Genomic DNA, 72,089 nt, shown 5'->3' on the forward strand with positions numbered 1-72,089 from the left:
ATAGTTCCTTTTATACAGAAATGATCCTTTCCTTCTTTTCAGTATGTATCTTTTAACTGTCATCACTCCTAACCTAGACCTAGAGTGGTTTTTTTCCGGTCCCAGCTCTGCCGGACACACGCTCTGCCCAGAGAGAGACCCGATCTAGCCAAGGCCAGGCGGTCTAGGGCCACGTCTGTGTCTAGCGTCCGGCGGGCGCTGCCGTGCCGCTCTCCCATTGGCTGGAAGTTCCCTCGCCTGGGCTGGAGCGGCTCCTGCTCGCCACGCCAGCCCGTCGGGCTACCGACCGCCCAGGGGGGCGGGGCTTGGAGGGACGGGGCGGGCCCTGGGTGAGGGCGGGGCCTCGGGGCGTCGCGGACGTCCGAGCGGCCTACGGTGTGGGAGGGAGTGCTGGGCCGCGCCCCGCGAGGCCGGGCCCTGGCCGGGCCAATCCCGGGCCACCGGGCGGGCGAATGCTGGGCCTGGCCGGCCCGCCCGAGAGCCTGGGGGTTGGGGACAATGGGCTAGTTCCTGGTGCGTCACGGGGGAGTTCCTTAAAGGGGAAGTGAGCCGGGCTACAGGGCGAGTGCGGAGTGCGGTGGTCGGCGGGGAGGACCCCGCGCTTTAAAATAATGCCCGCGGCGCCCGCGCGACCATGCAATGGCGAGCGCTTGTCCTGGGGCTGGTGCTCCTCCGGCTTGGCCTCCATGGAGTATTGTGGCTCGTCTTCGGGCTGGGGCCCAGCATGGGCTTCTACCAGCGCTTTCCGCTCAGCTTCGGCTTCCAGCGTCTGAGGAGCCCCGACGGCCCCGCGTCGCCCGCCTCGGGGCCCGTGGGCCGGCCTGGGGGGCTATCCGGACCGTCGTGGCTGCAGCCGCCAGGGACCGGGGCGACGCAGAGCCCGCGCAAGGTTCCGCGGCGTCCTGAGCCGGGGGTGTGCGGCCCAGCCCACTGGGGCTACGTGCTGGGCGGCCGGGACCGCGGCCCGGACGAGTACGAGAAGCGCTACAGCGGCGCCTTCCCTCCGCAGCTGCGTGCCCAGATGCGCGACCTGGCACGGGGGATGTTCGTCTTTGGCTACGACAACTACATGGCGCACGCCTTCCCTCAGGACGAGCTCAACCCCATCCACTGCCGCGGCCGTGGGCCCGACCGCGGGGACCCGTGAGTAGCCCCCGCCGCCCGGGGCCGGGCGCCCAAGCGCTTCCTTCCGCCCTCCGCTCCGGGGTGCAGCTCTCTGTCCTCCGGGGCCCCTGAGGGCGCCAGGGCCGTTAGGGTCCCGGGCAGCGTCCGTGCGCCGTGACCCGCCTGAGTCCCTGTGAAGACCCTGGAGCTTGAGGGTGCGGGGTGGGCCGGTGGCCTTCCTCTCCTGATTCTCTCACAATTTCCAAACTTCAGAACTGCTGTCCAGCTCAGTGTCTTACACATGAGGAAACTGAGGTCCAGGACCAGAAGGGACAGTGGCAGTGCCAAGGGCTGGCTTGGAGGGCTTTCCACTTCCATCTCGAGCCCCTCCTCCGGATGAACATAAACTCTAGATGAAATCTCCACGCTCCCCGTGTAAACGCAGCTTCAGAACAAGTCTTTACCCCGTACCCCCACCTCCATCAGATTGCCACACCCACGTCCTTTCTGTGTAAAAAGCCAAGAGTTGACTTCTCCAAAGCCGTCCCTTGAGTTTGAGGCAGAACGGGGTTACAGCCTCTCCTTCACAGGGGCTGCTTCTTACGCTGAGGATAGGTGGTGGGGAGGGAAGCTATGTGGCCCACATTTGGGGTCCAGATACTTGAGGTGAAATTTATTGGATGCTGAATTGATTGTCAACGTCATTACCCTGTACGATCTGTCCTATAAATCCCCCCCCTCTCGTGGCGTGGTTGTCAGGGAAGGTCAGCCAGCCCTCCCTGTCCACCAGCCTTGTTTGCAAAGGCTGAGCTCCAAGGTTCACCGCTGTTGACATCAAAGTCCAAGAGGGCAGTACACCCAGCTAAGGACGTCTTACCTGTAGGGAAGGAATGTGCATTGTCATAGACCCTGTTAGTCCAAATAGGTGACTCCCCTCCCCTGGATGGGAGTGGAGGAGTTGGTTTGCTCAGTGTCTTGGCACCGTCTGGGGCAAGCATTTTTCTTCACTTGGAGGAAAGCAGTGGAGTCCAGTCCTTAGGTTCTGATAAGGAAGCCTATAGACTAAACGGACTTGGGTTTTTAAAGTGATGTGGTTATCTACACATTTATGTTTTAAATTGCAGTTTGAGAGCATGATTTCTACCGAAGCAAGGGGACATCCCAGGCAAAGGACTGAGCCTTTTCATAATTCCAGGGAACTGATGAGTTTTTCTTGCTTAACCGTAGCGTTTATTTGTATAAGTGTATATTCTATCTCAATTTTTTTTGAGAAAAAATATTAAATTTTGAAAAAAAAGTATTTGGCCTTTCCAGATTTTTTGTTTTTTGAGACAGAGTCTCGCTCTGTCGCCCAGGCAGGAGTGCAGTAGTGTGATCTCCGCTCACTGCAACCTCCGCCTCCCGGGTTAAAGTGATTCTCCTACCTCAGCCTCCCGAGTAGCTGGGACTACAGGCTCGTGCCACCATGCCCAGCTAATTTTTTGTATTTTTAGTAGAGACGGGGTTTCGCCGTATTAGCCAGGATGGTCGCGACCTCCTGACCTCGTGATCCACCCGCCTGGGTCTCCCAAATTGCGGGAATTACAAGCCTGAGCCACCGCGCCCGGCCATGACCTTTCCAGATTTTCAGCAGTGAATGAATTATTTGGCTCACTTAACTAGAGGGGACTTTATACCTATAAATGTATTTTCTTTCTGTCTCAGTTTTTTTTTGGGGGTGGGGAATAAACTTCATTAAATTGTGGTTTTGTTTTTTTTTTGTCAGCCTACATCATGCTTTAATGGTTTTTCTTTTTAAATCAACATCATTACATTTTGAAAAACATCATAACATTCTACCAGTTATTTTAAATTTATCTTTGCCACTAGTTCCTGCGCATATGTCTACCTATGTTTTACATAGGCAATCATAATATGTGTACATATTTTGGATCTTAATTTGTGCTTTTCCACTAGTGCTCTTGGTATTACAAGAAGGGAGAGAGCACTTTCAATAAGTAAGTACCTTTATTCTTGCTCACAGACTGTTTCTCAGATTACCTTTTATCAGGTGGACTCAAGTTGAAAACAGTTTAACGGGGAATTGTGATAACACTTTCATTTGAGAATATGATGGTTTGGAGAGTGAGTTGATGACATTTTAATGTTTTTCTTAATGAACCTTAAGAGTGCTTCTGGAGAACCTTAAGAGTCCCTTCCCAGCAAGGTGAGGTGGTGGTTGATTTAACTTGCTGGTCTTCATGGTATCATGTGTGCCGTTGGCTTTTATTTCAGAATGAAAGGCTGCTGATGAGTGTTTTGGTTTGGTTATGCATTGGTTTGGTTATGTGTAAGTTAAGGTCAGGTTGCTTTGAGACAGATGTGTTATTGGAAAGAGGGTGTTAGAAGTATTGAGGAGGTGGGGATGGCATTAGGGAAGGGCTGTGCCCTGAGCTGGGTAGACCTGTTGGTTGGTAAACCTTTGTTGTCTTTGAGGAGGCCATAGAAACCTTGCGCAGACTCCTCACACTTGCCTTTTACAGAGAGTGGAAAAGATAATTTTTTTGTGCTCTCTTTCCTTTAATTTAACTCCTCTCAGGCTTTGCTATTTTTGTTTTAATATTTTAAAAAATTTTATTTTTAATTTTTTTGGGTACATAGTAGGTGTATATATTTATAGGGTACATGAGAGATTTTGGCACAGGCATGCAATTCGTAATAATCACATCATGGAAAATTGGGTATCCAACCCCTCAAGCATTTTTCCTTTGTGTTAGAAACAATCCAATTATACTCTTTTAGTTATTTTAAAATGTACGATTATTGACTGTAGTCCTCCTGTTATGCTATCGAATACTAGGCCTTGAGGAAAGTTTAGAACCAGAATATTGTCATGCTGGCTTTGAAACAGGAGGGTACTTCACATCCCCAAACTAAATAATCTGTGATAAAAATCTTTCATATTTTTTGTTTGTTTAATTGACAGGGTCTTGTTCTTTCACCCAAGCTGAAGTGCAGTGGCACAATCATAGCTCACTGCACCCTTGAACTCCTGGGCTCAAGCAGTCCTCCTGCCTCAGCCTCCCGAGTAGCTGGGACTAGAGCTGTGCCCCACCATGCTTGGCTAATTTTTTAAAAAAATTTTTCTGTAGAAATGGGGTCTCACTTTGTTGCCCAGGATGGTCTCGAACCCCTGGCCTCAAGCAGTCTTCCCACCTTGGCCTCCCAAAGTGCTGAGATTATAGGTGTGAGCCACCAAGCCCAGCCAAAAATCTTCCAGATTTAAAAAAAATCAAATGTATTCTAACGATTCATTTAACGAGTGAATTTGCCATTAGAGTATTATGTAAAAAGTACACATAGAAAATATTGGTGCTAAACACTCCTACCTTTTCTCTGTAGTCATGTGTGTTCCAGGCTTTCTTGCCTCAAGTACATGTGACTTGTTCTTGGGGAGGTGTCAGGTAAGGGGTTAACATGAAGTAAATAAAACCTGAACACTCTAAAAAGAGCAAATCTTTCTGTCTACAGAAAGCTATGCAAAGTCAGTTCTTCTTACATCCTCAATTTGTGTTGGAGGATCCAAACTTAAAGTTTCTTTGAGTAAATGTGGACATTATATTTTTGTAATCCTGTGAATGGTAAACTATAGTTCTGGCTTTTGGGCATGTGACCATTCTCAATTTCTTCTCAACTGTATTGCTATTAAAACAACAAAGCAAATCTCAAATTAGGCCAAACAAATATTGGCCCCTCAAATGCTTAGGTACTCCTAGCTCAAGATGGCCTCCTCTGCATTCCTCTTTCTTTGGAAAATCCTGCCCTCTTTCAGAGTCAGGCTCGTCTTGTTTCCGTGACACCGTCTAACTGAAGATGATTCTCCTTTATTTACTCAGTTCTCCTTTTGATTCCTTTCCTTTGAGCTGCGATTCCACATTTTAACCTTGTTTGAGGATTGAGTACTGTTGTGTATTCACCTTCATTTCCCTTTGTCTTGTCTCTCCAGATTATCAATCCCTTGAACGCAGGGACTCTTTCTTATGTTATTTCTGTGCCTACACCACACCAGGTAGATTTCTGAACAGCTGTTACAGGCTGAGTATATGTGGGAATTTTTAAAAACACATATGTTTGATTTTGTTAACATCATCAGAAATTTTAAAAACACATATGTTTGATTTTGCTAACATAATCAGAAATTTTCTGTCAAAGGCCATGGTTTTCTCCATCTTTTCTGTTTTGAGGTGAACTTTAAAAATTTACAATGGGGTGAATGCCATGAACATTTGTACCTGGTGAAGTAAGTGGAGCATTTAGTTGTGCGGTTCAGCCAGCTGGTTACAGGGAAAGGTATTGAGTTCTTGGCTTGATGCACTTAAAGATACCAGCTTAGGTTGGACATTGACAAGAATATCTACAGAGAACAAATCCAGAGTCTTACCTGCATAGTGGGCTGGCATAAATGGAGTCATAATAATTTCAAGCTGTTAGGCTAGGAGAGTTTTATGGTGTTTATTTTTTTTTCTTTCTCCTCATTCCCACTTCCCCCTTATTTTGGCACATTTTGAAAGAGCATGTAGCAATTATTTGGTAAGAAAGAATTAAAAGTGTTCTAATGAATACCCCAGATCTTGGAGAGGATTTGTCTGACTGCTCAGTGGAGAAAAGGAACCCCACAGTTACTGCAAATAATTTTTTTTTTTTTTTTTACGGTGGCAACTCAATTTTTAGTGACTGGGCATTGTAAAAGAAATATTTTAAAACTGGGTCTATTTTAGTTATAGATTAGAAGGCAAAGCACGATAAACCATGGAAAGGAGTTCAGTGCTCACAGTGAGTACCTTCCTTCCATGGGCCTGTGCAGGTGGAGAGAGTGACACATGCCACAGATCTGGGTGTGACTCAGGAGAGGGGAGTTACGTATGGTTCTCCTGATTACCATCTAGCTTGGATGCTACATGATGAGGGAGTTACTTTCTGATGAGGTGGGCTATTAAAGCCCACTCTGTTTCTAAGCAGCAGAGCAACATAGTGAAATATTTACATGCAGCAGAACATTCTTGAGTTGGCAGAATTGGGCATGAGGATCTCCCTGTCTCCTTTGAGCCCCTCCTGCAACTCTTGCACTTTTTGTATCTTTTTTGGCTGTCACTTGCCCTTGAGAGGCGTATTTGAATCCACAGCTGTCGCTTTGAGGGGACCTTTTGCTATTGCATAAGTTTATTTCCAGAGAATCAACAAATAGAAGAAACAGGTGCAATTTTCCAGCCAAGCAGTTTTCTGACTTTCCAGCTTGTAGGAAATGAGATAACCCTAGTTCCTAGACTATAACCCCCATATATATCTTGTTTCAAAAAAAAGTATCTAAAATTTTACTATAAATTCTTTGCTTTAGATTAGGTGGCATAACAGCATAAAACAAGGCAACTGGAGGGTTCAAATAAAATCAGACGTTGGAGCTGTTATGCCTCTTTCACATAAGCCCCATTTCCCCGCAGCTGAGGTATAGACCTTTCAGAGAGCACAGCAAGCCATCACAACACAGAGGTGCTGTACACCAGAAGCTTCTCTCACTGGAAAGTGAGAGGAGGACCCATTAGGGTGATCCAAGGAGCAGATAAGTACTCTGGAATATGATGGAAGACTGCAGATATCAATGAATCTTGCTGGAAAGAAAACTGGAGCTTTTTTGCTTTGGTTGCTAATAAAATCTTTAAACGGTTGTCTTATGTCTTCTCTTACTATCATTTTTTCCAAGCTTCTGCACTTATTCTCTGGGTTTTTGGGAATGGGACAAGTAAATAAATGAAGTCCCCAGAATTTCTCAAACTGTCCTTTATTTTACTAGTTCTTCATCCCTATTCTCCCAGATGTATTAGTTTTTTTTGTTGTTGTTGACTTCTTTTTTTAAGTGTTATAAAGAAATACAGCGCCTGAGGAGCTTCACCCTTGTTGTCATCCTGAAGTTGGTTTCTTAAGGTTGTTTCAGAATGGAAAATTGCTGTAGATTATGGGGGTGAGAGCTGTGTGGCAGAAACGTTTCTGTAGCTCCAGTTAAGAAGGGAGAAAGGCCTCAATTCCTGCTTTGGTTCATGTTAAATGATATCTCAGAATTAATGGAAATAATGGAGACCCTTTGGATGAGTTATTAATGAAGAAATGGTGTAAAGAAGTTAATTTATACCCCCAACCATAGGGCAGATGAGTAATATTGACACTGTCAATGAACGTATTTACTTTGTGTGTAATAGGCTGTGGTGTCGAATTGCTTTATTAAAGTGTTGCAGGTGGGTCGTATAACAAGTGCTCTCCTTTAGTTCCTAATGATTATGAAATCAGAGCTTTTTAAAGTTGGATAGGACCAAAGAGATTGTATATGGTGATAAACCTGAATCTCAGACAGGAGATAACTCACCTCCTGACTTCCCATGAACATTCTTTCCACTCTGGTACAAGTGTGTCTCCGCAGTTCTCTGACTCGATTCTACTTACGAACACTATAGAAAGTGTTGCTTTTGGAGTAGAAAGACCTTTGCCATATTAATTCACCCGTAATTAGTTCCTGAATAAATAAGAGTCGCTGGCAATTACAGTTTCTGATGGGTGTTTAGTTTTATTGTCTTCTCTTTTGAAATAAAGTCTTTTTGTTTAATTTTAATTTTCTTTTTCAGTTCAAATCTGAACATCAATGATGTACTAGGGAACTACTCATTGACTCTTGTTGATGCATTGGATACACTTGCAGTAAGTGTTCACCTTTTTAAAAAAAGTTAATTAAGATAAGATGTTTTGGAGTCGATTATCCCTAGTTCCCTCCAGCAATGGGAATTCCAGGGAGCCTGATAAGTCAAAATGTATCGTTAGCTTTGATAACTGTTATTTATTTTAATGACCTTAATGGGGAGGGCAAGAAAAGTGTTGAAGGTTAAATGAGGGGAAATGTGATTCCATTAAAAAAAGGAGAAGAAATGTATGATTGATTTTAGGGAACCTATTTTTTTTAAACCAGTTTCTTATTCCCTAAAAGAACCTATAGAGAAGCTCATTAATATTGATAATTGCAGTAGTTGCTATTCCAGGAGTAAAAGAGAGAAGATCTCAGGGTCAGCAGGTACCCTGAAATACCATCTAGCTACTGGCTCCCCCAAGAGCAAGTTGGAATCCTAGTGCCAGTCCTTATGTCGGGCTCCCTAGAAACCCTTCTCTTTTATTTGCTACTTCCTGTTTTGTGGACACCCCATGCCTGAGCTGCCAACGTGGGTGCTGACATTACCTCCTCATCCTGTGGTTTTGCTCATTGACTCTGGAGAACTGGAGACCTTTGAGCAGATATGAAGAAGCACCTTGAAAGTAGTGTGGCACTCGGTGTGTGGTGCCATGTCTGTGTGCTTCATCTGCTTCACCTTTTGCCATTAAAGCAGTTTCCAGGGGACTGTATTCCAGCATAGTGCTGTTTTAAAATCTTCTTAGTAAAGGTGATTTTACAACCTCTTTGCTTTCCTTCATTGTCCAGCAAGTCTTTACCATGAGAAATTTCTTATTGCAGTCTAGCCCATATCTTGTACTTAATAATTTATTCTTGTTTCGTTTAACATTCCATAGAAGAGTTTAAAGCTGTCAGGAGTTAGAATTGGGGCCCAGCACAGTGGCTCATGCCTGTAATCCCAGCACTTAGGGCGGTTGAGGTGGGCAAATCACCTCAGGTCAGGAGTTTGAAACCAGCCTGACCAACATGGTGAAACCCCTTCTCTACTAAAAGTACAAAAATTAGCTGCACATGGTGGCAGGCGCCTGTAATCCCAGCTCTTCAAGAGGCTAAGGCAGGAGAAATGCTTGAACCCAGGAGGCAGAGGTTGCAGTGAGCTGAGATTGTGCCACTGCACTCCAGCCTGGGCAACAGAGTGAGACTGCATCTCTGGAGACACACACACACACGAATTGGGTAATGTGCTAGCCAAGTTTGCATTATGATAATCTAGTATCTTGCTAGTAGTAGACTTACTTACCAGAACTTGGAAAGAGCTTGAGAGATCATTCTACATCCTCATTTTATAATTAAGTAGTAGAAATAGGACTAGGCCCTTGGTCTAATAGGAAATCTGGGGGTACTGATTTAGTATAATTTAAATTGCAGAGCAACTTAGTTTCCCAATATCTCCTTCTGAAGTTATTGCTGCTCTGTTTCAGTCATTTACCATCACTGATCAAAATGTGCCCAGACGAGTATGGTACCAGAGGCTGACTCAGCCTACAAGTGTTACTTAAAGGAAATGTCCTAAGACTCATGAAAGCTTACTCTTTCTCCCTAAGAGCTTTGTCTTCTTCCTTTTTTTTTTTTTTTTTTTTTTTGAGACAGAGTCTTGCTGTGTCGCCAGGCTGGAGTGCCGTGGTGTGATCTTGGCTCACTGCAACCTTCACCTCCTGGGTTCAAGTGATTTGCCTGCCTCAGCCTCCTGAGTTGCTGGCTTTTTTTTCTTTCTTTTTTTTTGCCCCATTTTGTTTTTTTAATCCCCCTACCATGCCTACTATTCTGTTGTTCACCATAGTCTCCCCCACACTTAATGGTGTCTGGTGCATAGTAGCAGTGCAAATGTTTGTTCAAAAAATGAATTCTAACTAATGAAGCATTTCCCAACACAGATTCTAAAGATATTTACTCCCTGAAAGAAGAGTTCTGTTTCCAAATGGACTTGAGAAATTCTGTATGTCTGGTCCCACTGTTAGAGAGCCACAGTACCCATCAGCATTTTAAAGACTCTGAGAAGTCCCAAACCCATTTAGCTCCTCTGTCCCATTCAGCCTTTTTCAAACATGAGTGAGTGAGTTCAGAACGTGGTTACTCAGGGTTCTGTAGCTATCTGACCATAATGGTAAACTACAGTAAGTAAGAGTTGTTGACTTCCTTCACCATCCTCACTTGATTTGAGCTCATGTCAGCACCTGCAGCTTCACCAGATATTGTTGCTGGTAAACATCTGTAAGAAAACAGACTCATCTCTGTGGTTTTAATTGTAGAATATCTGGCCTTTAGTGCTTCAGGCCTATTTTTCAGGTGTACTTCTGTTGTGGTTTTCCTTTTCTTTTGCTAACATTTAAACAGGCTTTAACAGATGTGCTAGGGAAACATTGTGAAGATAGCAGTCCCCTGACCATTGGATGCAACTTGCAGCATTATTGCATCATCTTCTAAAAAGAAAGAACCGAAAGCTAGAAATGTCTGTACTTACTCTGTAGGTTATAGCAAAATAACGATGAGGTGGAAAAAATGGAGCAGACCAATTAATATTAGGAAATAATATTTGTTATTATATAATATATAATAATATACAATAATACATACTTGAAGGTAATGTCTGATGAAGAAAGAAGTAGTGTCTCAGTTATTTTAGAAAGTTTATTTTGCCAAGGTTAAGGACACACCCATGACACAGCCTCAGGAGGTCCTGATGACATCACCCACGGTAGCTGAGCACAGCTTGGTTTTATACGTTTTAGGGAGACACGAGACATCAATCAATATATGTAAGATATACATTGGTTCAGTCCAGAAAAGTGGGACAACTTGAAGTGCTGGAGGTGGGGTGAGGGGGCACTGCTAAGTCATGGGCAGATAAAAGACAAATGGTTACCTTTTCATAAATTTTTCTTTTTTTTGAGACAGAGGCTTGCTCTGTTGCCTAGGCTGGTGTGCAGTGGTGAGATGTCGGCTCACTGCACCCTCTGCCTTCCCAGGGGTTCAAGCAGTTCTTGTGCCTCAGCCTCCCGAGTAGCTGGGATTACAAGCGTGTGCCAGCACACCTGGCTAATTTTTTGTATTTTTAGTAGAGATGAGGTTTTGCCATGTTGGCCAGGCTGGTTTTGAACTCTTGACCTCAAGTGATCCGCTCACCTTGGCCTGCATAAGTACTGGGTTTACAGACCTGAGCCACCGTGTCCAGCTGGTTGCATTTCTTTTGATTCTCTGATTAGCCTTTCCCTGAATACAGAATTTACCTGTGACAAAGGTAGAGGAATAATCACTTATGCCTTTGCCTGGCTTAGTGAATCTGCAGTTTTACATAAACAGTAGGGCAGAGGAAGCAATCAGATATGCATTTTTCTCAGGTGAGCAGAGGGATGACTGAGTTCTGTCCTTTGTTCTTACCTGTGAAGATAAACCGTCAATTTACATTGCCAGGGTAGAATTTAGCAGAATTGTTTTAGAGTGAAGATCTTGAGGCCCACAAGGAATTTCCTTCTAGATAAATTATAAGGGATATATATATATATAGTTTTTTCTTTTTTTTTTTAAGTCTATGTAACTATCTTATTTAGGAATAAAATGGGAGGCAAGTTTGCCTGATGCAGTTCCCAGCGTGACTTTTCCCTTTGGCTTAGTGATTTTGGGGTCCTAGCAATTTATTTTTCTTTCACAGTGTGTCTTTATGATGTCATTATAGTGTTAGGGTTTCATAAAATTTTGAGTGGAATGAAATAATTTTGATTCAGGTTAATCTAGAAAGTTTGATGCCCAACTGTGCTTCATACAGGAGAGAGTAGCTTAGTGTGACATCGTATCTACACACCCAAAATAAGAATCATAATTCTAAATCACTTTTTAAAAGGGCATAGAGCTGAGTATTCATATATTTTGTTTCCTTTAAATTAGTCACTGGTTTTATCCTGTGCTCCAAAAGATATTACCCTGTTTCTCAAAGTGTTTAGACATCTGGATAACAAGTTCGTTCAATTTTCCAGATGTTTTGGTCTCCTGGGAGCCAAGCACCCAAGCCGCTGATTTATTTGAGGAGCAGAGAGAAAGACATATTTTTGTTTCTTCAGTTTTCTGATTTATTTGTATACCTGCCAGAAGTTTTAGAAACCACAGTGCCTGGCATGTTCAATAAGATCATAGTGAAGTTTGCTGGAGAGTGGAGTTGGGAAGATGAGGAGTGCCAATGATTTTACAAGGAATTATTTTCAGTTTTGTCCTTTGGAGATAGGGCTCTTGAGTTGGAGGAAATGGGCCTGCCATGTGCTGGTAATATATTCTAAGAAATAACTGCTTTTCTATCTCTTGTGTTTCTACTTCTATGGTAGCAAAACCACATACAGACGTTTAGGTGACATGACTAGGCTGCTGTGATGATACAGCCTCAGTTTCATTTTAAGTTGCTGTAATAACCTGTGTTCCTGTTTTTAAAGGTAATGGGAAATTCATCCGAGTTCCAGAAAGCAGTCAAGTTAGTGATCAACACAGTTTCATTTGACAAAGATTCCACCGTCCAAGTCTTTGAGGCCACAATAAGGTAAAATAATGAATATTCATAAAATGAATTGGAGACTTCTTTTTATGTGTTTAAAGATAAAAATACCTGTGAGGCTCTTTTCACCCCAAGATCCAGGCAGGGAGTCCATATGGGCTTTATGGGTGCAGTGTGCATTTTTCATGTTCATATCATATTTGTTAAAACTGGAACAATTATTTCAAAGTAATCACATCCCGGACTGAAGGGAAAGACACATTTATATTTCGTTTTCTTTTTATAGATTAAACTCTTTTTTCTTTTTTTGAAATGGAGTCTGCTGCCTAGGCTGGAGGGCAGTGGTGCAATCTTGGCTCACTGCAATCTCCACCTCCCAGGTTCAAGGTATTCTCATGTCTTAGCTGCCTGAGTAGCTGGGATTACAGGCACACACCACCACACCTAAGTTTTGTATTTTTAGTAGAGACTAGATTTCACCATGTTGAGCAGGCCGGTCTCGAACTCCTGACCTCAAGTGATCTGTCTGCCTTGGCCTCCCAAAGTGCTGGGATAACAGGCGTGAGCCACCATGTCTGGGCACATTTATGTTTTAATGGGGGTGTAAAATAGGTGTCTGTCTAGTACAGAATTTCATGGTTTCCCTTTATAGTCTGATTTCATTTCCTTCTTTCACAGTGTCCTAGGACAACCCCTACATATTTCTGAAGGAAATGAGAGTTTCCCATCTTACCACCCACAGAAAATCACTGCTTAGCATTTTAGTATATTTCCTTGTTAGGTATATTTCTCACTTCTATTTCTCTCTCTCTCTCTCTCTCTTTTTCTCTCTCTTTGTTTAATGGATTGGGATCATACTCTATACCTAGTATATTGTATATTGCTTTTTTTGATATATTGTGCTTATTTTCCTGTTTACATTTTTTGAAAATTGTATTAACTGCATAACATTCCAGTTCACAGATATAATACTTATTTAAAATTAAATTTGTGGGCCGGGCGCGGTGGCTCAAGCCTGTAATCCCAGCATTTTGGGAGGCCGAGACGGGCGGATCACGAGGTCAGCAGATCGAGACCATTCTGGCTAACATGGTGAAACCCTGTCTCTACCAAAAAATACAAAAAACTAGCCGGACAAGGTGGCGGGCGCCTGTAGTCCCAGCTACTCGGGAGGCTGAGGCAGGAGAATGGCGTGAACCCAGGAGGTGGAGCTTGCAGTGAGCTGAGATCCGGCCACTGCACTCCAGCCTGGGTGACAGAGCGAGACTCCGTCTCAAAAAAAAAAAAAAAAAAAATTAAATTTGTGAAAACCTTTGTTCTGACATACGTCACAGTCTACTTCAGATCTTTAGAATGGGACTTTATGGGTCTACAAGGACTTAGGTGTAAGCTGGTAGTCTGCTGCCTCTTAGTAGGTCATTTTTTCCTCCTCTTCACCTTGCCTCTTTACCAGATGTTAGGGTATTAGGGAAGTTGCTTGGCAGCCAAAACAACAAAAATTACTTAGTATTTGTTGTCTTACCTTTCTGTTTTTGTTTTTTTTTAATTTGAATTAAATTGCCTTTTTTTTTCTCTCATTTTAGAGCAGGGTCTTGCTCTGTTGCCCAGGCTGGAGTGCAGTGGTGCTGTCACGGCTCACTGCAGCCTTGAACTCCTAGGCTCAAGTGATCCTCCAACCTCAGCCTCCCAAGTAGCTGGGACTACAGGCAAATGTCACCATGCCCAGCTTCTGTTTTTTATGAGTGTTTTCCCCAAGTAAAATAAATCAAGAGTAATAATACTAATAAGTAATATTTATTCTGAGAATAATTAGTATACTCTTTTTTTTTTTTTTTTTAAGAGACAGAGTCCTGCTTTGTTACCAGGCTAAAGTGTAGTGGCATGATCATAGCAGCCTTCAACTTCTAGGTTCAAGAGATCATCCTGCCTCAGCCTCCCAAGTAGCTGGGACTACTGGTGTGTGCCACTACACCTGGCTAAGTTTTTTTTAATTTTTAATAGAAACAGGGTCTTGCTTTGTTGCCCAGGCTAGTCTTGAATGCCTGGCCTCAAGAGATGCATCTCCCTTGGCAAAGTGCTGGGACTACAGGCGTGAGCCACCACACCCAGCCAACTCCCTTTTCTTAATGCCCTAAGATTTAGATTACCAAAATTGTTAATATTTTAAATAGTATTGTTTTTGGTAGTCTCGGATAAATGATTCACTTTCTCTCTTTTAGTAATATGGTTAACAAAAATCAATCAGTGTATTATTAGAGCTAGAAAGGAATTCAAGAGGCCATTAAGTCAGGTCTCTCTGATGTCAGGCAGTTCTGAGTCTATGTGGATATGAACATACTTCTATCTTTCTGAATTGGATTATGTGCATTTACAAGCAAAATGATTATATTATCTTTTTGTTCTTCCTGTCATTAGGGTCCTGGGAAGCCTCCTTTCTGCTCACAGAATAATAACCGACTCCAAGCAGCCCTTTGGTGACATGACAATTAAGGACTATGATAATGAGTTGTTATATATGGCCCATGACCTGGCGGTGCGGCTCCTCCCTGCTTTTGAAAACACCAAGACAGGGATCCCGTATCCTCGGGTGGGTAGACTGGTTTGACCCTTTGTGTTTGACAATTCACCATCTTCCTGAATTAAAATTCTTCGTTTATTAATTTATTTGGGAGAAGGAATGGGATGGAGGTAGATGAGAAAAGCAGTGTCCTTAGAAGAATTTGGCCTTAAATATGATGTAAATATTTTAAAATTCATTCAGCATTTACTTAGCATCCACTGTATGAAAGGCAAACAGTGATATAGCTGACTTAGTCCTTGCCCTTAAAGAGTTGATGTTCTGTGAAGTTCAGTATTCTTACATGTGTGATTTGTATTCTCTGCTACAAAGCAGTGTCGGGAGTTTGTCTTCATCTCTGATTTGGGTATATTTTCCCAGAGATGCCTCACATGGGTATTGTGGGAGCTCAGTGAGTGAGCTTTTCATTGCTTCACATGGATCTGTCAAATAAGGGCTGCACAGACCAGCAAGTTAGCTGCTGATTTAAATGCCAGGATCTGGAATTAGATTATATATTTGTGACATCTGATTTGCTAAGCCCAGAACTCCTCTGGTAATTGAGTCAGCCTTTTAGGTAAATGGCTGAGAACTGCCAGAGGACAGAGCCTTCATGATGAAACTGGCTGTCATATTCTGGTAGTGCCTCCTTTCTCTCCCGGTTTGAGGTTTGTTTAGGTGCTGAGCAGGAGTGAGTTCATAGTGGTTTATTTAAAATTTAGAAGAAACTCTATAGTTTGCCTTTGTTTCAACCCTAAAGCCTGGTGCTTGTGTTACCGTGAAGAAAACCTGCTGGAAAGAGAAGGTTTAGTGAAGTGTTATAGCCATTCCCTGAAGACTGGCCCTTATTAATAAAGTAAGGCTCTGCTGTTCTTATTTTCTTGTTTGTGTCTTTTACATTTAATTCCCATATTCACCTCAGATGTATCTTGGAAGGCAGAGGACTGATTCACCGTGGTAAGCTTGCTTTATTAGCTGAGTGTAGTCTCTGAGACCTGGCTTTTCAGCCCTGTGGATTCCTTAAGTTTTGTCACAGTCTTTGTCACTTCCCTTCCCCAGGTGAATCTAAAGACAGGAGTTCCTCCTGACACCAATAATGAGACATGCACAGCGGGAGCCGGTTCCCTCCTGGTGGAATTCGGGATTCTGAGTCGACTGCTGGGGGACTCCACATTTGAGTGGGTAGCCAGGCGAGCAGTGAAAGCCCTTTGGAACCTCCGGAGCAATGATACGGGATTACTAGGTGTGGCACCTTTACCCGCCACTGGGACTGCACACTGATTGGTCCCCTTGCCTTTCATCTTCTCTGGGCTCTGCCCCTTTTTCACTCTTTAACTCAATTGACAACTCAGAAAGAATTGTGTCAGCTGTGTCTAATTTCTTTATGTGACCGTTTGCAGAGAGGCTACATGGTCTGATGGAAAAGAATAAAGTTTTTTGTGTTTGAGGGCTTCCTTCTGATTTGGATCCACTGGCATATTCTACTTGAAAATTATTGTTAATGGAAATGCCATAAAAAGAACTGCCTCTGAGGCAGATTTTATTGCTTCAATACAAGGTTCTAAATATAGGAATTTAGAGTTACTGATGGAGCAGCTTTTTCCTTTTAAAAAATCTGGGCCTGTGGTAGTAGATTGAAACTCCAGATTAAACCTGTATGAGGTGGGTTTTTTTCCCTTAAGAATGTTTGATCAAGATGTTACTTAAAAATTATTATGGAAAATTTCAGAGTATAGTAGAGAGAAACTATGATGAATAATAACCCCTATGTACGCATCATTTATCTTCACTAATTATCAGTATTTTGCTAACTCAAGGTGTTATTTTATTTTGAGATAGGGTCTCACTGTGTCACCCAGGCTGGAGTTCAGTGGTGCGATCTTGGCTCACTGTGGCCTCCACCTGCCGGGCTCAGTGATCCTCCTGCCTCAGCCTCCCAAGTAGCTGAGATGACTGGTATGTGCCACCATGCCCAGCTAATTTTGTTTATTTTATGTAGAGATAGGGTCTCACTATGTTGCCTGAGTAGTCTCAAACTCCTGAGCTCAAGCGATTCTCCCACCTTGGCTTCAGAAAGTACTGGAATTACAGGTGTAAGCCACTGTGCCCGGCCTGGGTGTTATTTTAACTCATGTAACTGTCTTAAGTTCTGAAATTTATGTATACATTTGTTGTATTTAACAACAGCAATAGAAATAAAGAAGTCACTCAGATTGTCAGCTTATCACCAATAGTTGACCAGTGTCACTTCAGATTGTCAACTTTATAGGTTTCCATAGACCCTTTCAGCCTGGCATGTGTAACTTTTACATATTTTTCATTATAATATAAACAAATATTTTGATTCTGCCTGAATATGGCAGATTATTTGTTTCCAAGTTGGTGCCTTGCTTTCATAATTACCACTTTTGTTGTTGTTTTTATTATTAAAAAAAATTTATCCTTTCCCTTTTCTTTTTTTTTTTTTTTGTCTTTTGAGACAGGGTCTCCCTCTGTCACCCAGGCTGGATGGCAGTGGCACCATCTCTGCTCACTGCAACCTCTGCCTCTCAGGCTCAAGTGATCCATGGGCTCAAGTGAACCCTCCCATCTCAGCCTCCTGAGTAGCTGCCACTACAGGCACCCCACATCGCACCCAGCTAATTTTTTGTATTTTTGGTAGAGACAGGGTTTCACCATGTTGCCCAGGCTGGTCTTGAACTCCTGAACTCAAGCGATCCACCTGCCTCGACCTCCCAAAGTGCTGGGATTATAAGTGTGAGCCATCATGCCTGGCTACTTTTTCTTTTTAAAATCATCTTTTTTTGGATAAATTCCCAGGAATGGCAGTACTGGGTTAAAAAGTCTGTGAAAAACTCTTGGGTTTTGAAATGCATCGTCAATCTGGAAAAGCAAAATGACAGACCTATTTTTATTTTGCATTAAATGTTTATCCCCATGTTTATGTCAGTAAACGCTATATATTTAGAAAGATGTCTAGGCTAACTTAGTGATAAGACTGACAAAAATGTTAGATCCAAGCAGCCACTCCTCCTGTATGCCAAGGATAAAGGTGCTGAGGAGCAGTGTGGTTGGAGTAGGAGGTGTGTCCCCATCCATGTCCTCTCTGATGAGACAGTTGGGACCTCAAGTGTCTTGTTTATTTTTGCAGGCAATGTTGTGAACATTCAGACTGGCCATTGGGTTGGAAAGCAGAGTGGCCTGGGTGCCGGGCTGGACTCCTTCTATGAATACCTCTTGAAATCTTACATTCTCTTTGGTGAAAAAGAAGACCTAGAAATGTTTAATGCTGCATATCAGAGTATTCAGAACTACTTAAGAAGAGGGTATGTCTCCCTAACATCTCCTCTGTTACCTTGTAAAGCAGATAGAATGCATTCTGAAGTGTTTGTATTTTTTTAACATACAATCACAGGGTCTTTTATCTCTGCCCTCACCTTACCACCTCTCCTAGTTTGTCAGTCATCTGGGGGCAAAGAGCTGTGTTAGCTTTTTGTCGCTGCATAGCATAGTACCCCAGAACCTAGTGGCTTAAAACAACAAGCATCATCTCATGAAGTTTCTTAGGGACACTAATCCAGGAGCAGCTGAGCCAGTCACTCTGGCCCAGGATCTCTCCTGAGGTTGTTGTCAAGCTGGTGGCCAGGGCCACAGCCATGCCAAGACCTGATGGTGCTGGGAGATCCCTTCCAGGCTCACTTTGGTTGCTGGCAGGCTTCAGTTCCTCATTGGCTGTTGGCTGGAGGGCTCAGTTCTTTGCCAAGGGGCCTCTTTGTAGGTAGCTCATGGCCAGTGGCTTCCCCCAGAATGAGTGATTGAGAGAAAAAGAGAGAAAGAAGCCAAAATGGCAGCCACAGTGCTTTCATGACTAATCTGGAAATGATATACCAATACTTCTGCCAGGCCGTTAGTCACCCAGATCAACCCTGATACATACAGTGTGGGAGGGGGCTGTGCAAGGGTGTGACTCACAGGAATAGAGGTTCTCGGGGGCTGTCTTAGAGACTTGTTGCTACTACAGGGGCTGACACATCCCAGTGTTTAGCTGTGGCTTTAATTGCAGATCAATCTGCAATGCAGGACAATTATTTGCAGGACAGTGTTTTGGTTCTATTACTTTCCAAAGAATTGTTAGGATTGGTCTTTATACTTGGTGATAGAAAGGACAATTACCACATTTTTTTTTTCTCTCTGAGTTTGTTTAAAACAATGTTATTCACTATTTTTTGTTATGCATCCAGGATGACAGGAGAGAGAGAGAGCCATTTGAAGCTACAATGGCTTCTACCTAGTGTCACTCTCTTATCCCAGGTCTTTTTCTTTTTTTTTTTTTTTGAGTCAGAGTGTTGCTCTGCCACCCAGGCTGGAGCGCAGTGGTACGATCTTGGCTTACTGCAACCTCTGCCTCCTGGGTTCAAGCGATTCTTCTGCCTTAGCCTCCTGGGTAGCTGGGACTATAGGCACATGCCACCATGCCTTACTGATTTTTGTATTTTTAGTAGAGATGGGGTTTCACCATGTTGGTCAGGCTGGTCTCAAACTCCTGACCTCGTGATCTGCCTGCCTCGGCCTCGCAAAGTGCTGGGATTACAGGTGTGAACCACCACACCTGGCCCCCAGATCTTTCTTTGTATGTATTTCTATGTTGAGTGTCCAGTTTTAGTGCAAGTGATAGCTACTGAGCTTCTAGCTTGGTAGGATTTTCTTGGGTCCATTTCTACATTGCTGTTGTAGGAACCACTTGTATGTGCTGTGTTTAAGTAAGGGGCCTTTTGGGTGGAATTTATTTATTTTTGCTTCTCAAAGCCACAAACTAAATTGAGCAGTAATCCCCAAGGGTCTTGCTCTGATGCATTTCTCTAGGCCCATGCTGTAGGGCATTACTAGAGAAGAGACTCTTTGTACCAAAAGAACCAAGTTTTTCTGCTCAGGTGAAATCCAGCATAGGCCCATGCTATATACTGAATTCTCTTATGTGGCAGGGCTCTTAAATGCAAAGCTCAAAGTGCTTTCTGCAGAATACTGTGAAATCCTGACATATTATAATGGCTGCATTAGGAACTTTGATCCTGTGGTAAATATTATCTTCTGCTAGAGTCTAATGTAGATAGTTAAAGGCAGTCTGTCTCCAAAGGTTTAAGGAATGAGTTAGGAGAAAAAATTAATGTTAATTCCATTTAAATGAAACTACCAGCAGCTGCTGGAGAGGTAGAGATCTGTCAGTGAGCCTTCTTTTCATCAGTGAATGTGCTGCTTGGGTTTGCAGGCGGGAAGCCTGCAATGAAGGAGAAGGAGACCCCCCACTCTATGTCAACGTGAACATGTTCAGTGGGCAGCTGATGAACACCTGGATTGACTCTCTACAGGCCTTTTTCCCTGGACTGCAGGTATTTTGCAATCAGATTTCCTAAGAATAACCATTCACCGGAAAGGGCTTCTCCCTTCCTTTCTTTCTTTTCTAATACCCTGAGCATTCTCTGTCTCCTTTGGATTTGGGAGGTCACTAACACTATACGTCTTCATCTCTCTGTTTGTGAAATTAGTCTCCAGAATATTGAACAGAGCCATTCCACACAATTGCAAAACCATGCTTGAGAAGTGACTGTATGTGATTTTTGTTTTTGTTAGTTTGTTTTTGTTTTGAGATGAAGTCTTGCTCTGTTGCCCAGGCTGGAGTGCAGTGGCACAATCTTGGCTCACTGCAACCTCCGCCTCCCGGGTTCAAGAGATTCTCCTGCCTCAGTCTCCAGAGTAGCTGGGATTACAGGCGCCCACCATCACACCCGACTAGTTTTTGGTACTTTTAGTAGAGATGGGGTTTCACCATGTTGTCCAGGCTGGTCTCGAACTCCAGGCCTTAGGTGATCTGCCCGCCTCAGCCTCCCAAATTGCTGGGATTACTGGCATGAGGCACTGCGCTGGGCTGTGTGTGAGTTTTGGATAATTATCCCTCAGTTGTTTATTCCTTGTTCATTAGTACACGTACTCTGTTTTTCTGTTTGCAGTTCACATCAATTTGGCATTAGTGACCAGATAGGGAGGGCATTTATTTGTCTGGGTTGTCACTTTTGGGTTGGTTTTGTCTTTAACCGTATGTATAGGTCAAGTAAGAACTCGGGGGTAGAGGAGAGCCCAGGCAGGCCCTTTGTGGCATGTCTTGTCACTCTAGGAATGGTATCTCAGCCTGATGACCTGTGTCCTCTCCTTAGGTGCTGATAGGAGATGTGGAAGATGCCATCTGCCTTCATGCCTTCTACTATGCCATATGGAAACGATATGGTGCCCTCCCTGAGAGATATAACTGGCAGCTGCAGGCCCCTGATGTTCTCTTCTACCCACTGAGACCAGAGTTAGTGGAATCCACATATCTCCTCTACCAGGTACTAGAGTTTTGTTTTGTTTTTCTCTCTTTCACTGCCTCCCCTGACCCCAGCAGTTTGTTGTTAATGAACATTTGCTGATTTAGGGTTATGTTGTTTCATAGTGACTCTGATCGAGTTACCCCCTATCTGTAGTCTTGTTAGTGTTCAGTGTTATTCGTGACTTCACAGGACAGAGAAGGCATTTGCAGTGAAATATGTTTTTAACCTCATATTCTACAAAGCTGAATCATGTTTTTACTGTAGGACTTATATCTCACATCCTTAAATATTCATGAGGAAGATTTTTGTACTAAGGTGTTTTCCAAATGTATTTGACCAGAAGACCCGTTTTTAGGATGCAATTCTGCACCAGTGTACTGTGGAGCCCCGGTCTGTGTAACAACTATTCAGATAAAAAGAAAATTCATTTTCTTGGTTGTAAAGGAAATCATCTGGGATTCATCTGGATGCCTGTTTTTGTTTATATATGTATATAAACTAGTGTTCATCCTTTGTGAAATTACTTCAGTGGCAGAGGGAATGTGACTTTAACTGTGAAATGTCTTCTTCCTGACAGTTGAAGCCAGATATTTATACTTCTGTGCATGCCATACATATGTACACGCAGAGAGTCCTCCATTCACATGCACAGCAGCACGAGTGGTTAACTCACCAAGAAACTGACCTTGGTGAAATTCAGTAGGCCTGTAACAGATGTCCACTGTGGACCAGCCCTAGCAAGCAGAGCCTGAGTTTCAGAAACTCTGGTAATGGGGCTAGCACTAAGGTTTGAATTTATTTATTCAACAATTTTTTTTATACCGAATCCTTGCCATTTGCTTCAGATGAAAAAAGGGGAAAGAAATCCTAGGAAACTGGTAGTAGTCCTCATGCCTAAAAAGGGACCTCCTGAGTTTTAGATAACCTCTCAAAAAAGGAAAAAGATGATAGACACCTGTTTGGCCTTTCTGAGCCCAGTAGAGCAAGGCTCTACACGGAGGATGGTCTGCCGATTACTGGCTGATTTCTCCTCTTAAGCTTAGTCCTGTAGTCTGTGAGCTTACTCCTCTTTTTTTCTTTCACTGCTTCTTTCGTGTTTTCAGCTTCTCCTTCACGTTGACAGAGATGTCTTGCACTCTACAGCTTTACCCTCTGAAGCCACACCCTGTGCACTTTTAATCTGGAGACTGCTAACCTTGTTGTTTTCTTTGTTGCTGCAATCTGGTGCTAGGCATGAATTAAAGATCCCCAACTTTTAAACTGTTTGTTGGATAAAGGCTTATCTTCCCAGAGAAGTGTTTTTCTCTAGTAAAACCATCTAAGAGCATGTGTGAGAAGAGTAGGCAACTGAGGACTGATTTCTCAGGGTGACTAGAGAGGAAAGGGTGGCGGCTTCCTTTTACACTTTGGAAAGTCTTGTTCCCATCAGCCTTTCCTCATGGTGCCATAACTGGAATGGTGGCAAGGTCCTGTTTCCTGTGCCAGTGTCTTAAGTTTCTGGAGAGTTCCAAGGCAAGATAGAAATTGGATTTGTTCTCAGATATGGTGCTGTCAGGGTGGGCATTGTTTTATTTCTAATCATGATGGGAACCAAAGTAGAGTATTGTTCTACCCTGGAACAGATGGTCTTACCCCTGGCTAAAGTTAAACAAGTCACAGGTACGCTTTGATGTGAACTGACAGAATACCTTAGTCCTCTAACCGTTGTGACCCTGCAAGGTAAAGGACCTGGGCCCTGTTTCTTCCTTTGGCTGGCGACTCATCTCCATGGGGAAACCCCGCAGTCACCATGATATTGTCGATGGCATGTCTTCCAAGCCCATGCTGGATCACATTCTCTCGTGTTCTCTCTAGGCAACCAAGAATCCCTTCTACCTCCATGTAGGAATGGATATTCTGCAGAGTCTGGAAAAGTACACAAAAGTCAAGTCAGTTTTCTAAGTTCCTTCCTTTTTCTGTCAGCCACTTTTATTTCAAATTGTTTTGGGGAAATATCCTAGTTTGCATTTTAATTTATAGAACCCGGTCATTAATGTTACATTTACAGGGAAATTGCTTACCTTTTGGTGTAGTAGAACCTTTCCATTGTAGTGAGACCTGCCCTTTTTTTTCTGTGAGGTTCTAGCAGATTATGGGTGTTCATTCTAACTTCTTTCCTCTAGTTATACAATAACACATACACTAAAATGTTTAGGGAGTACAGAAATATAAAGCAGTAGAATATTATCACTGTAATCTCCACATACAGAGAAAACTGTAGTCAGTATTGAAATGTATATACTTATAATCTTTTAAATATATTTTTATATATGATGTGTGTGTATATGTATATATAAGAAACATACTCTGTGTTTGAATTTTGTGACATGCTTTTTTTTTTAACCTGCTATATCATGTTTTTCTTTTTAAAAAGTACTATCTTAAATAATAAGTCAATACTCAAATAATAAGTCAATTCTCAATAATACGTCAATTCTACAAGTATTAGGACTAGACATTTAAATTAGTCCTTTTAAATTTGTTGCCAATCATTTTCTTGGTGCCATGTTATGCTTCTGGTCAGCCCCCTGCCACCACCCCCACACCCTGTAACTCACCTGATAATTTAGCAGCCAAAAGCACTTGCTAAGTAAATTTGCAAACAATCCAGGCTATAAAAAAGGAGAGCCCTACAGTGTAAACATAGTTTCATATGGTGCTGGATGACTGGTTGATTATTCTGATAAGAGAATGTTTCTGCTTCTTAAGTGAATCAGCAGGTGGGAAGGAAGAGAGGCAGGACTGACCTGACGATTGTTTTGTAGGTGTGGGTACGCCACGCTGCATCATGTCATTGACAAGTCCACAGAAGACCGGATGGAGAGCTTCTTTCTCAGTGAGACCTGTAAATACTTGTATCTGGTATGTGTGTTGCAAGATGAACCCAGAAATACTTAGTATTGCTTAGAGCGAGCATTCGCATAGTCTTCTATCTGACAGATGCTTACTGGGCACAGCTACATGCTGGACATTGTGCATTCCCAGGATGCAAATGCTGTCAGAACCAAAGGATATTGCTATCTTCTTTCATGGTTTCCAACCTTGTTGAAAAGTCATTTGTCAAGTAAACCAAGAATTGAACTTATGATTACAAACTTATGACGTTAACAGGGCGAGTTTTAGAGTAAAGGAAGGTGACCCTGTAGGGTGTGCTAGGTGGGAAATGCTGGTAATGATTGATACAGAACCAGCATTAGTGTGGTGGTAGGGGGAAGACGCCTCTGAGGAAGAGAGCTGTGTTCATAATGGCTTCTCACTTTTCTTGATGTGTGTGATCTTGGCCAAGACCTGCAGCTCAGCCTTGTCTCTGTCCATATACACATCCTCAGGCATGTGATTGTGTGTGTGTGTGTGTGTGTGTAGAGAGAGAGAGAGAATTTCTGGACCTGGATGAAACCTTTGGTATTACCTAATGTTCGTATGTTCATTATTTCCCTCACAAGAACTACAGCCTACACAGAGGTCAGGCGACTTGTCCGTAGTATGGGGGTGGCTGTGGCAGAGCTGAAATGTGAACTGTGGTCCTGACTCCCTGTCTGGTGATCTTTCCACCTCACCGCTCTTCCTCCTGCATACAGTTGCTCTCGTGCCCTCCTGCCACTTTCCTCAGTATGGCCACATAGAAACAGAGGACAGGATTTCCAGGTTAGAAGATAGCATGGCAACTGAGAACTTGGGCAGAGGGTCAGAGATAGAAGCAGCTGTGATAAATTGCATTTATCTAGTTCCATGGTTCCTAGGCCTGGGGCTAGCTGGGTCCAAATCACCCTGGGGCCCTTGCTAAGATTACAGCCATATTGAGTCAGAATCTTTAGAACAAGCGTTCTCAGAAATCTGTCATTTTGACAAGTGCCTCCAGTGGTTTCACGTGAGCCAGGTTTTGGAGCTGCCGGTCTAATCCATTAAGATGATACTCTTCTGTGTCTAGTGTCTTTTCACAGACGACTGCAGAGGTATGTCCACCAGCAGCCAATGTGGTCTGTCCAGTGGGAAGACAGCTGTCCTGCTGTTGATTCCTGTGTGTGCAGTGGTTCTTGCTGTCCATGCAGGTGGCTCAGGTCTGCTAAATCAGGCTGGTCAGAGCCTAGCTGCGTATTTCCATCCAGCAGCCAGTGGTGTCAGAAGGACGTTAACAGGGCGAGTTTTAGAGTAAAAGGAAGGTGACCCTGTAGGGTGTGCTAGGTGAAAGAACCTAGAGTCTAGGGAGAGGAAAACCTGTGGTCTGCCGTGTTCTTCTCTTGTTACTGTGTAAACATTGACAAGCTGCACTGAATCTCATTTTTCCTCATCTTGAAATAGTTTAGGTGACCAATACCGTTTCAAAGAATTTCTAGGTATTCATTCAACATTCACAGGACGCTTGCCTTCTCCTGCACTGTTGCATCCCATGTTGGGTTAGATGTTCTTTCTAGATGCTCTTTTGTTCCATGTCACATGCACCATTGAGGGAAGGACTGTGCCTTGTGGCCATTGCGTCTTCAGAGCCCAACCCTTGTTGTGCAAGAAATGAACTGAATGTTGGCAGATGTGTTGGGCTCTGTGCTAGGCCCAGGGGATATGGTGATGGATAAAACTTGGTTCCTCCCTGCCAGCATTTACAGTTCAGGGACTAGGTGTCTGTGAGGTTGGGTGTAGTTCTAGAATTCCAGCAGGAGAACTCTTAGGTAGCACATGGGAATCATCCAGCAAACTTTTATAGACTACCTGTGCTTGGGCCTTAGCCTTGGAATTTCTGAGTCTCTGCGTCTGTGCGGGATATGTGTAGGGAAGAGGCAGGTCTAGGTATCTGAGTTTAGATGAAGCAGGTAATTCTGCCTTGCAGCCTGGGTTGGGCACCACAGCTGTCAGTCAATTCCTTTTCACCCAGTTGTCACTGAGAAGCATGAGGTCCAAGCAAATTCTCCTCCCTGAGTAGCTGGGACACTCCCCCATGATTCAGTTCCAAGTGTGCTACAATTATTGGTTGTATCTTTTTTTCCCTTCCCTCTAGCTGTTTGATGAAGACAATCCAGTACACAAGTCTGGAACCAGATACATGTTCACAACAGAGGGACACATTGTATCTGTGGATGAGCATCTTCGGGAATTGCCATGGAAGGAATTCTTCTCTGAAGAGGGAGGGCAGGACCGAGGGGGAAAGTCTGTGCACAGGCCGAAACCTCACGAGTTAAAAGTCATCAACTCCAGCTCCAATGTGAGTTGCTTTCTCCAGGGGTGATTTGCATATATAGGAAGAGAAAATACTATGAATTCCTTAGTTGTTCAGACTTCCTGATGGAAAATTGATGGTGTATGCAGATTGGGAGATTTGAAAACACCTCCTAAAGACACCATTTGTATAGATGTTGTCAGGGTGTAGGGAAACCACAGGAGCAGCGGTGGCATCATCACTGCTGGCTGCAGGTGCCAGTGGAGCAAGTGGCTACAGGTTCCTGGAAGAGGGGAGTCTTGTGGGAGGAGCAGCCACTCAGCAGGAGCCACCGCTCAGATCTGACTTCTGTGGCCTTGCCTGGAGGGAGCAAGCAGAGTCAACATGTGACCCCTCCCTGCTCCCCCAGTTGCCTGCTGGAGCATCTTCTTGGCTGCCTGGGGCAGAAGCTGGAGGCCGAGGGAGCCTGTTGATATGATCCATCAGTGGACCTGGAGGGGCAAATGGAAGACATTCAGCAAAATCATCTACCAGCAGCAGAAGAGAAAAAAGCGGTGATAGTCACGATGGTCCTAATGAAGATGCTCTTCGAAGTGCAGCAAACACCCACATTCATTTGAAGTAGGGCTTTATTCCACATGCCTAGATTGTCCTGAGAAGCAGCAGGAAAAATTTGGAAATGGAAGTCCTTGCATCCCTAGTGAAAGTATCAGGTAGTTGTGTTGATTCGAATCAAATAGGATGGTTTGGAAGTGAGGATAGGGAAATGTAGATCAGTCGAAATTTCAAATCTCGTTATCCCCCAGGGCCTCGGTGGTCAGGAGTTCGGCAGCCTCCCCACAGATGGGTTGCCTTGGCATTGGGGCGCCCTCTCATCGCAGACTGTGCTTCAGTGCTTTTCCATTAATGCCCCAGTAAAGGTCTTCGCCATCAGTCTGTGAAGTAAATCGATAGGCCAGAGTGTAGATAACCACCTCCGCCCCCGTTTCCATCGGTCGTGGAGCGCTGATTGAGTGGACAAAGCATAATCGGGAGGAAGGGGAAGGAGAGTGAGGGGGAAAAGTTAATAACAGCCAGCACTTGCAAATACATACCAGGGTTAACCTTTGCACCACTCTAAACGCTGACGTATGTTAACCTGTTTACTTCTCCAACAGCCCTGTGAGGGGTGGGTACTTTTAACGTCTCCATTTTACAGATGAAGAAAGGGAGGCACAGAGAGGTTCAGCTCCCACAGTAGAGCCAGGATTTGGACACAGGCAGTGTCTTCTCTTTTAGGAAGGAGACATCTCTGACCTGCCACACTCGCTAATAGATCTGATCCCATGATTCCAGGCACCAGGGATTCAGGCCCTCAGAAGGGCTCCCAGTTCTGGATGGAGCATGGCCTAGTGGGGAATCCAGTTCCATCCTAGGCGTTTGTCCGTAGTGCCGTTGAAACACAGAGGGCAGGGACTAATCTCCAGAGAAAATCAAGGCGGGATTCCCTGAGGAGGTCACTTGCTGGAGATCCTTGAAGGATGAGAAGGGGTATCCCAGAAAGGATATTCAGGCAGAAGCAGTAGCACCTGCAAAAGCACAGAGATGTGGGCTTGGGGGGCAGTCGGGACCAATGGAAGGACCTGCCAGTCTTAATCTTGCCGGGGATGAGGAGCAGGGTGTAGTTAGTTCAACTACAGGGCATGGGGAAAATGTTTCTTTGGAGATGAAGTGGATAATGGATGTATTTAGACAACTGCTTCCAGGGATATCACAGTTGGTTAGTTCTCAAGATGTGCCTCTCCTTTGAGGAAAAAAAGTGGTGCGGGGGTCTTTAATTAAAAAAAAGAAATGGTTGTCTTAAGCATTTAGAGTTTAGTTGTGAATGAGAAAAACATAGCTCAGAAAAACACATTGTTTTCAAATAGCAGAAATGTTTTCTGAAATTCTGGGTGTACTAAGGACCCCAGGGATGTGGCTTTCAGTCCTGGCCACTAAGTAGTTGCTGTGATGCCTTTTAGCCTCCCTGGATCTGCCATTTCTTTATCTATAAAGTGAGTGAGGATATTAAATTATGTCAGTGGTCTTCACCTGAGGGTGATTTTGCTGCTCAAGGGACATTGGAACAGTGTCTGGAGATGTTTTTGATTTTCACAACTGAGGCATAGGAGTTGCCACTGGCACCTAGTGGGAGAGGCAAGGGGTGCTGCTGACCGTCCTACAGTGTACAGGCAGCTTCCACAACAGTTACCCACTTCCAAACGTCAGTAGTTCCCAGACTGAGAAACCCTGGATTAAGTCATTCAGTCACATTTTCTGAGAGATCAACATATGAGTTTTTAATTTTCCCTCGTTTTTGTCTTTCTAGTGCAATCGTGTACCTGATGAGAGGAGGTACTCCCTGCCCTTAAAGAGCATCTACATGCGACAGATTGACCAGATGGTTGGCTTGATTTGATCTGCTCTCTGTGAGGCCTCATCTTGAACCAGACCTTAACAACCTAACCCAGACCATGCCAAAGTCCAGTCTGAAATGGAAAGGACAGAAGTCTCGCTGTCCATGATGGTGTAGGAATTTCTGTGCAGCACCTCACCACATCTGGTTAATCCTTGCACACTTCAGTGTTTCTCTCCTGTTCAATGAATTGCCCTATTAAGGATATAATTTGAAGTGAGAAGGTACATGGAAATTGGCCTCTTATGACATGTTGATGTTATGAGCACAATAGATTGGGCATTCTTTGGATTGATCTTCATAGCTTTATACTTTATAACCTAAGTCTCTTTGCTGGCACCTGCTATACTGGAGTATTGCTATATCTTAAAAAAATTTTTTTTTATTATTTTTATTTTTTTGAGACAGGGTCTTGATATTTTTTTGAGACAGGGTTACCTGGGCTCAAGTGATCCTTCTGCCTCAACCTCCCGAGTAGCTGGGATTACAGATGAGCACCAGTGTACCTGGCTAGCTACTTCTTTATTAGAAGATTGAGAATGAAATTTCTGCAAAAGGGTCTGTGGTTCATTTGGTATCCCTACTTAATTGCATTGAAAATGTCATCCTTTCTGTTATTAGATAATTGGGCTCTTCCCTTGATATCCAACCATGATTTTGGATCACATGGGAGAAAAAATCATCCAGTTTTTCATGTATGCCTCAAGTAATCTTTACAGTGTTACAAATTATTTGCTTAAGAATAATGGTCTTAACCAGAATTCTTAACAGTCTCTTAAGTTATTATGTTATGGTCTAAGAGGTTAACTGACAGATCTTTTGGATGGTATTTTGCATTTTGAATATGAACTTACCTGAGGAAATCCCATAGTTCCAGAATCAGGTGCTTTTTAGGAAGAGAACAATACCTAAGGTTGTCTGAGCTTCCATCTTTCTCATATTTCCTAAGCAAGGATTCTCAGTTCTGACCATATTTGGGTTAAAGTTCTGTTTTGTTTTTGTTTCCTATGTCTAGTGCCAATTAGCTAAATCAGGGAGAAAGAAATGATCACATGACTTTCTAGCATCCTTGAGCCATTTCTCTGTGTAATACAGGCTTTAGATTAGTGCCTTATATTGGTTTTGGTTTGGGCCACTGGATGTCACAGCTACTGCTACGGTTTCATGAGGCCTGTTTAGCCACATAGTGAGACCATGGTGAAAGGGGGATGGAAATTGCTTGGTCAGTCTTTGCCTTTCAACCTGTAGAAGTAAGCATGTAGACAGAGGAAGTTGTGCTAAAATGCCTTCTTTCTTTTTTTGTTTTATTTTCTTAGCCAGAACCTCTCTCTTTGATCCCACACTGATACACACCTGCTACTCTTACACAGTGCAGCAGGGTTGACTCTTACTCTGGCTTCCATGAAGCGTCATGGGTGGAAACACATTCTAGTAAAAAGGGTAGGAAATCCCTAAAACTTCCAGCCTCACATACCACGGTTCTCACCTGTCACTGTTTGCCCACCTCTAAGGATTTCATGTGCAGCTTTTCAAAGCTAGAAATAAACACTGTCTATGTTGCATTTTTAGTCAAAAGGGAGAAACCTTATTCCTTCTTAAAAATTTTAAGTGTTATGGTTTTAAAAATATGTAGTTCAGTTCTTTGAGATTTTTGAAAAGAGGATTTTCAGTAATAAACGTGCCATCTCTATCTTTTAAACATTTGTTACATCGTTTTAAAATAGAAAAAATAAAATGCTTCTATTTTACCTTTTTTCATTTCAGAAGCATTATTCTGTTTATTAACAATGTCCCATCTACTGAATGGAAAACTTTGAGAATAGTATATATATTTTAAATGTTTTCACTGACTGATTAAAAATGTTAAATAAACACACACGCACGCATGCATGCACACACACGAGCATACTTGTACCTTTGTCTCTGGGCAAACAGAGGTAGGACTATTAGTGACCCATTTGGGAATATAGAGCATCTCAGAGAAGGAGGTGAGTTCTTCGTGCCTGTGATTTCTCTTGGCGCTCCCCTCCTCTCCCGCTCTGGCTTCTGTGGTGGCAGTGGTGGGTAAGCACTCCAGTGTTCTCTTAATGAGGCATTTTGCCTGTCACTCGAGCAAGCCCAGTTGTTCCTTCCTCCTCATGCTCCTGGAATAGGGAATAGGGATCTCATGCTTCCAGAGTACAGAGTGCTGCAGGTGCTTCTCAGGGACCACAGGCTGTCAGGAAACGTGTTTTATGTTAAGTCCCAAACTCTCTTGACTTCTGGGTACTGGAATTAATACCAGTAGGTGAGACTGAGGGTGAGTGAGTTAGTACATATTAATCCTGGTTGTTGAGCTTCCAGACTACCCCATCCGAAGTTTGATGCTATGTAGTCAGTGGTTTGTGTGGCTGGATGCCAGAAGGTTCTTTGAGCCAGTTGCAAAGGTTACTTGTTTTCTTTTTGAAAGTCAGAATGTTAACAACTGTGATATATCCTGCAGGGCTTTTGCAGTTTCTTCTGTTCTATGTTCTGAAATACTGGGTAGAGAATGGATGAGGAGATTACCAGAGAAGTTGCTTTGCTCAGTGCTTTGCCCCAGGAATGCCTCAAATCTGAGTGGACTTCATCCTTTGTGGCAGCTCTGAGCCTGGCCCATCTTCCTATTCCCACGTGTAGCTAGTGTCTAGTGTCAGCTTTGCTCAGTGTGGTGGAAGCATTTTGCAGAACTGTTTTAGAAAGCTGCCTTATAGTTGGCTTGATGAAGCGAAATTCTCTCACAACAAACTTTCAAATCATTACAGGGGAGGCTTAGCTACTTTAGTTGATGTGACTGAGGAATCCCTTCTGGAAAAATAAGTGGCAAGGAAGGGTTTGCTAGCTCTCCATTTGCACTGGCCATGGTGAAAAACCAGCTTCTGCATTCAAATCTTCCGTTCATTTAAAAATTTTTTTTTCTGCAGCGCTTGTGCCAGAACTTACTCATTGTAACTGAATCCTCAGGGCTTTTCTTGTTTTAGATCATGGACTGTGCACGTGACACTTAAATAATTTTCTATGTATTTAAAGAAAAATGCACCAGGATGATGTCTGTGCACATGACTATTAGAGGAGCGTCTGTAGGAAGTATCTGGTTTGGTCAGCGCAGTTGTGCAATCTGAGGGCTTTGTTTCCTCCTCCCCTTCCCCCTTCTCCCCACCAAAGGAAAATATCCCTCTTAATGATTTCTTAGTTCAGTTTACTGAATGATTGCCACCTGTAATTCCTCTTTGGATTGTGTAGACTCAACATGAGACATTCCTTTCTGCTTTTGGAGGGCACCAGAGGCCTTTCTCTTTGATAAATTTTTTTTTGCTGTTGACAAAAACAAAAATCTTTTTTCAAATTTAGTGCTGGTGAAAAGGTAGGGCTGAGTGATTACCTTAGCCACAGGGTGGCTGAGCAGGAACTTTAGAAGAAACTTCTGAGCTTTCCTGTCCATTCCCAGCATCCAGCTCCTATTCTAGTGCCTCTTCCCTGCAGGGCAGGGACACCTTGGGAAAGCGAGGAGGTGGGGTGGGTTGGGCTGAGTGTCCCAGGTTTCGCAGGGCTCGGGGTTATGCTCCCGCTTGAATCCAGACGTGAATCTGGTAAAAATGCCAAGTACCTGTGGAAATCCCTGATTCTATACCCTCTTCCTTTCTTCAAGGCAGAGGAATAGTATTTTTAAAGGTTATTTTGTTTTAATTTTAAATAGCAGAACAGAAGCTGCATTTTTATTTATTTTGCATAAGAAAGGTAAATCTTTTTACAAAAAAAGTATAGAGTTGGAAACTCTGGGAAAACTTACTGAAATACACAGATGCTTCTCTCTGTAATGTGCAATATGCTTGGCAACTTAGATGATATTTTATGTTTAATCTGTAAATAAGAAATGTATTTAAATTAAAAGGGATCTTTTTGTAAAAGGACCAAATGTTCTTTTATAAATGTAATAAGGAATATCTTGCTCTTTAAAATTTATTAGGATTTTTATGAGTAATTTTTATTAAAAGATTTCTTTTTTTGAGCTGTCGTCTTGTTTCTCTTTTACATTCTCATGTAGACACATTACATGCAAGACAAACGGGGAGAAAAATCTCTAAAGGAACTGCCCATCTAGATGAATAAAACCTTGCTTTTTATAGCTAAGCCCTACGTAATACCTCCCCCGATGGAATTCCACTACATTTTTGTATGTCACACTCTTCCATTAAATGCCCTTCCCGTGCGGGTCACAACTGCTGTTCATGACCTTTGTCCCAGCCCTGGCTTTCCCCTCTGCATTAGCTTCCTTTCTCTTGGCCACTGAGTCATTGTCTTTTCTTATTGCCAATTAGCTGAGTATATCTGGGATCTAAAACCAGTTCTCTGTGTTGTCGTAAGCAAGATGCTTCATTTCTCCTCACCTCTGAGAGCAGTGGCACTTCATGGCCTGTGTGGGTACAGTGGCACTTCACGGCCTATGTAGGAAGCGTGTGGGTGGAGGGTTCTGGAGGTCTGGCCTCCCTCCCTGTGTTACCACCGGAGACTATGGTGGGATCTTGAGGAAGAGACCTGCTCCTGCTCTGTGACGTCTGTGTCCCAGCTTTGGTCACAGTCAATTCTGATGGGCTTTCTTTTTTTTTTCTTTTTTTTGAGATGGAGCCTCACTCTGTCACCCAGGCTGGAATGCAGTGGCACAATCTTGGCTCACTGCAACCTCTGCCTCCTGGGGTTCAACTGATTCTCCTGCCTCAGCCTCCCTGAGTAGCTGGGACTACAGGCACATGTCATGACGCCAGGCTTATTTTTGTATTTTTAGTAGAGACGGGGTTTCACCATGTTGGCCAGGCTGGTCTCAAACTCCTCACCTCAGGTGATCCTCCTGTCTTGGCCTCCCAAAGTGCTGGGGTTATAGGCATGAGCCACCAGGCCTGATGGGCCTTTTTAAAGGCCAGGAAGCATGACAGGGCGAAGGAGAGACTCTCAAGGCTGGAAGCACCTTGCTCATATTGAGCTCTAGTATTGTGAGGGGTGGTGGGGTTGTGTTTGTGAAGTCTCGTGGGTTTGTGATCTTGACAAGACCAAGCAAGCCCAGTGGGCCAAGGGACCAGATCAAGAGCCACAGGGCTCTTGCCTTCCTGCCTTCCCGCTCCAGGCTGCCTCAGTAGTGCGAGCACCAGGCCCTTACCATCTGTGGAGCAAGTGGAGCCCAGAAGTCCTGTGTGAATGGTGCAGTCAGTGTCAGGTGGAGTATGGGGACTCTGGGCCACACCGTGCTGGGTACAATCCCACCTCTACCCCTAACTTAGTTGTGTGCCTTGGGCAAATTACAGACTTGCTGGCCTCAGTTTTCCTATCTAGTAAATGGTTTGATAATAATAGCCCATACTCATAGAATAGTTGTGAGGACTGGGTGGATTAATATGTGTAAGGCATTTAACGTGTTTCCTTCCAGGATCAGACCTAGGACTTAAACAGGAATGCTGGAAGAAGACTAAGAACATGGACTGGCTATGGGGAGGCTGGGCTGGTCTGGCTTTGTCCTGGATGTGTGGCTTGGGTCAAGGCACTCACCTTCACACAATTTCCTCGCTTTTAAAATCAGAGATGATAGCACATAAACTCCTAGGGTTCCTGTGATGGCAAAGGGAATTGCAAGCTACATTTGTCAGCGTGTGAGGTGGCAGCTGCTAAAATGTTTACAGGTTATATCTCTTTGTCCCTTAAAGTTTTTTTTTTTTCCTTCTTAAAGTTTAATCAAGGAAGTATGCTAATGTCTCCCTAACTCAGAAACCCAGACCAGGAGGTGCAGAGTGGTTGGGTGTGGTGGTACCTGTGCCCCAGTACACCCGGTCTTTGTGCTTAAGTATCTGTCACAGTCTGCTAGTCACTGGCCTATAGAATGAATAGTCCCTCCCCACTCTGGCTGTGTGTGTGTGTGTGTGTGTGTGTGTGTGTGTGTGTGTTTATGTGCTTGTGTGCACTCATGTGCATGTGTGTGTCGTTTAAAAGCCTGTTACATTCAAACCTCACCCAAGTCCTGAGCAGTAAATTCTATGATTCCATTTCTCCAGCTGAGGACACTGGAAAGTAAACAATCTTGCTTCCCGTCACAGCTGAACCAACTGGAAGCAACACCCTCAGGCTCTCTTTTAGGTGCTGTCAACCTTAAATAACGAAATTCAGAAAATATGATTAAGTATATTAGATATATGATTAAGAGTTTATTAGAGCCCAAAGCTGGGAATAACCATCCAGGGAACACAGACTCTAGAAAAATGGGGTCAGTGCTCCCAAGTTAGAAGTTAAAGTCTTGCTTACATAGGTAGAAGACAAAGTTATCTAGTAGGATTCAAACACATTCCACACAAGGGTGGTTTACCAGTTACAACAGTTTAATTTGTTACAGTTTGGTTTCTTTTCTGTACGGCTTGTTTTCATTTCCTTTCCAATTTAAGAGTCCATTTAACATTCCTTCCATTTCTAACATTAAGGCAGTGTGATAGTCATGAAGGCTTTGTTTGAGAACGGTAAGAGGGAAGTTAATCTATAGTGAAGATCAACAGTGAAGAGGGAAGGGGTCTTTCCTGGTGCCCTTTATTCACTTTTCACAAAACAATGGAGGTAAGGAAGAAGGCTAATCTATAGTCAGAAAAATAAAGGTTACGGCTGCCTGAACTCGGGTCCCATAATCACATTTTCTTAAGGCTCGAAATATTTAAAAGTTCCAACAGCTTGAATTTTGAATTACTGATTTTCATGGTGCCATTGTGAATGGTTTGGTTCTAGCCTCCATATGAAGAGAAGGGATGTCGCTGTCTGTCCCCAGAGGGAGTAGCTCAACCTTTGGTCGGAGACCCAAGTAGCCCCTCCCCAGGGCTGGAGGGAAGAGTCTGGGACTGGGCTGCCCACCTGCTTCTGGCTTCCCAGGAGCCCAGCACCGGGCTCTCCGCAGCTGCAAGCAATGAAGACCCCAGAAGGCACACTGTGAATGCCCTTTCTCCACAATTCAGGATATTCTCTCTGCCTGTGTCGGGGAGTGGGAAGAAGGCTACTTTTGGGGACCTACACTGCCCCATACCACAGAGAGCTCCTCTTTAAAGAGCTTGGTTCTCAAACATCCACCTTTCCAAGGTAGAGTCTCTCATCGTGGGGTGCTTTGAAGAAGCTCTGCTCCACGGCTGGGTGCCCTCCAGTGATGGGCTGGTCAAATTCTCGAAGAAAATGACCTGATCTTTTGAAAAGCTTAACGCCTGCTTAATAAGGCACCAGAAAGGAACGAGAGCCAGTTGCCATTCTTAGAAAATCTATCCGGACCACCCTAAACTGATTTTGGGGGGTTAATACTGACATTTTAAAATAAAACTTTAACCCTTTTAAATATTTCCATTGAAATCTATAAACCATTGTAATTTGTTACCCACCATCATCTATTAAAGAATATATTCCAATTTATTTATTGGGAATTTTAGATTGTTTCTTTTTCTGCTTGAATTAGTATTTACATTTCTGTCTCCCCAGAGAATTTTATACTGATTTAATATACTTCAATTCTATAAAATCCTTAACAATTTTCTGTGTTAAGTTTCTAAGTATTAAAAAAGTCTTTAGAATTGAGCTAACATTACAATTAGTTATATAAACAACACATATATTTTGACAGTTATTAACAAAATGAAAATTTATTAGAAAGGTTTCCTTTTGTTAAATGACAGTTTTTTTTTTTTTTTTTCACCTCTTCAATTGAATTGTATGGCTGTGATGAATACTGCTTAGTGTCGGAATGAGATGGGTTTCAGCATGAATCTTTTTTTTTTTTTTTTTGAGACAGGGTCTTCCTTTGTTGCCCAGGCTAGAGTGCAGTGGAGCAATCATAGCTCACTGCAGCCTCGAACTCCTGGGCTCAAGCAATCCTTCTGCCTCAGCCTCCCAAGTAGCTGGGACTACAGGTGCACACCACCATGACCGGCTAATTTTTGTATTTTTTTGTAGGGATAGGGGCTTGCCATGTTGCCCAGGCTGGTCTCAAACTCTATGGATATCTATCTATAGACATAAATATCTTAATTGTATGTCTGAATAATGTCAAAATTTGCATAATACTTTATCATAAGAACTTATTTTTAAGAATTATTTGCTGATAAATTAGGCTGTCTTTCGATTTTGTTGTAAGCAGACTTGGAAAACACTGACTTGCAAAAAGGTAGTTATTCAGCTATTAGAGTCATTCATTTTTGCAGTTTCTGGAACATACTCCAGAAAGGCCCTCCAAAACATATCAAATGATTATTCATTATACCTATTGTTTTATTTAGAGGGACTCATGTAACCTGAAACACTCAGAAAGTGCTGGGAAGTTTAAAAATACAGTTGACCCTTGAGCAACAGTTAGGGATGCCAACCCCTGCTCAGTGGAAAATTCGTGTTAACTTTTGACTCAACTTAATCACTAATAGCCTACTGTTGACCAGAAGCCTTACCGATAATAAAACAGTCAGCTAGTACATATTTTATATGTCATGTATATTATATATTGTATTTATATGATAAAGTAAGCTAGAGAAAAGAAAGTGTTACTTTAAAAATCATAAGGAAGAGAAAGAATATGTACTATTCATAAGTAGAAATGGATCATCATAAAGGTCTTCATCCTCATCTTCACGTGGAGGATGGGGAGGAAGAGGGAGGAAGAGGAGGGGTTGGTCTTGCTGTCTCAGAGGTGGCAGAGGTGGAAGGGATCACACAGTGTGTGTGTGTGTGTGTGTGTGCATGTGTGTGTTTATCCAGGGTCTCCCACTGTCCCCAAGGCTGGAGTACGGTGGTGCCATCTTGGTTCGTGGTAACCTCTGCCTCCTGGGCTTAAGTGATCCTCCTGCCTTGGCTTCCAAAATTGCTGGAATTACAGGTATGAGCCACCACGCCTGGCCTACCAGTATTTTAAGCAGATATATGCAACACTTGAACTCACCATATTAGCAACAGGAGGTGGCTATAAAATTATTACAGTAGTTCAGCGTGTACTACAGTTAATTTATGCAGTTATGGTTTAATACTGTATCTTTACATTTAATTACATATAGCATGTTCATGTAAGTTTTAATACATTATAACTTTTTATAATAAATTCGCATGTGTTTTATGGTAGTAAATGATAAAATAGACTAGTAGCTACATGTATTTTCTGCATTTATGACATATCTTCTTCTTAAATGTTTTCAATATTTCTAGCCTAAGTGATTTGTCTTTTTCAAATTATCAAAAATCTCTGCCAAATTTTCCAATGTAGTTATTGAAAAAATCTGTGTATTAAATGGGCCCACACAGTTGAAACCCATGCCGTACTACTGTAGTATTAACTTCAGCACATCTCTGAGAATACAGTTTTTTGTGCCTTTATCTTGTCACTCCTTTAACTATATTGGCATCAAAACCTTAGAGCTGTAGCTCTAGCTCATTCAATTTAGAGAATGTATCCATCGTACAACTTACTTGGCTAAGCCCTAGTCCTTGTTTTCCAATCAACCCTATCAGCATTATTTGTTGAAGAGAAAAGTCTGGCTTCATTTCTCACTCTTAATACATGTGTTGTAACTATGTGTCCTGTGCTAGCCATCTCATTTCTGAACTCCAAGATGGGGAGAAGCAGCAGGAAGCTTCCATAGTCTGCCATCTGAATGGGACGAGGTACCACAGCCTTGGTCTCCTGTGTCCCTGTGGGAACTCACCCTTCAGAGCCATGCCCTGTTTGCCAAAGATGGAGAAGGGAAGAGGAAAGATTGTCACATGGAAAATATTTCATGTCAACCCTTTGGTGCCCCAGAGATTTTTACACACTAGGGGTGTGCGCCCAGAGTGGTGAGGTCCTGGGTTTGTGAGAGGGATGCCCTCTTTGTTAAAGTGGAAGAGGGGATTGGGAATGAGAATTGACGGGGCGGTTTGGTCCCAGGTCAGGACTCAAGCCAGTCGATTTTAGGGGAAAGTACTTATGGATATCGAGGATCTAGAGATTGGTTCCCTTAAATCCTGTGGTTCCCTGACTTTAGAGTGCCTCAGTTCACTTGGAATGTTTGTAAAAGCACAGATTGCTGGGCTCCAGCCCAGAGTTTTTGACTTGGGAGCTCTGAGTTCCTGGGGTAGGGCCTGAGAATCTGCATTTCTAACAAGTTCCCAGGTGGGACTGATGCTGCTGATCTGGGGACCACCCTCTGCGACTCTGCTTAAACCTTTCCCTGCTGATGGATCCCTGGGCAAGTTTTGGAGTACTAAGGCCACCATCCTCACTTTTCCATCTCTTGCAGGGGTAGACCCAAGAGGGGCCTCTTTAAGAAAAATAATATGGGCTGGGCACAGTGACTCACACTTGTAATCCCAGCACTTTGCAAGGCTGAGGCAGGTGGATTGCCTGAGCTCATGAGTTTGAGACCAGCCTGGGCAACATGGTGAAACCCTATCTCTACTAAAATACAAAAAATTAGCCAGGCGTGGTGGTGCACACCTGTAATCCCAACTACTCGGGAGGCTGAGGCAGGAGAATTGCTTGAACCCAGGAGGCGGGGGTTGCAGTGAGCCGAGATGGTGCCATTGCACTATAGCCTGGGTGATAGGGTGAGATTCTGTCTCAAAAAAATGAAAAGGAAAAATAATATGGAATTATGGGTGCAAAACTAGAAATGCAAAAGTGAACACATATTTGGAATGAGAAAGAAACCACAACAAACACAAATATTAAAAAGCTGATAAATACCACAATAACACAAAATCGATAAAAATAACAATGTCCTTATTAAAATTACTTGATGCACCTCTTCTGTTCCTATAGTTTTTGGCTACATCTGTTTTGATGATTGTATGTAATATGTGCATATTTTCTGGCTTGCATTTGTATTCCCCTTCCCTGATATGCACCCTCAACCCTCTGGCTACAGAACTCCAGCTTCCTGACAGCTAGAGCAAAGAGAGAAAGTTCTTGGCTGAGCCAAGTCTACCACTTTAAGTATTTCTGAGCCGAAAGAGTTTATTATAGATTTTTATAAGAGACACTCCACTTTATCCCTCATTGCATTTTTTAAAAGCTGCTAAGATAGCAATAGCCAGCATTTATTGGCTACTTATATGCCTGAAATGTAGCAAGCTTTTTCCATGCTTTATCTCAGTTAACATTTAGACTAAGCTAGTGAAGGAGATTCAATCATTACTCCCATTTTACACACAAGGTAGCTGAGGTTCAAAGTTCAGCATTAGCTCAAGTTCCCCCAGCTAGCAGATGATAGAGCCAGGATTCGAACCAAGGCTGTCTGACTCCGGCTCCCAGCTCTTACCCACTAGCTGTACTTGCATATCCTCCATGGAGGACAGTTTGTTTTCTTTCTTTCTTCCTTTTTTCTTTTTTTTTGTTAAGGACACATGGTCTCACTCTGTCACCCAGGCTGGCATGCAGTGGCACCGTCATAGCTTGCTGCAGCCTCAACCCCTGGGCTCAAGCAATCCTCTCCAGCTTCCAGAGTGGCTGGAATTGCAGGCATGAGTCACCACGCCCAGCCAGTTTCTTTTCTTGTATTGGCCCTCAGTAAATGGATTAATATTAAACAGTGCAGTTTAGAATTTAGAAGAGTTTGTAAAGGTCTTCAAATAAAATATGAAGTAGTGGCCACATTTATAAACATATTGCCCCCTCCACACACACACCAGTAGCTGTGGTTGAGGCAGGAGTGGAAACCAGGATTCCTCTGTACTTGGCACATCCTGCCCCTAACTTCCTGCCTCCTCATCACCAGGTGTGTTTTACAGAGACCCCAGGATTCCCTAGAAACCAGTGAGATAACCACTCACTTTGCTTTCATCACTACTAGGGTGACTTTCATTTTTTTCAGAATTTTTATATGGTCAGTGGTCTCTATTTAACAAAAAAATGGCCTCAGCCTTAACCACCAGTCTTGGTTACCCATCTTTCATTCATTGAAAACTTAAGGCATGGTTTGACTTACCAAAATAACGGCCTCAGTGATGTTTAGCACGATTTTTGGGAAAAGGGGTAAGAGGGGATACAGAAACATGTGGTTCTGTCACTACTTAAGTTCCCGAAGGGAAATGACTCATCTTCAATTTACAGAGCAGTAGTACAGCTGTCAAAAACATAGGAACTCCAGACAACTACGAGTACAAAGCAAAACTTTTGCACATCTTTGTGTTTGGCAAAAATGCATGACACTAAGTACTGCTAAGGATGTGAGTGATGGGGACACATCTACACTGCTGGTGGGAATGCACTTTTGAAACCATTCCAGGGAAGAGCTTGGCATTGCCCAGCGAAGTTGAACGTTCACGTGCACGACCCCACTTGGGGCTGCCATGGGCTTGTGCAGTGGGGTGGCCCTGGAAGTTCCACTCCTAAGCAAGTTATCTGGAGCAGGAGTTGGCACACTATGGACTGCAGCCCAAATGTAGCCTACCACTTGTTTTTGTTTTGTTTTGTTAAGTAAAGTTTCAGCGAAACGTAGTCCTGCTCATTTGTTTACTATAGTCTATGGTTGCTTCTGGGCTCCAATGGTAGAGTTGAACAGTTGGGAGAATGACTGGTGCATAGATCTCAAAATAGTTACTATCTGGCTCCTTATAGAAAAAATTTGCTTACCTTTGGTCTAGAGGATCCCTTGCATGTGGCAACCAGGTGACACATTTAAGGGTGCTCATTGCAGCATTTTTTCTGAAAGAAAAAAATGTTGGAAAACTAAAACTACCATAATGTTTATCAAAAGCCATTAATTCATGACAGAATATTTTAGAGCAGAGAAATGAGTCACAATAAGTCCATTTATATACAAATTAAAAGCGACCCAAATTAAATTTATTGCTTAGGGGTATAAACATGGGTGGGAATCTATAAAGAAAAAACAAGGAGATGATGATCATAAAAGTTGGCGTAGGGGTTATCCCTGGGGCAGATGTGATTGTGGAGAGTCACACAGGGGTCTTTTAAGGAAGGCACTGACAGTGTTTTCTCTTAGCCTGCGTGGTAGTTGCATGGATACTTACTATTTATTTATTTATTTTTGAAATAGCATTTCACTCTGTTGCCCAGACTGGAGTGCAGTGATACGATTATGGCTCACTGCAGCCTCGGCCTCCCGAGCAGAAGTGATCCTCCTGCCTCAGCCTCCCAAGTAGCTGGGATGACAGGTGTGCGTCACCACGTCCAGCTAATTTTGTATTTTTATTTTCTGTGGAGACAGGGTCTGGCCATGTTACCCAGGCTGGTCTTGAATTCCTAGGCTCAAGTGATGTATCTACCCTGGCCTTCCAAAGTGTTGCGATTACAGGTGTGAGCCACTGCACTTGGCCTATTTTTATTCTTTACATGGTGCACGTGTTTTAGATGCTCGTCAGTATGTGTTGCAGACCAAATGTTTCCCCAAAATCCAGATGTTAAAATGTAACCCCCAGTATGATGGCCATAGGAGGTGGGGCCTTTGGGGGGTGATGAGATCATGACAGTAGAGCCCTCCTGAAAGGGATTAGTGCCCTTCTAAGAAGAGGCCAGAGGAGAGCTAGCTCACTGTGTTTCTGCCTATCCTTGATGATAAAGGGAAAGTTATCAGTCTGAAATCCACAAGAGGGCCCTCACCAGAACCCAGCCATTCTGGCACCTTGATCCCAAACTTCCAGCCTCCAGAACCATGAGAAAGAAATTACTGTTGTTTAAACTACTCAGTCTATGGTAATTTGTGGTAGCTGACCAAACTAAGTGTGTATGTTGAATTTTATAATAAATGAATTTTAACATTGCATGTGACATTAACTTCCCAAATTATGAAATAGAGGTCAGAGTGCAGTTTGTTTTGGTTCACTGTAAAAAAATGGCAAAATATCCATCAAAACAGGGAAAAATACAACAATGGGTATCATCCAGTGGAAGAGTCCACCAAGTATCTTGGGCCCCTCCAAGCCATTTAGTCCTGTTAGACCTAGGCTGGCCTTATTCTTTCTTTGCCTTACAGGGATGCAAACTTAGATGAGGGGTTGCCAATGGGTTAGCAGTCTATTTTTGCATGGGAGTTCAAATGCAAAGTCTTTAAATATCATGGCCCTATTTTGAAAGTAGTGTGGGAAGTGGCTAACCCTGTAATCCCAGAGTTTTGGGAGGACAACATGGGAGGATTGCTTGAGGCCAGGAGTTTGAGATTAGTCTGGATAACATAGTGAGACCCTGTCTCTACAAAAATAATAATGATAAATATGTTTTTAAAAATTACCTGACCTACATTCTTTGACTGTAGGTCCTAAGACCCCCCATTCCAGAGAGGGTCCTGTCCCATACCCAGAAGGAAAGCAATGATGCATGGAGAAGCCAAGAAGAATCTAGACAGACAGGCCTTGCTGGGCTCCTCCACTCAGTCTTTTAGCATTAGATCAGACCTTTTTCGCCCAATCATATTTCTGCATGGCTGTCCATGCCTTGTAGAACCTACTCATAAAAATGGACAATTTTCTCTGTATCTTTGGGTCTCCCTTCTGAAGGTTCTGGTGTATACACATTAAATAAATCTGTGTGTGGCTGGGTGCAGTGACTCACACCTGTAATCCCAGCACTTTGGGAGGCCAAGGTGGGTGGACCACTTGAGGTCAGGACATTCGAGACCTTCCTAGCCAACATGATGGAACCCTGTCTCTACTAAAATTACAAAAATTAGCTGGGTGTGGTGGACCACACCTGTAATCCTAGCTACTTGGGAGGCTGAGGCAGGAGAATCGCTTGAACCCGGGAGGCAGAGACTGCAGTGAGTCGAGATTGTACTACTACACTCCAACCTGGGTGATAGATTGAGACTGTGTCTCAAAAAAATAAAATAAATCTGTGTGCCTTTTCTCCAATCAATCTGCCTTTTGTGAGTTTATTTTTCAGTGAACCTTCAGAGGACCCAATCCTCCTGCCTCAGCCTCCCAAAGTGCTGGGATTACAGGCATGAGCCACCGTGCCTGGCCCAGATAATTTCTTTATGGCCAGTTTTTACACAGAAAGGTGGAGGGAAAGATAGAGTAATATTTTTAAGTTTTATGGTTGGCTTTGGGGAAAGGGGGTTCTGGTTTCTATGGCCTGCCTTGGAGAAGAGGGGTTCTGGTTTCTATGGCTAGTCTTGGCAAGGGCAGTGGAACTGAGAGAAGGGAGGGCAAGAGAAGGTCAGAGAAAAACTTTTGCTTCTGAGACCTTCATTTTTGGGGTATTGTTTTTGGAGCCCCAACAGTAGTGTTTAATGAAAACACAATCATGTGCACCACAGAATGCCAGTGAGACTTGCTGGACCCCTGAATCTCAAAGACTATGTCCTGAACACCTGCTCAGGCTCACCTGGGTGGCTTGGAGAGCACAGTCGGCCAACAGGAAAAATAAAACTTTTCCTGCTCCCAAGGAAAGGCTCCTAAATATAGGCTAAGATTTTATGCATGCATTTTCATAAGCCATCCACTCTGAAAATGGGCCATTTTCCACCAGTGGGCATCAAAAATATCCCATGGGATGACTGCAGTCAACAATAATACATAGCATCACATAGCTGGATGGAAGCTATTGAGCTTTCCCAACACTAAGCAATGGTAAATGTTTGAGAAGATGGATACGCCGATTACCCTGATCTGATTACTATACATTATATGCATCAAAATATACCCCATGAATATGTACAATTATTGTCAATTTTAAAAGTCCTATGCCATTTAGCTTACAAAAACTGGTTGCAAATACTGTTCACTTCCACAAGAGACCACTATTGCTTCACTATTTCCAAAGGTGCCTTTAAAAAAAAAAACAGTTTGAAAAACCCAGTGGTACAGAAAAAGAAAATAGTGTTGTATATTTTGTTTGGTTTTGAGATAGAGTTTCACTCTTGTCGCCCAGGCTGGAGTGCAATGGGGAGCTCGGCTCACTTGCAACTTCCGCCTCCTGGGTTCAAGTGATTCTCCTGCCTCAGCTCCCCGAGTAGCTGGGATAACAGGCGCCCACCACCACGCCCAGCTAATTTTTGTATTTTTAGTAGAGATGAGGTTTCACCATGTTGGCCAGGATGGTCTCGAACTCCTGACTTCAGGCAGTCCGCCTACCTCGACTTCCCAAAATGCTGGGATTACAGGCGTGAGCCACTGTGCCCGGCCGTGTTGTATGTTTTAGAGACAGTGTGCACAAACATAATTTCGTGGTTCTCAGGATCTTGTTTCTAAATCTTGGCTTCTGCTGCTAATTGAAACATGAGTAATAGTGATGATCACAATGATGACATTGTGTATCTCTAAAGGGTCTTAGTCCCAAGATCATAGCTCTTTCATATGTATTACACAGTTAACACAATTGGCCAGGCATGGTGGCTCACATCTGTAATCCCAACATTTTGGGAGGCTGAGGCAGGAGGATTGTTTGAGCCCAGGAGTTTGAGGCTGCAGTGAGCTGTGATCATGCCACTGCACTCCAGCCTGGGAGACAGAGTGAGCTCCTGTCTCTAAAACAAAACAAAACAAGCAAACAAAAAAGACTCACAATACTGTGATGTCTCAGTGTTCTCATTTTCTAGAGAATAAAACTGAGCTTCAGGGAAATGCCACAAATTGCATAGTTGGGTGGTGATATTTCAGCACCAAGGATAAGTAAGAAGAGGGAGAAATGGAGACCTATTATTTGGGAAGAGCACCTTCTTCAGCGTTGAGTGGTTTCATTTTCATCCCATGAAGTTGCTTTCAGCTTGATATGAAATCAGGTTGAAGATAAAGCTTGGGAAGATGCCCAGCGTCTCTCAGCACTCACGGAATGTTGCACAGTTGGGAGTTCCCCGAGACGAAAGCTCCTGCAGCCTCTCCTCCCTGCAGCCTCTCATCACTGGCTTCTACTCTGGATGTTGGCAGCTTCCGGTCCCATGGAGCCTCATCTCCTAGAGCCTCCTACTAGTTCCTGCCCTTCCTACAGTTTCTATTAACCCATTTGGCAGACAGAAGGCAGGATTTGGAGTCAATGTTTTAGATTTGAATCTGAACTGTGCTCATTAGCTGGGCGAATTAGTAAACCTCTCTGAGTCTTCAGTTTTCTCATCTGTAAATGGGGCTAATTCTAGCTGTTTCACAGGGTTTTGTGGGAGATTCAAGCAACTATGTATATCAAGGGCCTGGCGTGTGGTGGACAGATCTGCTGAGCAAATTCTTTTTCCCGTTCCTCCTCCTTCGCCGTCTGATCAGCTGCCTCTGTGGTCATTGTTCCTGGTTCTGACAGCACTTCACAGAATACTTGTTTCTGACCTATAGGGTTCTGGCACAACCCTATGGTCCTTGGGGGCAGTGGTTGGCATGATTGCTAAACAGTTGGTGGATGGCTTGGACAGAATCTACATTGAACTCTCTCCTGGGGGTGAGGGGTGGAGGTTCTGAAGCGAGTGGTCAAAGGATCACAGTTTGAGAACCACAGCCTTGGGAGTTTGCTGGGGAAACTGCACCGAAGGCTTACCTTCAGGGACAGATTTAATCACAATTTAATTTAATTTAATTTAATTTGCAAATCTGGCTCCTCTGCTGCACCTTCCTAAGGACTCTCTGCCATTCAGTAGCTGCTGTATCACCTTGGGAATAACTACCAGGAAATGCTGTCTTTAACAGCAGGAAGGCTTATTTCTCAAACTATGGTTCCTGGAGCTACAGCAGCAGTGCTGGCAACCCCTGGGCCCCACCCAACACTGAATGGGAAACTCCAAGATGGGACCCACCAACCTGTGCTGTAAGAAGCACTCCAGGTGACTCCGCAGGCCAGTGGCAGATGCCCTCCTAACCCTGACAGACCTGGGAATCTAGTCTCTTCCAACCTTAGGCTGGTAGGGGTAAGGGTGGTAGGGGGGTTGTGCTCCACTCTTCTGAGTATGCAGGTGGTGAACATTTATTAAGCACCTACTAGATGTGCTGACTGCTGATCACTCATTTTCCCCTCTATCTTGCCCTGTCAACTAAACCATATATTTATAGTTGAGAGGTAGACTGGTATTTGATATGGTTTGGATCTGTGTTCCCGCCCACATTTCATGTAGAATTGTAATCCCTCGTGTTGGAGGAAGGGCCTGGTAGGAGGTGAAAGGATAATGGGTGGTTTCTCATGGTTTAACACCATCCTTGTTGGTGCTGTCATTGTGATAATGAGTGAGTTCTAGTGGGATCTGGTTGTTTAAAAGTGTGTGGCACCTACCCCCTCTCTCCCTTCTTCCTGCTCAGGTCCTGTGAAGTGCTGGCTTCCCCTTCGCCTTCCGCCATGATTGTAAGTTTCCTGAGGCCTCCCCAGAAGCTGAGCAGAGGCCACCATGCTTCCTGTACAGCCTGTGGGACCGTGAGCCAATTCATTTATTTACAAATGACTCAGCCTCAGGTATTTATGTATAGCAGTCCCAGAATGACCTAATTCAGGGTTTCTGATTCATTCATTCTTTTATTCAACTAATATTAAACAGTATTATGTGCCAGGTATTCTGGGTACTGGGGATATAGTGATGAGATTATGCCTTCACAGAAATAAATAAATACATGCAGAAATAAATAAATGAATACCTGCAGAAATGAATGAATAAATACACGAAGAAATGAATGAAAAAATAAATACCTGCTATAATGCCAGAGTGGCAATAGCTTTGAGGGCAAAGCAGAATCAGAGGATAGAATGTTGAGTGTAGGGAGAGGGGAATGTGGAAAGAGAAGAGGGGCCACTTGCTTTATCTTGGATGATATAAAGGAGAATCTCTATTTGCCCTTTAATCCTTGCTCTGAGAAAAGCACCTTGATTTTCTTCCCACCCCATCAATTCAAAAGTTTCCACCCCCCTTACCCCTACAGTTTTAGGGATAGGCACATGGCCCATTTCTGGCCAATCAAAGCATTCATCTCTCTGCCTCTAGCAGTGAATGCTTCTGCATTGGGCACAAGTTGCCTAAAGGAGATTCAGTCCTGGGGCTTTTCCTAGACACTACTGGAAAGAGAGAAATGAAAAACCTCTCTTAACAACTGCTGATGTCACTGGGCTGCGAGGCTTGGGGCTTGGGGTTTCTGGGGCCTACTGAGAGGGAAGAGGCTTCCCGTGAAACAAAGCCTACCTAGAGAAAGTGAGGCTGAGAGGAAGAGAGAGTCCTCATTACAGACCCCACGAGATCAGGGGTCCCCAACTTCTGGGCCACAGACTGGTAAGTCATGGTCCCTGGCCTGTTAGGAACTGGACTGCACAGCAGGAGATGAGCAGCAGGTGAGCAAGTGAAACTTCGTCTGTATTTACAGCCACTCTCCTTTGCTCACATTACCACCTGAGCTCCGCCTCCTGTCAGAACAGTGGTGGCATTAGATTCTCATAGGAGCACGAACCCTATTGTGAACTGTGCACGTGAGGGATCTACATTGTGTGCTCCTTATGAGAATCTAATGACTGATGATCTGTCACTGTCTCCCATCACCCCTAGACGGGACTGTCTAGTTGCAGGAAAACAAGCTCCGGGCTCCCACTGATTCTACATTATAGCAAGTTGTATAGTTATTTCATTATATATTACAATGTAATAATAATAGAAATAAAGTGCACATAGATATAATGTGCTCGAATCATCTCAAAACCACACCCACCTGCCCCCAACCCCTGTGTCCGTGGAAAAATTGTCTTCCACGGAACTGGCCCTGGTGCCAAAAAGGCTGGGGACTGCTGCACTAGATCTAGGCATGCCTGAAGCACTTACTCCTAGGCTTTATAGTTTCGTGAGCCCATACATTGCATTTTCAGCAGAACATGTTTCAGTCTTTTGAAACTCAAAGAATCATAATACTAAACCCAGGGAACTTGCATTCAACACCTGTGTCTGCTACTTTCAGGGAGTCACTTGCCTCCTCTTGCAAGAAGGGCTGATTGAGAGGATGCAGGAAAACGAGAGAACCTGTGAGGCTCTCAGCCCACCGCCAGCAGTGGGTGTTCAGTAACCAGTGGCTGGATTCCAGAAAATAATAAGCTGCCAAGCTGATTTCTGTTACCTTAGCCTCATGGTGTTCATGTTTTGTGTTTAGGAAACATGTGACTGAGTTCCCAATGACAGAATGAGTGGCTGGTCTATTTTTTCTGTCTATTCTGATACTCCAGATGGTACAGTGCACAAGTGTGCCAAGACATTTTTCTTTTTCTCAATGAAATACAATTACATCGAATTCACAGCATTGATGATATTCATTGTCTCAAATCACTGTGTTTTCTGCGGCTGGCTTGAGAGATGTATAATAAGGTACTGATAAGGATTTTCTCTTTCTAACCTAAATTGTATGCAGATAGATGACACCTTCTTAGGGCAGCACTTTCTCTCGTCTCAGAATTATAGCAAAGTCAGTCATTCTGGGGCCAATTTACATTGCTTGTTTTTTTTTTTTTTTTCCACATCCATCAATTTCAGAACAGATTTATCTGATGACAGAAGTAAAATTCTCTCAGTGCAGACATCCAAATGATTTGCTTTTAATAATATGCCAAACAGGGGTGGAGATGAGGGAGCAGAGCTGCCAGGCTTGGCTGTGCATAAATGAGCTTCAGATGGAGGAGGAAAGCAGGCAGCATTTCCTCCAGCTGAGAACAGCCCAACCAGATTGCAACCTCAGCAGCCTGGGATGGGGGTGCCACGGGGTGAGGGCTCTGGAGAAGCAATCGGGACTGACCAGTCCTCAGACTGGGAATCTGCCCAAGTAACAGAAATAGCCCATTTCTGCATTTTAGCCACTTGGGGCAGTTGCTCTCTATCTGTCTCACCACCATCTTTACTGTTAACATCCATCTTGCACCATGCTTTTTAATCTTTTATTTTTAATTATTGACCACCCTCTGGGAGCCTTTTTTATAGTTTTTTTCCCTAATCCCTTCTGATCTCTCACCAAATTAAAAAATAATTTTCTTAGAGACTGAGTCTCACTATACTGCTAAGGTTGGCCTTGGACTCCCAGGCTCAAGTGATCCTCTTGTATCAGCCTCTCAAGTAGCTGGGACTACTCGTGTGCACCACTGCACCTGGCAAATGTTAATGTAACAGATATACTGTATACTTGTTTATGTACTGTATGTATATCTGTGTTTAATACAGAAAAATAATCATTTCTTTTTTGTTTGTCTCCAAGAACCATTTTTGTCCCTTTGGTGATATCACCCCATTAAGGATACATAATTTACTGATTACTCCACATGCAACAGGCAGTCCTCTGAGTCCTTACTTATAACAACTCATTTAATACTCACCATGACCCCATCAGGTTTGCCCATTTCAAAGTTGGGGCATTGACACACAGAGAAATGACTTGTCCAAAGTCACAGACAGAACTAGTAAGTAGTTGCCTGGAGTTAACCAAAATGCAAAGATAGAGGGAACAGTTTCTACACGAGACCTCCCTCACTTCTCACACAAAATACAAGGAATTTCAGCCAACTACAAAGTTAAAGGGAGAAATCCTCTCCTCAAATCACTCTCAGGTTTGATAACTTGCTAGAGGGACTCATGGAACTCATTGAAAGCTAGTGTGCTCATGATTACAGCTTATACCCAGAAACAGATAAAAATTAATTAGGCAAAGGAAGAGAAGCATGGAACAGAGTCTGGAAGAGTTGCAAATGCAAAAGTCATATTTTCTTCTATTTTGCCTTCCTGCCACTGATGTGTGATTGCCAACCAAGGAGTCCTCACCTAAGCTTTGGTGTCTAGAGTTTTTATCAGGGCATGATTATGTAAGCATAATTGATTGATTGATTGATTGCCTACATTAACAGTGTCCAACCTTTCTGGCACCAGGAATCAGTTTCATGGAAGACAATTTTTTCACAGACAGGGTTGGGGGGATGGCTTCAGGATGAAACTGTTTGACCTCAGATCATCAGGCATTAGGTTTTCATACGGAGCACGCAACCTAGATCCCTCACATGCAGTTCACCATGGGGTTTGCTGTCCTGTGAGAATCGAATGCCACTGCTGATCTGACAGCAGGTGGAGCTCAGGTGGTAATGCTTGCTCACCCAAGGCTCACCTCCTGCTGTGCGGCCCAGCTCTCACAGGCCACAAACTGGTACTGGTCTGTGGTCCGGGGTTGGGGACTCCTGGTCTACGTGACTGAACTCAGACTTCACGTCAACTGATACAGCTTGGCCAAAGGCCCCACCCTGATCACAGGGTTGGTCCTTTCTGGTGTGGCCAGTCCCCACTCCATGAATATCAGGTATAGCCACCCCCACCCTAAGATCTGGTGTGGCTGCACCTCACCTGAAACAAATAATTCTTCACTCCAAGTCTTCAGAAGGAGCACCAAGTCTTCCTGCTGACACTTTGATTTTAACCTGATCTACCTGTTTCTGGACTTCTGGCCTTCAGAACTGTAAGAGAATACATGTGTGTTGTTTTAAGCTACCAAATTTATGGTAATTTGTTACAGCACTTTGGGAGGCTGAGGCAGGTGGATTGCTTGAGTCCAGGAATTCGAGAACAGCCTGGACAATGTGGCAAGACACTGTCTCTATAAAACATACAAAAATTAGTTCGGTGCGGTGATGCACACCTATAGTCCCAGCTACTCGAGAGGCTGAGGTGGGAGGATCACTTGAGCCCAGGAAGTGGAGGTTGCAGTGAGCCAAGATTGTGCCATTGCACTCCAGCCTGGGCAACAGAGCAAGACCCTGTCTCAAAAATGAAATTCTAGTAATTTATTACAGCTGCTGTATGAAATGAATACAGGAGACACAGAGAAGTTGAATATTTGCCCGCATCCCTAGGGCTAGGGAGTAGTTGTTCTAGAATTTTAACATAGACCTCCCAGACTGCAAAGGACTAGTTCTCCCATCTACAGTCCAGAGATGCTTGTTCAAAGCCTGCAGGCTTGCCACTTCACTCCTGCATTGAGGTTAACTATTGCTAATTGATCCTGCTTTTTTTTTTTTTTTTTTTTTTGAGACGGAATTTCACTTTGTTGCCCAGTCTGGAGTGCAATGGTACAATCTTGGCTCACCGCAACCTCTGCCTCCCAGGTTCAAGCGATTCTCCTGCCTCAGCCTCCCGAGTAGCAGAGATTACAGGTGCCCACCACCATGCCTGGCTAATTTTTGTATTTTTAGTAGAGATGGAGTTTCACCATATTGGCCAGTCTGGTCTTAAACTTCCTGACCTCAGGTGATCCACCCGCCTCAGCCTCCCAAAGTGCTGGGATTACAGGCGTGAGCCACCATGCCTGGCCTGATCCTGCTTTTTCTTTTTCTTTTTTAACTGATCTGAAGATGAGGGTCAGAATCCTTGTTGATACGATCCTCTTGGCAGCCACTAGCTGTAACCATTCAGGGATGGCCTGGGATCGATCAGTCTACCACCTTGAGACTCATAAGAAGAATAGCAGCACCATTCTTGAGCAGCTCTTCCATTGTTTCTCTCCCTGAATTTGTAATGCCAGTTCACTTAACAATAACAAATACTCTTTACAGAACCGCTCCTTGCACTTCCTGACACTGACCTCTGTTACAGTTGGCCTTTAGCAGCTATGACTAATCAAATATTCTAGCTCTTGGCATACGTCCTGGAGGACCAGCTCTTTCAATACTGCCTGGCATCTTCTATCTTTTATCACTACCTTAGTTCAGTTTCCTAGAAACAGAGCTGGAGACAGGGACTTGGATGTATGTGATTTCTGGAGCAGAAAAAAACCTGTGAAAGAGTGAGGGAGCAGGATAGTTAAGGGCAAGGAGCCATGCAATGATGGTGATGTGGGTGATCTCACCTTGAACTGCATATAGCACCATCCCCTTGCCAGGCAGGGTGTCACCCCAGGTGGGGGTGTGCATGCAACTTTCTGGGAGAGTGGGCTCCTGACATTTGAGGACAAGGGGCCACTGTACACCATTAGTGGCCAGCACTCCTGGTGGGCAGTGTGGGGTTGGGCAAGCGTGGGTGCCCTCCCAGGAAAGGAGATCTGGGTGGGGCTCAGAACCTCCCATCATCACCTTTCTGAGTATCTGTTTTGTATCTTTTTGGCGATCTGTGAAAAAGTCACTTTCGGTCCCGGCTGAGCCCCTGGTTCTGGGGATGTTTAATCTCAAGTTAGGGACCAGAATTTCCTCTGGCTGCTTAACCTGTGCTTCTCTAATATTGGTGCGCTTCAGCCTGTGTTTACATGAGGCAAGCTTTCTAAATGTTTAATTCTTTTCTCACTGTTTGCATCTGCTGCTTCCATGTGCTCAGGCCTCTGGCTCGGTGAAGACCATCAGGTGCTTAAAACCTGCTTTGTTCTCTAAGCATTACTGAAGGTCATGGGAAAGACCAGGAGAGCTTCCTCCTGGTGGTGGCCTCTGGCTGATGGTTGAAGGTGAAGCAGGCTGTTTTTGCAATGGCTCCAGTGATTCCTTTTACTAGTAGTCACGGCCTTGTAGAATCCCCTCTTCTTGTGTGTGGGTTGGATCTCAGAGGGGCTTTCTGTAAGCTCATGTGGACCCTAAGTATAAAACTGATAGCTTGACTCCTGAGGTCAGTGGGCTAACCCAGAAACACAGGAACGGACCACAACGTTGCCTGCAAGGACTTTCACAGGGTGAACCCTTATGAGCAGGTGCTTCTAATGAACAGAATTTGGCAGGAGTGATGGCATGTCCCTTCCAAGTTTAGGATCCAAGACTGTGACTTCTGTCTTGCTGACACTCTTTCTTGCCCTCTTGCTTGCTTGCTTGCTGTGATGATGCAAGCTGTCATGGTGTGAACAGGAATGGAAGGAGGCCTCTGGTGAGTAGTTGCATCCTGCCAATAACCACCAGCGTGAGCCTGGAAGCTGATCCTGCCATAGTTGATTCTTTTTATTTTTTATTTTTTTGAGAAGGAGCTGGGGTGCAGTGGTGTGATCTTGGCTCACTGCAACCTCTGCCTTCTGGGCTCAAGTGATTCTTCTGCCTCAGCCTCCTGAATAGCTGGGACTATAGGCGCACATCACTATGCCTGCCTAAGTTTTGTATTTTTAGTAAAGATGGGATTTCACCAGGTTGGCCAGGCTGTTCTCAAACTCCTGACCTGAAATAATCCACCCACCTCAGCCTAGTTGATTCTTAAGATGATTGCAACCTTGTCAGAGAACTGCAGCCGGGGGATCCAAACAAGTTGCTCCTGAATTCCTAACACACAGCAACTGTGACATAATCAGTGGTGCTGTTCTAAGCTACGAAGTTCGTGGGAAATTTGCTGCACTGCAGTGGATAACTAGCACAAAGAGTTTTGGGAGGTGGAAACAGATAAACCCTGTATTGTGCTTCTGTAAAACTTACTATTATATGGAAATCATTTTCCCAGGCCATTAAAAACTAGTCATAAATATGATTTTTCGTGAATGAATCATTTATTTAGCCATTCTCCTATTATTGGCTATCCTGATTGCCATCATTATTTTCTGTGATGAATAAAGCTACCAAGATTTGTATATAAACTGATCCATGCCGGGCGCGGTGGCTCACACCTATAATCCTAGCACTTTGAGAGACTGAGGTGGGCGGATCCCGATGTCAGGAGATTGAGACCATCCTGGCTAACATGGTGAAATCCCTCCTTACTAAAAATATGAAAAATCAGCCAGGCGGGGTGGCAAGCACCTGTAGTCCCAGCTACTCAGGAAGCTGAGGCAGGAGAATGGCGTGAACCCGGGAGGCGGAGCCTGCAGTGAGCAGTGATCATACCACTGCACTCCAGCCTGGGTGACAGAGGGAGACTCTGTCTCAAAAAACAAACAAACAAAAAATTAATTGGCCAGGCGCGGTGGCTCACGCCTGTAATCCCAGCACTTTGGGAGGCCAAGGCTGGCGGATCATGAGGTCAGGAGATCGAAACCATCCTGGCTAACACAGTGAAACCGCATCTCTACTAAAAATACAAAAAAAATTAGCGTGGTGGCAGGTGCCTGTAGTCCCAGCTACTTGGGAGGCTGAAGCAGGAGAATGGCATGAACCCGGGAGGTGGAGCTTGCAGTGAGCCGAGATCGTGCCACTGCACATCAGCCTGGGTGACACAGTGAGACTCTGTCTCAAAAAAAAAAAAAATTAATTAATTAATAAAGGAAGTTCATTCTAGGTCAGGCACGGTGGCTCATGCCTGTAATCCCAGCACTCTGGGTGACTGAAGCAGGTGAATCACTTGAGGTCAGGCGTTTGAGATCAGCCTGGCCAATATGGTGAAACCGTGTCTGTACTAAAAATACAAAAATTAGCCAGGCATGGTGGCACATGCCTGTAATCCCAGCTACTCAAGAGGCTGAGGCAGGAGACTCACTTGAGCCTAGGAGGCAGATGTTGCAGTGAGTGAGATTGCACCACTGCACTGCAGTCCGGGTGACAGAAGGAGACTCCATCTCACAAAAAAGCTCATTCTAGACTGAAAACCTTTGGTTCTAGATCACTAAGATGGGTTCATATCTGTCTCTGGATCTGCAGACTCTAGCTCAGGGCCTGACACGTAGTAGGGCCCATTTAGTGATTACTAGATGATGGAAAAGTCTGTGGAAATGCTGGATGAGCCTTGTTTCAAGACTTCTTATGTTTTCTTCCAGGAGCGACTGCCCATTGGACAACTACTCCTCTTCAGCTTGTGACTTCTGAACAGTGAGTAGAAATGTGCACTCAGACTTCAGCATGCGTCGGAATCACCTGGGAGGGAGCCTTGTTCAAATGCAGATTCTGGACTGCATTCCCAGGCATTCAGAATCAGCAGGTCTGGGGTGGGGCCTGGAAGTCTGCATTTCTAACGAGCACCCTAAGGGTGCCATTGCTGCTGGTCTTTAGACCACACTTGCAGAAGCACCAGAGCAGTGGACATCTGCCACTCTTTGGCCTTTTCTTCTTCATTCTCTTGGAGCACCGTCTCCTCCTCGCCCTCTGTAGTCTGGGTGGGGCTGCCCACCAAGGGTGCCCAAACACTGATGCACAGGTGTGAAAATGCATCTCAGGTTGGTCAGATAACCAGAAAGTGGTGCACAGGTCAGCATATAACTTGGGTAGGGACATTCAGAGTGTATTTGGAGGGATTAAGGTAGATACAGAATGATAAAGAAAATTTCCCTTTGGAGCTTGAGAATAGACCGGATCAATAAGCCCGGAGATTGGCTGAGAACGAAGTTAACAAAGCCAGGGAAATGGAGAAACAGTCTCCTCCGGACGAGTTTCAGCACCAGATCTAGTCATTCATGGACTTCCTAGAAATGGGCACCAAGACTCTCATCTTTTGCTTAAGCTTGTTTGAGTTGGGTTTCTGTCTTTTACAAAGGAAAGAGGCCTAATCAGGATTCCTGTGACCTGGCGGATGTGAATGTGGACATTAGCAACAATGCGCACATAGATGTCTCTCTTTAAATTCGTGGGGATTCTAACTATAATCTGCTGGCACAGGTGCTGAGACCAACAAGCGAACCCGCTAACACAGGAAGGACCGCAATATTGCTTGTAAGGCCTTTCACCACTTGGACGCCGGTCAGCAGAGATCTCTACAGACGGCCAGAAGTGTCATCAGCCCAGTTCTCTGCCTCAGGCTTGCTCAAGGAGTACTTGTACACACAGAAGAGGTTTAGTGCAGGTCTATGGAATGATCCTCTGCTTACCTGAGGCTGGGGAAAGAGGCAGCCTGAGGTCCCTTTATTAGGGGAAAAGCCTTTGCTTCTCCAAAAGGAAATGAAGCTGCAGATGAAGAAGCCTCTGGGAGAAAGGCTATCATGACATTGGTTTATGGGGATGGATGGGATGTGATCAATCTAAGGTTTGGATAGAGGAAGCGGTGAGGTGGGAGGGGGATACTGTGGGGGTGTAGATACCGAGGAAGAGAGAGCGAGGGATGGAGACAGGCAGCTGTGGATGCTGAAGACAGAAGGCCAAGCAACTCTGGGTTTTGAGAGTCTCTGTAGCCAAAAACACCCTTGATAGTCAAGCAGCATGGTCTCTGTTTTGTTCCACCTCCCTCTACCCCTTAAATAATCACCTCTTCCTCCTCCCAGCATTTTTTTTCATAATTAACTTTCTTACCCTATGGAAAATCTCACTGGTCCCCTCCTTCCTTATGTTTGTTTATTTATTTAGTCATTAAACAAATATTTATTGCCAGACATCATGCTGGGATTAAGTGTTGGGACACAATGGTGACTCAAAAGCAGATAGAGTCCCTGCTCTCATGGAGTTTGTAGCTGAGAGAGAGAAAGAGAGAGAAAAAGAGAGAGAGAGCAAGAGAGAGAGAGAGAGAGAGAGAGAGAGAGAGAGAGAGAGAGAGATTAATCAAATAACCACCAAACTGTAAAATTACAAATTCTCATAGGTACTGAGGACTAGTGCCATCTACAAGCACCCAGCTCGTCTCTTCTTTAACAAAACTTTCCTATTGACTGTCCATATTAACGTGACTTGTCATTCCAAGAAACTCTTGTCCTGGAAGCTGAAGTTGCAAATAGATATATAGAAAATCCATGTATCCATATTGGAGATTTCTCAACTAGCTCTCATTAGGGTAAATAACCCTTTCTCAAAGCAACAGGTTCCTTAACTAGGCTTATCAAATGAGTTTTCAAGACAGCTTCAAGAGCCTTGCCTTGCTGTGTCCACAAATTTGAAATAATTATGTTATGAACTTTGCCCAAACCCAATCAGACCTTGTGTTGAAAGAAGTGCCTTAAACCAGTCCCCCTGAATCTCCTAAATGTTCCAACTTTGCCCTTCCACTCTGAGATGCTACTAAGGTTCCGACAAGGTTGTGCTTCTTCTTATCACTGGAGCAATGAACTTAAAGTTGGCAGATGATGGTGCTGTGAAGGAGTGGACTACAGTTCTAGGAAATCGTACGACAGAGAGTAGAGACCAAAACTGGAAGTTTCCCAGGAGAAGAAGAATGCCTGAGCTGAGTTCTATGTATGTATGTATGTATGTATGTATTTAGACATGGAGTCTCTCTCCGTCACCCAGGCTGGAGAGCAGTGGCACGATCTCGGCTCACTGCAACCTCTGTCTCCCAGGTTCAAGCAATTCTCCTGCCTCAGCCTCCCGAGTAGCTGGGATTATGGGCGCGTGCCACCACACCTGGTTGATTTTTGTATTTTTAGTAGAGACAGGGTTTCACCATGTTGGCCAGGCTGGTCTTGAACTCCTGAACTCAGGTGATCTACCTGACTCAGCCTCCCAAAGTGCTGGGATTACAGGCATGAGCCACCACACCCAGCCAAGTTGAGTTCTAAAGGTTGTAAAAGAGTTAATATGGCAGAGGGAGAGAGGAGGATAAGGGAGGGGAAACAATGGGAAAGGAAGAATGTACAAAGATCTTGGGGCAGAAAGGAACATGGGCTTCATGGAACAGGGAAAGGCCAGAGTGGCTGGAGAGTGAGGGCATCACAGTGAGAGTTCAGGCTGGGGAGAGAGGAGGGGCCAGACCACTCACATGGAGCCTCATCAATGGGCCATGTAAACAATTGTGGCCTTTTTCTGGAGAGCACTGGGATGCCAATGACAGACTTTTAAAATCCAATTTTAATTTTATCAATTGCTCACCATTCACAATCATGAAAAAGAATTAGGAGATCGCTTTGGCTGTCCAGAGTACAGAAAGCCTGCATTGCTGGGATTAGAGAACGAGGGTGCCAGCAGACGCATGGAAAGAAGTGGATGGATTTGGGAGGTCTGTAGGAAGTAAAACTGAAGGCTGGAGAAATTAAGTAAATTGACCAAAGTGACATAGTGGCTATTTAAATTTATATTAATTAAGATTACGTAAAATTAGAAATTCCCTCTTCTCAGTGGCATCAGCCACATTAGGAGTGTTTAGTAGACACATGTGGTTACCATACTGGACACTGCAGTTTAGGGAATAATTTCCACTGTGGCAGAAACTGCTCTTGGACAGCGCTGGTCTAGAACCTAGGTCTCCTGAAATTCCTTGCTTTATGTATGGCCATATTCCCTGATTCTAAGACTCAGTTTGGAGATTCTGAACATCGAGGGACAGAAGTCAGTAACTCTACACTGCTTGATCTCAAGGTGCTCCCCAAACCCTACAAAATCAAGCCGGGACCAGAGCAGCTTGGTTATTCCTGCCCCCTTCACCATGAGGTAGTGATTGAACACTGGAAGCAGCTGTCACTAACACGCTCCTGTGAACTTGAGCCCACAGCCACCAGGAGTATATTTCCATCCAGTGGGGCCAAGTATGGCTCCTCCACACACACCAGCACTCAGGGCTTTGCCCAACTTCTGAAAATGTTGGCGTGTGGCATGCTTATTTCATGGCTGAAATTGTCCATTTCTGAATTAGATAAAAGATGTCAGAAGAATAATAAAGTTACTTTTGGTGAGTACATATTTTCTGTAACGAAATAAAATGGGGATTGCAGCAACTACAACTCAATCTTCCATCTCAGAGATTTATTAACTCCAGTCCCACTAGAATCAGTAGCAGAGTTTGGGAGTGTAATAAAACGAACTCGTTTTTCACAAATTTTTTTCTTGAGTGCTAGTGGTGTAAAGAGAGCAATAGTGAACACACACACACACTCACACACACACACACACACACACACACAGCATCTGTTTAAATTTCCCCTGCTAATATATGACTGAGTTTTGCAGTGATTTTTGTAATCGTCCTGTTGTTTCTGTTTCTAGATGGTGGCTTTCACCTTACCTTAATTCAGAGCCAGGGCCACAAATCAGAGGCTTTTGTCTTTGGCCCCTGATCCTTGGCAGACATCATTAATCAATTACAGTGCTCTTGGCTGATGACTCTGGATGTAGCCTCACCATCCTTCTCTCCCCTGAAGTCCAAGAAACTGAAAGAATAGGTCTGAAACCTAGTTGCTGTCTTTGGATTAGTCATTTTATCGGGAGTACAACAAGGTAAATATTCAGTTCACAGGAAAGCAATAGAAAATCGTTCAGAGTTGTCTACTTCTGGGAAAGAGAAGAACATTCTTGCTAATTTGGGGGGGCTATCAATGAAGAATTGTTTACCCTGGTAAACTAGGCAGTGACTGAATCATGGTAGTACATCATAACAGGAAAAACAGGAACATCAGCATGATGATAAAACTATTTCTCAGTGCTTCTGTTAGCCTTTCTTTATCTTTTGTTTCTTTTTTTCTTTTTTCTTTTTTTTGAGACAGAGTCTTTTGCTCTGCTGCCCAGGCGGGAGTGCAATGGTGTGATCTTGACTCACTGCAACCTCCACCTCCCAGGTTCAAGTGATTCTCCTGCCTCAGCCTCCCCAGTGGCTGGGATTACAGATGGGCACAACCGTGCCTGGCTAATTTTTGTATTTTCAGTAGACACAGGGTTTCACCATGTTGGCTAGGCTGGTCTCAAACTCCTGACCTCAGGTGATTTGCCCACCTCAGTCTCCCAAAGTGCTGGGATTACAAGCATGAACCACCGTACCTGGCCCAGGCCTTTTTTTTTTTTCCCCTGGAGAACTCATTTGCTAATATTTTTGCAACCACAGTCCTATTGTTAAGACCTGGGGCTGCCCTGCAGTCAAATTTAGCAGAAAGCACATTGTGTCTCTGACCTGGTTTTGACTCAATTTGTTCCCTTGCAAATCCTTTGGCAGATGTTCCATTCAAACAAGCAAACTAACTAAGGTTGAATGAAAGAATTCTGGAATTTGGGAAGACTAAGAGAATAAGTGTTAGTGAATGAATAAATGAACGAAACTCAGCATTTCCCCAAATGGGTTTTATGGAACCCTTCCTGGAGTACTAATGAATTTTGTGATCAACCGTGTTTTGGAAATGCTGAGTTAAACAAAGTGAAACAAACTTCTTTAATGCAGGACTTATCAGAACCTGTATATGTCAGTACATCTTGTGATTCTTCTAAAGGGTGATTCAATATGTAGCATGTTCCAAATTTATTTGATCACAGGATTTTCCCCTTTTTCTGGTCTGATCTATGAAGCATCTTATAAGAAATTAGGTATGTGCTGGAATTAACTCTCAGGGGATTCTAGTATTCTAAGAAATACATTTTATGCTTGTCCAAACTCCTCATTTTACAGATTAGTAAAAATGAGTTTCAAAAACGTCAACATGACTTTCTTAGGGTCTTGTAGGATGATGTTATGCTGGGATTCAAAGCTGTCTGAGGCAAGTGCTTGAGCCAGCAGATTGTATCATTTATTATTGATTGGAGGCTTGGAAGTACCTTGGATGTCATTCCTTTTTACAAGAGATCCTGGATTAATACGATCCCTTCCAGGCAGATAATATAAGTAGGACTGGCTGATGTGAAGTCTCAGGACCATTGTAGCAGATCCTTCCAGTTCATGTTTTGTTGCCAGCAAGGGCTCTAAGTAAAAAGTCTTTGTTGTCCTTACTGATGTCACTATGAGAGTGGTGCCATTATCATTGTTTCTGAATAGTAGTGCACAACCTCTTCCATTGATCCAGAATGTTTTCACTGATCCTGGCTATTCTAGTTTTGAGTGCAATGGATGACTTGAATTGTGAGTCCCATGAAGGTATAAGGGTGATTTCGGGCATCCTCTTGGATCCTATCAAGGGCTTATATAAACTATCTGCAAATTTCATGGGATTCCCCTCAGAAAAACCCCTTACCTAGACCTGGAGACCCCTGACAACATTATGGAATTATATACGAGTAAAAAAATTACTTTTAGAGATGGGGTCTTGCTATGTTGCCCACGCTGAATTTGAACTGCTGGACTCAAGCAATCCTATCCGCTGAGCCTCCAAGTAATTAGGACTACAGGTATAAGCCACCATACCTGGCTGACTGTAATTACTTTTTCATTTCATGGGCAGTTGATGGAATTAATGGGCTATGGTCATTTTCCAACAGTCTTTTCATGGGGTCTCCCAAAGGTTTCTGTGTCCTTTTCCAGAGATGGACTGCATATCTATCCATACAAAGGAAGAGTATACATAATGTTTGCAAACCCTCTACTGAACAATTCTTGATTTAAAAATCACATTTGCTCCTTATACATGTTCTCCTACATAGTAGGGAGAGCTTATCTTTTGTTATACCAAATAAGGCTTAAGAAAGTTGTACTGGCCAACATATAGCCAAGACAATCCCAAGCAAAAAGAACAAAGCTGAAGGCATCACGTTACCTGACTTCAAACTATACTACAAGGTTACAGTAACCAAAACAGCAAGGTACTGGTACCAAAACAGATATATGGACGCATGGAACAGAACAGACACCTCAGAAATAACGCCATACATCTACAACCATCTGATCTTTGACGAACCTGACAAAAATAAGAAATGGGGAAATGATTCCCAATTTAATCAATGGTGTTGGGAAAACTGGTTAGCCATGTGTAGAAAACTGAAACTGGACCACTTCCTTACACCTTATACAAAAATTAACTCAAAATGGATTAAAGACTTAAACATAACACCTAAAACCATAAAAACCCTAGAAGAAAACCTAGGCAATATCATTCAGGAAGTAGGCACGGGCAAAGACTTTATGACTAAAACACCAAAAGCAATGGCAACAAAAGCCAAAATTGACAAATTGGATCTAATTAAACTAAAGAACTTCTGCACAGCAAAAGAAACTATCATTAGAATGAACAGACAACCTACAGAATGGGAGAAAATTTTTGAAATCTACCCATCTGACAAAGGGCTAATATCCAGAATCCGCAAGGAACTTAAATTCACAAGAAAAAAACAACCCCATTAAAAAGTGGGTGAAGGATATGAACAGACACTTCTCAAAAGAAGACATTTATGTGGCCAAGAAACATGAAAAAACTCATCACCACTGGTCATTAGAGAAATGCAAATCAAAACCACAATGAGATACCATCTCATGCCAGTTAGAATGGCAATCATTAAAAAGTCAGGAAATAACAGATGCCGGAGAGGATGTGGGGAAATAGGAACGCTTTTACACTGTTGGTGGGAGTGTAAATTAGGTCAACCATTGTGGAAGACAGTGTGGCGGTTCCTCAAGGATCTAGAACCAGAAATACCATTTGACCCAGCAATCGCATTACTGGGTATATACCCAAAGGATTATAAATCGTTCTACTATAAAGACACATGCACACATATGTTTATTGCAGCACTGTTCACAATAGCAAAGCCTTGGAACCATCCCAAATGCCCATCAGTGATAGACTGGATAAAGAAAATGTGGCACATATACACCATGGAATACTATGCAGCCATAAAAAGGATGAGTTCATGTCCTTTGCAGGGACATGGATGCAACTGGAAACCATCATTCTCAGCAAACTTACACAGGAACAGAAAACCAAACACCACATGTTCTCACTCATAAGTGGGAGTTGAACAATGAGAACACTTGGACACAGGGAGGGGAATATCACACACTGGGGCCTGTCGGGAGGTTAGGGGATAGGGGAAGGATAGCATTAGGAGAATGCTACCTAATGTAGATGACGAGTTGATGGGTGCAGCAAACCACCATGACACATGTGTACCCACGTAACAAACCTGTACATTCTGCACATGTATCTCAGAACTTAAAGTATAATAATAAAAAAAAAAGAAACAAAGTTGTGCTGGGCTAGCACCATGGCCTCAGGATTTCTGCCCAGGGAAAAGCATTAAGAGTTATCAGATTACCCCTCTCTTTGGGGGATGTACTGCAAGAAGTTCTCTCCTGTCCCCACTGCTAAGTGCATTATGCAAGCCCTGAGGTCCAGGAATGTTCAGACCATTGAGGAATCCCAACTTTTCTAGAGGGCAGTAGTAGTGTCTGATATAGCTTAGCATCACCTCTGATAGGCAATAATAAGAGTAAGGCCATCTTTGCTGGTTGCTGATTCTTTCTGTTCTGAAATTTCTGTTTTGATAGGATCAAACGGGCTCAAAGTACTGTACAGGCCAGAGAGAGAGAGAGACAGCCCAAATCTGGTAGATTTTAGGACAAGACAGTGGGTCTTGCTTATATCACTTAGTTCTCTGGACTTTGATAGAATTTGATAGAATTTGTTGGCCTTCACCGTGTTCCTAGGTCAGGTGGTTTTCTGTCCTCTTGTTCCAGGTATAATGGCTGGGTACTAAGTTACTCCAACACTTAGTGACTTGTGCTTATGGATTCTGTGGGTCAGGAGATCAGATAGGGTATACCCATTTGGGGATGGCTTGTTTGTGCTCTGGGTGGTTGGAAGTCCTCATTTGGGAAGACTCAAAAGTTGGTAATATAACCTCAGGGGGCTGGAATCCCCTCAGGGTTAATTCCTGCACATATTGTGTGCCTGGACCTGGGTGACTCAAGAGAGTTGACACCTGGCCTCTCCATGTGGCTTGACTTCCTCACAGCATGGTGATTTCAGGGTGGTTGGACTTCCTGTGTGATGGCTCAGCGCAATAACTTTGAGGTCCAGTAAACAAGGCAGAAGCTGTTCCACCTGTTATGACCCAGCCTCCAAAGCCATCTGCAGCAACTCTGTTCTACCCCACTGGTTGAGGCAGTTGCAACCCTGCCTGGATTCAAGGTTGAGAAGTTAGACTCTTCCTATTAATGAGGTGTCACGTGGTAGAAGAGTAGATTGCAGTTATATCCTCCACCTCTCTCTCGTGAGGGAGTCCAGGTTGAACAAGTTGGGACAGCTTCCATTGTGTGTGATAGACAAGCTACCTGATGGTGCTCCTAATTTGCTGAAGTGGTGTTGTTCTGTAACAGGGAGACCCCCATAGGGAGTGTCGGGTCGTAAGTCACTTAGCATACTTGCAGGCATGTACAACTATTCCTAAACGCTAACTAATTGAGGCAGTTGTTAGCCTCTGTTGGGAGTCTACAGAAATTAGAAAAATCGCTCTGTGGACATTGGGGAAGGGGGAAGCAGAGTACACCAGCCACTCTTTCATGAGACCCTTATGCAGTGCACACACAGCACAACCAAACATGGCAGTCCTGACAACTATTATTGTTGTAATTGGTTTCACCATTAAAAATAAACAGTCAAGGCATTTAGCAGTCCCCAAGCCCAGGGACCTCCTGGTGGCCTTCTCCTGTGTCCATTTCCAGCTGTTCTTTTCACTGGGCCTTGGTCCTTGCCTGTTTTCCTTCCATCTACCACATTTCACCAGATACATGGTACTCTCCATGGCAGTTCACAAACTGGCAAGGAGGGGGCACACTCCCAGGAATGCTAGTGGTTTAATGGGACTAAGTCTTCGTGTAAAATATTTCCCAGTGGCCAGGTGCAGTGGCTCACGCCTTTAATCCCAGCATTTTGGGAGGCTGAGGTGGGCAACATGGTAAAACCTTGTCTCTACTAATAATACAAAAATTAGCTGGGCATGGGGACGTGTGCCTGTAATCCTAGCTACTCAGGAGGCTGAGGCAAGAGAACTGCTTGAACTCAGGAGGCAGAGGTTGCAGTGAGCCAAGATTGAGCTATTGCACTCCAGCCTGGGCAGCAGAGTGAGACTCTGTCTCAAAAAAAAAAAAAAAAAAAAAAAAAAAAAAAAAAAAAATTCTGATCCATTTTCTATTTTGAATTTTAGATGTAATCCATATGTGCTATAAAATTTAAACAAAACAACATAGAAAGGTAAAAAGATAGTAACTCAGAACTCTCTTTGTCAGATTTTCAGCAATTGTGAAAGTCAAGTAGAGAAATGGGTGTGCGTATGTGTGTATGTGATAAAGATCTGTGTGAGATATTTTACGTTTGTCAAGTACAATATAGCCCCACTATTTAAGTTGTAATTTTACATAAATAATGTATTTATTTTTAGTGTCTGTCCAAAATATGTTCATTTGAAATTCTAATTTAACTTAGTGTCCTGTATTTTATTTGTTAATCTGGCAACTTTGTGCGATCTGTACGTGGGGAACATGTAGGGTGATGTGTGGGCCCTGGGTATTGAGTGCGTATGGGGTATATGTGTGATGGACATTGTGTGTGTGTGTATGGTGTGTGGGCTGTGTGTACTTGTGTGAGGTATATGTTTGGGTGGGTAGATAAGAGGGTTTGTCAGAAGAAGGGAAAAGGAGATATAGGAAACTTGAATTGTTTAAAACACTTTCTTCAAATTGGCGTTTTAACGTACAGGTTTCTTGTTTTTGTACTTATAACACTTTATTGTCATTTATTGGTTTACATTTCCAGATTCCCACTAGACAGAGAAAGTGAAGAGCTGAGTCTTGCCTGTGTTGTATTCCCCGCATGTGGCACGCAGTAGACTTGCAACTCACATGTGGATTTGGGTGCTGCCACACATCTGGAGTGGCAAAGATTTCATTCCAGTGCATCTGACTCCCTGACTCTCAGCAGAGAAGCCATCCCCTGCTTCATTGAGTACCCAGACTTCAGGATGCGACAGAGTAGTCTTAGTTCTTCAACGTCAGGGCATCAGAGACACCTGGAGATTTGGTTTAAAATGCAGGTTCCTGGGCCTCAACCCTCCAAGAGGTTCAGGAGTCCTTGGGTGAGAGGGAATGATGTAGAGGAATTGAATGAACAAAAGTGCTCATTTTTAATGTTCTCCTCTCCTAAAAGTAAAAAATTTAACAGAATCAGACCTGTAAGCCATGCTATGAATGACTGAACGTGTGTGTGTGTGTGTGTGTGGGTGTTGTGCATGCATCACATTGCATGTGTACATATGCAAACACACACAGGCAGCACGAGGTGTGAAAAGTGAACCTTGGTTCACTGATATTTTATAAAGATTTTTCCTCTATGAATTTATGTCGGTGCTGCTCCTAATAAATCACTTGCTTTGAGCAAATGTGAAGTCATAAAGATCAGTCTGCAATGAGCTGTGGCCCAAAAATGTCTGTAAGGAAAAAACAAGGGAAATAAAGCTTTTATATTCTAGCAGCAAAGCTCCAACTCTACTTCCTGGAGTGAGAGTGTAGCTTTAATCTAATGCAATTACTTCTGCACTGACTTTAGGCATAGAACACTTCAGTTGGTGGGATGGATTCTTCTAAAAGCAAAGATAAAATTTTACAAAGAAAGAAGCCATGGGGTGGAAAAAAATAGAGTTGATTTCTTGAGCTCCATGTTCATGAAGTTAAAAGTCCTTTTTTATTTTTCTCTAAGACTTTCCTCCAAAGAAGACCAGTTCAAAGTAATAGAACTGGTTACAAAAGAATAAATTCTGAATATGCTAAAAACCATTGAATTATACAGTTTAAATGGGTGGATTCATGGAATACTTTGTAGCCACAAAAAGAAACCATGTCCTTTGCAGCAACATGGATGTACCTGGAGGCCATTATATTAAGCAAATTAACACAGGAACAGAACACCAAATATCACATGTTCTCCCTTATAAGTGGGAGCTAAACATTGACTACACATAGACATAAACATAGGAGCAATAGCCACTGGGGAGTGCTGGAGGCAAGAGGGAGGGAAGGGGCTGAAGGATTGCCTATTGGGTGCTGTACCCACTGCCTGGGTGACAGAATCATCTGTACCCTAAACCTCAGCATCATGCAGTGTTCCCATGTGACAGAACTGCACATATACCCACTGAATCTAAAATAAAAGTTGCAATTACTAACAATAAGAACAAAAGGCCAGGAACAGTGGCTCACTCCTGTAATCCCAGCACTTGTTCAAGACCAATCTGGTCAACATGGTGAAACCCCGTTTCTACTAAAAATACAAAAATTAGCTAGGAGTGGTGATGCATGCCTGTAATTCCAGCTACTCGAAGGGCCGTGGCACGAGAAATTGCTTAAACTTGGGAGGCAGAGGTTGTAGTGAGCTGAGATCACGCCACTGTACTCTAGTCTGGGCAACAGAGCAAGACTCTGTCTCAAGAAAAAAAAAAAAAAAAAAAAGGCAGAAAAATAAATAGGTGCATTGTATGGAATGTGAATTATATTCCAATAACTGTATTAAGTACATTTTTAAAATGAGAATACCAAATTCCATATGTGCTGAGCTTTCTATAAAAATCAGGACGATCTCATAATAGAAGCACATAATAAAAAATTTAAAAACGCGACAAGATGGACAGTACTCTTTAAAAATGACAATGAACAATGTGACATCGCTTTACCATTCATGTTTTTAAAATCTACCTTTCAGTGAACATGAATGGTAAAGCGATGTCACATTGTTCATTATCATTTTTCTTTTGTTATCTACATTTAATGTATTACTTGCTGCCCATTTGAGCTTGGGAGAAGAGGTAGGGGTGTCTGGGGATGAAAAATATTGGCCAGTTGGCTGCGGTTAATTTTTCATAAGTCTTATTTATCGAAATCTGTAATTTGAACATGGCTGTTCTTTGAAATGTTCCAGTTTCTCTGAGTTCAATCAATTTCTTTCTTTTTTTTCTTTAACCCACCCCCCGACTCAATCAATTTCTTAATCGTGTAATAACAGCGTGAGCCATTGAAAACCAGACACGGGCTACAGAAAACTACACATGTTCTTTTTCACAGGGTGCAGAATATGGAATTTGAGCCTCCTCCACAAAAACTCATCAAATAGCACTGCACATCTGAGTGGCTTGGGGAGGGAAAAAATGTATTTTTAAATGAAAGAAAAGAAAATCAGAAACGATCATTGTTAGACGAACAAACAAAAAATCAGGATCTCAACAGCACCTGATGAAAGGCAAATTATACTATTCACATTGATCGCTTTTTCTTTCTTTTTTCAAATGATTTATTATCCTTTGATCACAATCAGTTAGCTTGCTTGCTGCGGCATAAATATTTGATCTTGGAGAAACGTTTTTGACGACTGCTTTTTGCTACAGCCGTACTTTGCCTCCAACTTTCCTTGATTAAATAGAGAAGACAAATATGAGGTGTGCAAAGAGAATAGAAATAAGTGACCTGGAATTTATCCAAGTAAAGAGAAAGCCCCAGCGAATGTATGAATATCAGCAGTGAGAAGCTCCACAACTGTTTTCTGGTGCTGGAGGAGGTGTGTCCTGTTTCAGTTTGTTTTGTGCCTGCCTGCCTGGGGACAAGCAGAATACCATGGAATTCATTTTGTCTTCAAGCTGTATTCTTTGGTCCTTTGGTTATTATTGAAGACAGTTGTATATGGAGGGGCTGGTATTTTCAGACAGTCATTGTATGTGCCAAGATTCAGGCTGAATAAAGTGGCTGGGAGACGGCGAACATTTCATTGCTTTCCTAGTGGTACATCCCTTGTTGTAGATTCTCCAGAAAAGGGTGCAGCTGTGAGAAGTTGGCAGCCAGTCCTTACAGCAACTTGGGATTGAAAAGACCTGGTAAGGCAAGATCTGGGTGGGGCACTGACTGCCCCTGACTCCCTCTGACACCCGCTGACTTAAGTTCTGTTTTCTCAGTTCACACAAAACAAAGCTGGCCCAGCTTCCGAATACTTGAAGACAGTGTCTTATCTCCGTTCTTGGCTGCATTCATCTCTTCTTTAGGTAAAAAAAAAAAAAAAAAAAAAAAAAAAATTTGAGACAGAATCTCGGTCTGTTGCCCAGGCTGGAGTGCAGTGGTGTGATCTCAGCTCACTGCAACCTCTGCCTCCTGAGTTCAAGCAATTCTCGTGCCCCAGCCTCCCCAGCTGGGACTACAGGTGCCTACCACCATGCCCAGCTAATTTTTGTATTTTTAATAGAGACAGGGTTTTTCCATGTCCGCCACACTGGTCTCCAACTCCCAGCCTCAAGTAATCTGCCCACCTCGGCCTCCCAAAGTGCTGGGATTATAAGCTTGAGCCACTGCACTCAGCCTCAAATTTGGTTTAACCAGAGCTCCCCTTACCATCACCCTCATAACTTTCCTTTGGAATCCATACTCCAGATTGAAATGTTGGCTTCTGCTTGGGTCTGTGTGTGACATGGAGGAGGGGTTACGGGGGTGTGGGGAAGTATGGGTCTATAGCCTTTTCTTCATCTACAAAGCAGGGAGTGTAGTATCTACCTTCTGGGGTATCATGAGAAGGACATGAACAATGCTTGTGAAGGCCTTGGCCCAGTGCCTGGCACAAGACCATCATTCAGAGGATGGTGGCTAGTATTAGAATTCCCTTTAAAAGTGTCATTTGAAGTCAATCCTTGAGGCTGCTGGCCTATTCCTTGGCCTGGAGGGCTTGGCTTTTTGATTCTTCATAGTTCTAGTTTATTCCCTTGCTCTGACCTTGCGTTATCAAAACAAGGCAAGTGCTGATGTGACTCAGTGTTAGTTAGCATTGCCACTTGCTTGGGTGATTTCCTTCAGTTCTCTGTTCCCCGGCTGCCTTCTGGGAAAATTATGCCTTCCTTGCAGAGTAGTGGGATTAAAGGAGATAGCCTGTAAAGCAGCTGGCATGGAGCAGCTCAATACGTGGCCAGAAAGACTATCCTCTTCCCATCTAGGTCCCTCCCATTCTTTGCTTTCTTTGTTTATTCTCGTTCCTCGGATCTCAGTTCAAATGTTGCCTTCTTAAGGAGGACTTCTTTGACCCCTCCATCTGTTACTTCCTGTTACTCTTATGACCATTTTGACTGTAATTACTTATTTGTGTTATGTACATGTTTATTTTATCTTTCCCATCAGACTCTTAAGATGCATGATTGCAGCAACTTGGTGCTGCTTTCTGCGGTATACGTAGGGCCTAGCACATAGCACACGGGCAATATATATTTACTGAATGAATCATTATTGTCTTCACTCTGATAGAGAAGGCTACAGCCAGACAAAAATGAATTTTCCACCCCTAGAATTTTCAAACATGGCATAATTATCTGTATGTGGCTTTAAGCAAAGTCCCAAGTGCCAGATTCTTTTTGTTTTAGGAGACAGGGTCTTGCTATGTTGCCCAGGCTGGAGTTCAGTGGCTATTCATAGGCGTGATTTATTACTCATCAGCATGGGAAATTTGACCTGCTCTGTTTTCCACCCAGGCTGGCTCACCCCTCCTTAGAAAACTTGTGGTCTCCCACTCCCAGGAGGTCACTGTATTGATGCTGAACTTAGTGTGTGCATCCACCAATTGACACAGCACACTACAGCCAGAACTCGGGGGCTTACGCAATCCTCCTATCTCAGCTTCCTGAGCAGCTGGGACTACAGGCACATGCTATGAGGCCTGGCTGAAGTGCCAGATTCTATGGTTCCATGACTATCGGGTTGAATCCAGGTTCATGAAATGGACATCCCAGGCCCAGTACGGTACCTGTTGCTTGTAAATAGGATTCTGAAATTCTGTTCCCATACCCAAGTCTCCTCTCCTACCAGCATGCTGTTTCTGAGCTTAATCCTCATCCTTTACCCACCCTTCTTTCAACTTTCCTATTAAAACTGGCCAACATTTTTTCAGCACTTACCATGTGCCAGGCTCCCTCCCCAGTGCTTTATGTACATTGTCGTGAGATTCACTCTTTGGGATTGAATCACGAGAATTTTCATTTTATAGATAATGGAATTAAGCTATGACCATAGATTCTTAAGAGAAGGAGAGAGAGTGGGAAGCCAGGAGAAAGCAAATATTGTCAAGCATGGAAATGGAAGATAGGAATCGTGTATGGGGGTCCCCATAAACTGGTAGTTGGAACAAAACCAAATACAAACCAGTCAAAAAGGCAGAAGTCACCAATCCCAAGCCCAAGAGGGTCAACCTGAGTCAGGAGCTCAGTCGTGTGCGGGCACCAGGGTCAAAGACAAGCAGTGGGCACTCAAAGACATCCTCCCAAAGCACCATTTGATGTGGCCATCTTGGTTGTTTCCTGCTGGGGCACTCTCCTACAATTGGGTCAGCACGGTGCAGCATGGTGTGCCATGGTATGCTCTACCTAAAATTTGGAGGTGAAAATGGGGCTGGGCACACCCGTTATGGAGAAGGCAGGTGGGGGATATGAACAGAATCTGCCAAAGAGTATGTTACTCGGCCAGAGTAGGACTCTGCCATAAAAGCATCTGCAGAAACAAAACACATTTTAAAAGGCATCTTCACCAGGGCTGTTCCTTGAAAATGGGACAGAAACCTTTCAAATGTCAAGAGACAGGGTTTTTGCCAAGGCAACAGAATGCTAAGGACTGCAAGGAAAGATTCTTATTACAAAAAGGTGCTAAATTCTGGAGTCGGATTTAATTATACCTGAGGTATTTCTGAATTGGTGTGTGGGTGGGAGGCTCTGCCTCTCTTTCTATTGCTGCTATTATCTCATGGGTCTACAGCTTAATTTTTCCCACCATGGGGCTCCTTTCCATGGGTCAGCTTTCCAGTCTCCCAACTCCCGCTGAGAGGCAGTTTCTGGCAAAGCACTCAACTACCAACAAAAGTTGCCCACTGAGTCTCCGGCTATTAGCAATCTGAT

At 43.6% G+C, this 72,089-nt stretch overlaps 1 protein-coding gene across 1 annotated transcript; it reads left to right on the plus strand.

Annotated features, from left to right (window-relative positions):
* The first annotated feature begins 380 nt into the window (after window positions 1–380).
* Window positions 381–32,900, plus strand: EDEM1 (ER degradation enhancing alpha-mannosidase like protein 1). The gene is made up of 12 exons (XM_010365678.2): window positions 381–1,143; window positions 7,755–7,827; window positions 12,268–12,371; window positions 14,742–14,913; window positions 15,943–16,126; window positions 18,035–18,209; window positions 20,150–20,270; window positions 21,093–21,263; window positions 23,100–23,173; window positions 24,050–24,146; window positions 26,275–26,478; window positions 28,781–32,900. Exons 1-12 carry the CDS (start codon window positions 635–637, stop codon window positions 28,868–28,870), a joined length of 1,974 nt encoding a protein of 657 aa, XP_010363980.1. The 5' UTR covers window positions 381–634; the 3' UTR covers window positions 28,871–32,900.
* Window positions 32,901–72,089: the final 39,189 nt, after the last annotated feature.

This window comes from Rhinopithecus roxellana, chromosome 1 (genome assembly GCF_007565055.1).
Source record: "Rhinopithecus roxellana isolate Shanxi Qingling chromosome 1, ASM756505v1, whole genome shotgun sequence".
Taxonomy (NCBI): Eukaryota; Metazoa; Chordata; class Mammalia; order Primates; family Cercopithecidae; genus Rhinopithecus; species Rhinopithecus roxellana.

Bases quoted from the DNA above. Each gene is read 5' to 3' on its own strand.
- EDEM1 (XM_010365678.2), top strand. From the start codon at position 635: ATGCAATGGCGAGCGCTTGTCCTGGGGCTGGTGCTCCTCCGGCTTGGC. The intron at 18,210-20,149 runs GTATGTCTCCCT...TTGGGTTTGCAG, and splicing joins CAGAACTACTTAAGAAGAGG to GCGGGAAGCCTGCAATGAAG. The intron at 23,174-24,049 runs GTCAGTTTTCTA...ATTGTTTTGTAG, and splicing joins GAAAAGTACACAAAAGTCAA to GTGTGGGTACGCCACGCTGC.